Source organism: Coregonus lavaretus (assembly GCF_964263955.1).
Source record: "Coregonus lavaretus genome assembly, chromosome: 4".
NCBI classification, from domain to species: domain Eukaryota; kingdom Metazoa; phylum Chordata; class Actinopteri; order Salmoniformes; family Salmonidae; genus Coregonus; species Coregonus lavaretus.
Window position 1 is genome coordinate 12,798,951 of NC_139991.1, and position 67,800 is coordinate 12,866,750.

General features: G+C 46.2%; 1 protein-coding gene across 1 annotated transcript; it reads left to right on the forward strand.

The window, feature by feature from the left end:
• The first annotated feature begins 9,676 nt into the window (after window positions 1–9,676).
• On the forward strand, window positions 9,677–56,242 carry LOC311127646 (protein CBFA2T3-like). Its single transcript, XM_084159473.1, has 12 exons — window positions 9,677–10,040; window positions 35,994–36,149; window positions 39,617–39,867; window positions 40,078–40,167; window positions 42,390–42,571; window positions 44,494–44,771; window positions 45,108–45,193; window positions 46,622–46,862; window positions 47,279–47,347; window positions 48,116–48,169; window positions 50,552–50,742; window positions 52,558–56,242. The coding sequence occupies exons 1-12, from the start codon at window positions 9,818–9,820 to the stop codon at window positions 52,906–52,908; spliced, it is 2,172 nt and encodes a 723-aa protein (XP_084015599.1). The 5' UTR covers window positions 9,677–9,817; the 3' UTR covers window positions 52,909–56,242.
• Window positions 56,243–67,800: the final 11,558 nt, after the last annotated feature.

Here is a 67,800-nt window from a genome sequence, read left to right on the forward strand (position 1 = left end):
ATTGACCCCAACCCTTGTACAGTAGGCTACATAGCGCACATCCTCAGTCCAGATGTTTTTCTCTTCACACCCATCCGTCACCTCAGCAGGTGGCACCAGACAGACGGTGTGGACTTCCTCCAGGCTAGGAGACATCATTATCTGCTGAAGTGGCATTGTTGCCATGCAGAGTATGCTGCACACGTGCAGTATCACCTGCCAAGACAGACCCATCTGATAGGCTTAGCCGGGGAACAGTGCCAGACTGTTCCCCTGGAGAGGAGAAGAGAAACACATAGGCATGTGTGAGATAAACCTCAGGAAGATTATATAGGTACTGTATATGAACCCTACTGTATGCTGTTTATCTTCCCCTCCATAGTGTGCCTGCCTGTCTGTCTCTGTCTGTCTGTCTCTGGCGTGTCCCTGGCACAGCTGGTCCTGGCCAGGGGGAGAGGGAGAGAGGAGAGCCCCTTGAACAGGTGGCCATTTCTACAAGGGAGGACCTGAGAGAGGAGAGCAGCCCCAGCTCTACTTCCTGCTTGGCGGTTTGGCTGGCCATGGGGCTGCAGCAGACGGCCCTGTCTGAGGGCAAGAACCTCCACAGACCTCACTCACTCTCTCTCTCCTTGACAGCACACACATCATGCAGGCACAGACAGGCACAGAGTAAATCAAATCAAATCAAATTGTATTTGCCACAAGCGCCTAATACAACAGTGAAATGCTTACTTACAAGCCCTTAACCAACAATGCAGTTTTTAAGAAAAGAAAAAAAAGTGCAAAATAGCAGTAGAGTGGAAGAGAAAAGATAAAGAGAGAGAAGGAGAGGATGGATGTGAAGGGGAAGGCTGAGGGAGATTATGGTTAGATGCAATCTTCTGTCATATAGCCACTACTAGGGCAAGGGGAGTCTCTTGACCCCATAGAAGATACAGCGAGAGGTAGTTCACCTCATACCTCTGTGCAACTCCTTTAATAAGAAACAAAACCATTTACTATAATGAATGTGCTTCATCTCTGTTAAACCTTTCAACTAAAGCACTTTACCCCTCCTTTATCATAGTGTTATTAATGAGATCAAGGTCTCATCTCTCCCGTCCTCATAGTGTTGTTGTTTACAGATAGGATGAACTTCCTTCTAATTGCCCTTGTCGGCTTCACTTCAAGGCTCTCACTGAAGGAGATACAGTGCACATTATGGACCTCTGGCTCATATTCCTACGCTGCAATATTTAGACCTCCTCTCCAAAAATCAATATAATGAGATGGTCTTTGGCTTCATTTCTTATTTCGGTATTGATTAGTGTTACAGTTATGTGCACAATGTCAGGCCAATTAAGGAGAGTTAATTGATTTTTTTCACACACAGGATGGATTGAATTGGATTATGCAAAGCAGATCAAATAAAAGGACTCCCTAGACTCACCTCTATGTCTAAAATACTGTTTTTAATGAGAAGGAGCGTACATTAAAGGAAATATATGCACCACAACTCCTGCTACTATAGTCCACTGTAGTATTATTGCCTGTGGACACAGGCTACAGTGTGCGTGCCTCTGTTTGAAATGTAATGCTTATGAATATTATCCACAGAGGTCCTAATACAAATCTAAAACACTGGCTTTCATGTGCAGTAATTATGTTGAATAGAAAACACATAGTAACATAGCATATTTCAATAGACATACTGTATGTAAGACTAGAAATAGTAGCCTTAAGAGAACTGGATAAAAGTAATTTGTAAAATAAAAATACTTTAATCAAAGGTAGGGTTGCAAAGCTACCGATAATTTACCAAAGTTACAGGAATATTCAGTAATTTTAGTAATTCAATCTATGGCAATCTATTGTAACTTTGGTAATTTATACTTGAATAACTTTGTAAAAAATATATTCATACATAGTATAAATGTTTTATATTTGTGTCCATATCGTCCATGAGTTTCTAATAGATAGACCATATGGTTCGAGAGAAAATTGCCTAATAAATGAAAAAAGTATCTAAGCATTATTTTCTAATAACTGCAACTCTTCCAACTATTGACTTTTCTTCATAACTGCCACCACTTTGACACCAAAACATTGACAACAAATACATAGACGTAGTAAAATAATTAAAACTGTGTAAAATAAATATAAAGGATATTATCAAAGACAGTACAGTGTGAAGGCTAAAACTGCTGCTCCAAACGTTGGCTAGCTAACTATCGTCTTGCGCCAAACTGCACATGTGCAGGCCGTCAAATCAAAGGCACTCCTTCGATATAAAGGTATTTTTTGACGAAAATGAAAACGTGTCAGTTTGTCACTTTAACGAGGTTGGAGTAATAACATGTTCAGCTACTTAAGACATTGACTCGAATCTAGTTTGTGCTTTTAGATTTCGTAAAAATTAACAGCTAAGGAATAATTTTTCACTTCTCTCATTGACTTCTCAAACCCTGGCCTAGTCTGTTTCGCAAGCGTTCCCGGAAGTCTCGCGATTTCGCGCCTCTGGGTTTAGAAACTGTGATACATGCTGAAACCCTCATATTAAACACCAATGTTATTCACTAAGTTGATTATTTATATTTATTATAATGTTTTACAGCTTTGTCATTCTATTTTTAATTTTAAAATAATCGTATTTAATTATTTCATATATTTTACATTTAAAATACGCAAAATACGGGACAAAGGGATGATTTTGCCGCAGATTCGCAGGACAGTGTAGCCTACATGAATAAAAAGCCCCTCCCGCTGCACCGAACAAACTAATTGAAGCGTGCCTATAGGCTACTCAATTTCCAATTCAGGAATTGTGTTCAGATCCTTGCATTATCATGCTGAAACATGGTGATGTTGGGCGGATGAATGGTACGACAATGGGCCTCACGATCTCGTCACGGTATCCCTGTGCATTCAAATTGTCATCGATAAAATGCAATTGTGTTTGTTGTCCATAGCTTACGCCTGCCCATACCATAACCCCGCCGCCTCCATGGGGCACTCTGTTCACAACGTTGACATCAGCAAACCGCTCGCCTACACAACACCATACAAGCTGTCTGCCATCTGCCCGGTACAGTTGAAACCGGGATTCATCCTTGAAGAGCACACTTCTCCAGCGTGCCAGTGGCCATCGAAGGTGAGCATTTGCCCACTGAACTGAAGTCGGTTACGACACCGAACTGCAGTCACGTCAAGACTGGTGAGGATGACGAGCACACAGCTTCCCTGAGACGGTTTCTGACAGTTTGTGCAGAAATTCTTCAGTTGTGCAAACCCACAATTTCATCAGCTGTCTGGGTGGCTGGTCTCAGACGATCCCGCAGGTGAAGAAGCTGGATTTGGAGGTCCTGGGCTGGCGTGGTTAAACATGGTCTGTGGTTGTGAGGCCGGTTGAACTTACCGCCAAATTCTCTAAAACAACGTTGGAGGCGGTTTATGGCAGAGAAATTAACGTTACATTATCTGGCAACAGCTCTGGTGGACATTCCTTCAGTCAGCCAGCCAAATGCACGCTCCCTCAAAACTTGCGACATCTGTGGCATTGTGTTGTGTGACAAAACTGCACATTATAGAGTGGCCTTTTATTGTCCCCAGCACAAGGTGCACCTATGTAATGATCATGCTGTTTAATCGGCTTCTTGATATGCCACACCTGTCAGGTGGATGAATTATCTTGGCAAAGGAGAAATGCTCACTAACAGGGATGTAAACAAATTTGTGCACAAAATTTGAGATAAATTCTTTTTTGTGTGCGTATGGAAAATGTTGTGGATATTTTATTTCAGCTCATTAAAAATGGGACCAACACTTTACATGTTGCGATTATATTTTTGTTCAGTATACTTACTTTTGTAGCTCTTGGTCAGAAACATGTTTTTTTAACTCTCCTCTCCAAGTTCAGCTGGAATTTAGACCGAAAGGATTTAACAAATGTGATTGGTTGACGATATGACATTGGCCTACTTCTCGCCTTGCGCTGCGCAGAATATCAGATCTCAACAACGATTGGAGAAGTGTTTAACATCACCAGTACCACATCCTTATGATATACATCTTGTCAAAAGTGCACCGTGACTGCAAACAGAGATCTGTATATAATGACTAGATGCTCAAGTCTTCACCCTAACAATTGCAGTCAGACGAAAAGCTTAGGTCCAAAATAAGCCCATAGAAACGCATTGGGCTTATTTTGGACAGATTTGGGCGAGTGAAACCTCTCATTTCGCCTCTTTCTCTCTGCTGCAAAATAGACAGGTTGGAATGCCTGACTGAAATACGGAACAAATCTACCTTTTTAGTAAATTACTTGTGTTAGAATGTATTTTTGAAAATGAGGGACATGATTGTTTGGTTGCGGGATGCAGGACTGTCCCGCACAATCCGGACATGTGGTCACCCTAGTGATAAGGCCACACAGAGGGCCAGAGATAATTACAAACACCTGTGATAATCTGAAGTACCAAAAAGGGCCACTAGATGTCTTGTGGTAGATTACATAAAATCCTTGAAAGATACCAACATTCTGGTAGTTTACTGGTAAAGAATGTTTCCAGTAATATACCCTCCTTTTGCAACCCTTAATGGGCTATATTAGACTTTGAGGGAAGACTTTCATACCAGTAACCTGAGTGTGAAAGTGTTAATACCTGGGCAATGAGAAAGAGGGAGAGGGGATAATTCATTCAGCCCTGTCTTTAAAATAAAAACAGGTGTCTCTCTGTTTGGAAATTCTACAATGACCTTTATGGAGAGTCTCCTCTGATGAAATATTCATGGAGCTGGTACACAATATGTCATAGAGGCTAGCAGCCTAATTGGCTGCAGTTACACTCTGACTAGGGGTGTCTCTTTTCTCTCTGTGTCATTGTCTGCCGTATGCTCCGAGCTGGGTCCTGCTCTCCTGTCTGAGTGGTCTGGTCTCTGTAAAAAGCACATCTGAGGACTAACGTAGGCTTATATCCTGCAGACAGACAGATTCTCTGTTAATGACAGCAATGTAAGAAAAAATGATAAAAAGTAAGTCTTTCAAGCGTCGGGTCATGTCATGACAACCAAGCCCAGATACCAAACAAGTCTCCAAAATATATCAGGAAATGAATGTGACAATTTGTGTGTAAATATATGTATCCATGTTTCATTTTCATGTTGCGCTTACACAAAGTGTTTCATTTGTTTCACAGGTAGGGTGCTATACATGGTGTTGGGGGAAATTTGTTGTGGTGCCGAAGTCAAAATGTTCTCTCTCCCGACCCAAGCCTCTGTATCCCTGTAGGGTGTCGTTAGGGGATCATGTGAGGGGTTAACCTACCTCCTCCCTCCCTGCCAGTCGTTCCTTGCATTGTGAGTGAGCGTGATGGCACTCAGGATGTGTGTCTCCGTGTGTCTCTGTGCCCCTTGGTGGGCTGTCATCACTCCCTGGCATTGGGAACACAGCACAGCTGCAGGGGAACCGCTCAGCGGGGAACCTTCGTTTCCATCTGTCTCCTATTCAGGGTGGCACCTATTTAGAGCAGCTCAGCGGCTGTGCATGCCATGAGCCATGTGAGGGAGGGAGAGGGGGAGGGAGGGGGAGAGGGAGAGAGATGGGGAGAGAGACAGGGAGAGAGGGAGAAAGGAGGAGTAAGGAGGAGAAAGGAGGGAGGAGTGGGGAGAACTATAGGAGACTACACCTGTGGTAGTTTTGGTTTTACTCCCACTGCTTGTTAGATGTCAGGTTGTCTATAAAAGCAACACTATGAAGTTGTTTGCCAACTGGGGCACTTGGTTTATGGTAAACAGACCTAATGAGCAAAATAAAACACTGAACATTGAAATAGAAATGCTTCTTCTGCACATTACACTCTTAGAAAAAAAGGTGCTATCTAGAACCTAAAACCCTTTTTGGTTCCAGGTCAAACCCTTTTTGGTTCCAAGTAGAACTGTTTTGGGTTCCATGTAGAACCCTTTCCACAGAGGGTCCTACATGTAACACAAAATGGTTCTACCTGGAACCAAAAAGGGTTTTACCTGGAACCAAAAAGGGTTCTCCTTTGGGGACAGCAGAAGAACCCTTTTGGAACCTTTTTTTCTAAGAGTGTACAGTATGCTAGAACAAGTAAATGCCAATATCACAGTCTAACTGCTATTTGTCTTGAAATGCTGCTTTTTGATGAAAATTGTCACTCAGAAAATAGTATATGGGATAAACATCTGTTATCTATAACATGTTAACATTTACGGTATGTTTGCATATAATAACATGGTCACTATAACATTCTCTGCAAATATACATCAGTGGCTGCATGTGCTTGTGTGGTGAGTGGGTATGTGTGTATGAGAACGCGCTTAATTTAGCAGGTGCGCTTTGACAGTTCTTGAATGTGCGCCAAGTCTACTGTAAAAAAAAAAACTCAGCATGCATCTGTGTGGGGCTGCGCTGTGACAGATGGGGACGGTTTAACTTATAGAGTTCGGTTAAGATCCGGAGGTTTCTGGGGCTGTCTGTGCCAAGCAGGTGCACATAAACACACCACAGAGAGGATGGAGGAGCCTCAGCTGCCATATTTCGGGGGGCTATTTAGGAGATGTCCATAGACTACTGTATATACAATGCCAAGGCTATAAGCCCAGGGAAATCCTCTTCTATAGCTATCTGTGTCCTCAACAAACACACTCACAATGTCCTCCCATACTGTACAAGACAGAAAGATAGGCCATCATAGTGGAATCATACCTCCAAGCTGACAATTAACTGACAAGAACTAACATGTGCCATCTGTCAAACCTACAGAGAACGTAAAGTAGAGAAAAATATGTGTTTTGTTGTATGTTTACATTCTACGGACCTGAAAAAAAGCTAGGGAATCCCTAACCTTTCACCAACAGATATGAACACCTAAAAACAAACAAAGTGACGTAGTACAGAAACAGAGTCAGTGTTCCCAGAGTCCCCAGCCAGCCAGTGTTCCATACAGTGTGTACCTGTGGCAGGAAAAGCCCAAGGAAGGACTTGGTAAAGGTGAGCAGTTCATCCACTCTGAAGTGGTCAGGTGTCTGGCAGGAGGACTTTCCACCATATGGCTGCTTCCCTCTCTCTCTCTTGCTCTGTCCCAGCAGTCATGAGGCTTGTTAGACTTTCTCACGATGCAAAAGGTGAAAAGTTCCTCTAGTCTCCTCTCTGCCTGTTTTTAAAGCGACGGGCCACATTTTTGAGGATGAGCATGCATTACCAGAGATGAGACCATAACTCCAGTTTCAGAAAATGAAAAGGGAAATGTAACAAAAATAGAAAGAGAGAATCTTTCCTCTGAAATAAGGCTGGTATAGTTGATGACTTTCCACCAGATAGATTTTTTATCAAAAGTTATACTTTTCCCCTTCTGATGATTCATGGGTAAAGTGATAATTAGGGCCTTGTCCGTCCTCCTGCTGTGTTTTAATTTGGGGAGAGGGGCCTGCATGTCGCTGATAGAAGGATCTCTCTGACACGGCTAGTCTGGCCTGTGAGCTGCGAGCAGCAGCCGCTGGGAAGATAAGGCCAGACTAGCCGCTCGCCCAACACTCCATGCAGCGTTCCACCCTATCCTCACTCCGGTCCCCCTCCCCAGTCCCATGACCTTATCTGTGGAGAGAAAGCACCGCTGGGTCACGATAGCACCTGCCAGGGCCAGAGCTGGGCTAAAGTGATTATGTGGGAATCATTATCTCACTCCCCCCCCCCAAAAAACTCATTTTATACCTGCCAACATCTGAGAGTAGGGGAGGCAGGCAGGGGCCTCCGCAGCCTAACACACAGGAGCACACACACACACACACACACACACACACACAGGAGTACAAGCATCCACATGCACATACACACTAATCGAATGGGGCCATCTTCTCCTTCTCAGCAGGCAATCCCAGGGTTTGATTTGAGAACATGCTATTACTCAGTGATCTTCTTTGATCATCACATGTAGCCGTGGAGATGGTCAGCATGATGAGAGGTTGAGGAGGGAGAAATTCTGGACACGCATACATACAGTACATATAAACATGAAAATTCCAACTTCGGTACATGTATTAATTCCACTGAATATTACATGGAAGCAGATTCCATCAGATTGGATGATGTCATTGGGAGAAGCTTGAATATACTAAGAAATTATTTTTGATGCTGTATTTTTACCAAAAATAATCTTCAATCTTAGTGCACAGTTGAGGCAGGAAAGGCTCATCTAACATAGAAAGCACCTAGAATACAGAAAGGAAATGAAACCAACTGACTGTCAATCTATTATTTCATTGTTTCCAAAGTCCCAAATGTGTCACATGAGTGAACACCGCCCTCCACCCCACACACCCGTTACTCTCACATCCACTCTGCTGTCCACCATCTGTGTGCTGGTTTCACTCTGACAGATGGACGGCACATCTGTGTGCTCACATCCCCTCTCACTTCTGTCCCAGCTACACCACACCACTCCACACCCCGTGCTCTGCTCTGTGCTGGGGGTCAGAGGGCTCCCAGCTGTACCCTCACTGCCGTTTCACAGAGGAACCCCTGTTACTGATTTGACCTCACCCGGCCCTGCTGGAGCACGCGTGCACATACACACACATACATACATACACACACACAAACACACGCCACTGGGACACCAGAGCAGAGAGGCCAGGGCAGGGGGACACATGGCGTCTGGACTGACTGAACCACAGTGAGTGAGGACCCTCAGTATCTAACCAGGGGGTGAACAAACCCCCCTAAGGCCAGTGTCAGGGGGGTAGAGCTATCCATAGAGTGCAGAGTTGGGGCGGGTGGTGTTGTGGGTAGGGCTGGCTGGGCGGAGGGAAGGAGAGGTGGAGTGAAGGGTGAAGGGTGTAGGGAGGAAGTGTTAGGAACAGGAGGAGCCCTGTCTGTGTCCGGAGGGAAAGGGAAGACAGCGCTGCCCAGCCCAGCCCGGCCACAGACACAGCTGGTTCCTGCCAAAGGAAGCCCCAACGGAGGCCGAGGCCTGGTGTCTACCGCTATCACAACCCAGCAGCACTGTTTACCTTCCCCTGGGGAACCACCCCTTTCACACGGCCGGGACAGGACACACACACACACAGACACACGCTGTTATAGTTGCACACAGTCCCGGCTCACACGGGCGCCACTGCTCTGCTTTCACTGTGTGGACTAGAGGAGGGTTCAGGCCAGTGCACTGCCCCTTAGCCGGAACTAGGAGGAAACGAGGAGCGTCGAGGCTAGCTGACCTCCCCCTGCCACTCACACACACACTGTTACCTCACACACTCCTGTTGAGTGAGTCGAAGAAAGAGAAGGAGAGAGAGAGACTACTGGGTGGAGAGAAAGAGAATCGGACACAGATAATTACACAAGTCTATGTAACAACTGGTGGAGCTGCTTGTTGTGACGTGTCGTGGACGAGAAGAAAGTATGAGGTAAAGGAAGAGTCATTTGAAGACTGTGTTAGCTGCATAACGTAAAAAGGAAGGGGAGCTTTGAAGAAAGTCTTGTTAGAGCGGGAGGTAGAATAATACTTTTTTTTCTCTGTCTGGCAGCCATGTGCTCTGGCTGTGCTGGGCTCATGTTCTAATCATGAGAGCCAGAGGAATCCCTCTGTGATCTCCCCAGGCCTGGATGAGTCAGTCAGTCAGTCGGTCAGTCAGTCAGTCAGTCAGTCAGTCAGTCAGTCAGTCGGTCAGCCCCCTGAGCACACAGGAGAAAGGACAACAACCCTCCGGTCTACACACTGACCACAGAAAGAAAGAAAGATAGACCTAACAACTTGTGTGGTTTAGTGTGTCTCCTGACCAGTCGGCAGTTTTAAAAACACACAGAGGAGAGGATAACGTTGTGGATTACTGTTGTGGGGGGATGCAGACCATGGCTGCTGAGGACCACCTGGAGCGGCAGAGGACGTCTGACCCACGGAGAGCCTCAACCTCAGCATCCACCTCGGTCAATCTGACCGCTACTCCTAGGGTTCCCACGGTGATGCTGACCAGTCACAGGGGGACGCTCTACAGACGGAACCCTCACAGGCTGGAATCTGGCAACCCCAACCTGGCAACCAGGAGCCACCGCACAGCCAACCAAGGTAGGTGGTGATCCTTTTCTGTGTTATGAGAGGTACTACAGGCTGTGCCTCTGTTGGCAGCGCGCTACGGTGACGAGTGATTGTGGAGAAACTCCTGCTGTCATTTCTTCTCATTAAGTTGGAGTGATTGATGTGTAATCAGATTGTGTTGAGTTAGCACCACATGCTCCAGACAAGACATGGAAATTAGCTTCCTACTGTAGCTCCTGTAACTATGGTGAAACATATTACAAATTGTCACTAGATTTTCAAGGTCAAAACAGACACCAACTTGTTCTCATTTACTGAAAGCATAATTTGCTGTTAAAACCTACACTGTAAAGACATTAGAAGGCACATGTGTCCAAGTGGACTGGGAGGGATAGGGGTTCAGGCTGGTGAGGACCTGAGGATGGGGACTCTCTCTGGGCTTCCCCTGGCAGCTGGAGGGGCACACTTCCCTTTATTGTGTTTCTGAGGGGCTATGGGGGGGGGGGGGGGGGGGGGGGTGCTTAGTGAGGCTCATTCATTGTCAAGCCCAGGTCAGGACCCTGAGAGACACTACTGACCCCATCAGGCCTGTTAGTAAGGTTAGTGGGGTCCCTACCCTCACTTCCCCATCCCTCTCCTGTCTGCTAGCTTCTAGCTGTCAGACTAGCACACCCAACAGCATCACTGGCTAAGGGAAAAATGTGGTGTAACATTCAGGAAATGGGAGAGTCCTTGTTATCTTAATCTCATACTTTCTTCCTTTCTCAAATCCATTTTTTCAACACTGAGAGGACAGGATTGCTTGACTGTTTTCAAGCACACGCTGTCAACAATGTAAATGAAAATCTGGTAATTGATTCTTAAAGTAGTGTAAAAACTGGAGTAGTGCCTTTAGGTAAAAACGTCACAAATCAGTGAGGCCAGTAGCTGAGAAATGCATTAAAAGCATCAGACATTAAAGCTGTACTTTATAGACTCTAAATATTTAAAAGGGGTGCCGTCTTAGAGGAGGACTAATACCCAACATAGTGAATTACCTGCGGCAGCTTCCATTTCTTGGCAGTAATGAGCTTTGTGAACATTTCAGTGATAAGCACTTTATAATTAGGCTTAGTCATAAGCATCCCCTGTAATTCTCTGATAAAAACCCAGCAGAACTGAGGTAAACGCTGGCCCCATCCGTCAGGCTTGCCTCATGTTCAAGGGAGGAACCCATGTCATTATAAACAACACTCTTTGTCTGATCAGGTAGTTTACCTGTTTGGGGGGGGGGGGGGGATCATAAGCATCATAATGGTAATGGTCTTGTGATATTTTCTATGTGTGTGTGTGTGTGTGTGTGTGTGTGTGTGTGTGTGTGTGTGTGTGTGTGTGTGTGTGTGTGTGTGTGTGAGGCGTTATGAGACGTGGTGCAGGCTTCCTGTGAGGGAGCAGATGTCGCAGGGCTCAGGCACAGCTGCGCCGGCTGATAACCGCAGTGGCAGGGATATGTCGGCGCGCTGGCTCCTCTCCCTGTGTCTTATCACCGCGCATTCAGCACACAGCACACCACAATGAGGAACTGCCACCCGCCAACACCAGCACACCCTCACAGCAGGCCCAGAGAGAGGGGGAGGACAGGGGAAGAGAGGGGGGAGGGGGTAGAGGGAGGGAGAGAGGGAGGATGGAGGGGTAGACTGAATCTAGACAGAGACTTTGAGGGAAAAGGTGGAATGAAATCACAACGAAGCTTTGGATTATTCCTATCATAGGTTTCATAAAAGCTCAGCTCTTCCTAATCCTCCATGGCTAGAGAAAGTCATATGCTTTTATGTGCATGAGAGACATTCATGTATTTACAGTGCACACGCTTCAATGGTTACTCATGTGTTGAGGACATCTGGCTCCAAGGTTGACATATATTCTCCTCTACCTCTCTGTCTCTATCAACAACCTTATCATCCTCCATTACACAACTGGATTGTATTACATTAACAGAGATAGGAATAAAACAAGGATGATGGGGGATGAGTCTGTGACGGATATCATCATGAGAAAGTGAGAAATAGAAGGAGCGAGAGAATGTGAGAGAGAGAGAGAGAGAGAGAGAGGAGGGGGAGAGAAGGGGGGAGGGTAGAGAGAGACAGGAGATAGAGAGAGCAGTTCTCCTCTCTATTTCCTCTGCACCAGCTTTGTGGTTTCTGTGAGGAACAGATGTTCACAACTTGATACAGTGCATCATGCCCCTCTCCTTGCTATCTTCAGTCCCAGCACTACCAACTGTCTGCACACACACATTCTCCCTCTCTCTCTCTTGCATGCCAATGTGGACACAATTGCTTGCCTGAATACATGCGGATGTATTCAGGTGCAAACAGAAAACAGGGTAAATTGAGAACTTTCCACTGTTGCCCACTCCTGTTCCTGCATCCTGCTCTTTAGTAAACACTTCAATTTAACGAGGTGCTATTTCCTGATCCTTTAGCAGGGCTGGTCACCAGCCACCACTGACCTCAGGGTCACCTCTTTCACACACACTGAGCTAAGCAGAGTACAGTGTGTATGTGTGTGTGTGTCCTCTGGCCATGCTATGAATTAAACATCATGTAGGAGAATACTGAAGAGAGCGTCATTTTGAGTTCAAATTCCCATCATGCTTCGATGGATTGAACGGCCACTTTACTGCACGATTGCAAATAGAATGTCAGAGGGTCTATGGATGCAATTTGTAAAACCAGCATCAAATGTGTGCTTGAGTAGATGGAGCAATGATCCGTTGCGCCATGCTACATTACAGCAGAGGAGCTCTCTGTCTGTCTCTCACATCGTGTGTTTTATATTCTCAGGCATCATCTGATGACTTTAAAGATGACTTTAAGATGTTCATGACGCTGATATAAAAGCTGTCAGATAACACACAGCTTCCACGGTCATATCATCTCAAAATATCAAACTTCAATGTGAGTGTCAAAAACAACAATGTGAATATTTCTATTGCGAAAAGCTTTCGCTACACCCGCAAATATGTGTATATGACCTATACAATTTGATTTGATTTGATTTCACTTTCACATTGCCACACCGGTGCAATGGGTTATATCAGAAAGCCTAGTAACAAACACACAGTATAATCCTGAGCATGTTACGTTTTTCATTGAGAGAGAAAGAGACTATTTTCTTTTAACCGCTTCTCCCCAAAATAACTTACTTTTACATTGCTGCCTTTAATGGCAACTCAATAACAGCGTCCACTGAATGTGAATCCAAGCAGCAGAGCACAATGGAGCTGTGTTCCTTTCAGGCGGGAGGCACAGTGGCCTTATCTCTTTTCAACACGCCAGCCAGGCTGTGACTGGAGCTATACCAAAGGATTTACAATGCGTGAGTGGAGGAAATGCTCCAGTCCAGACCTCTGTGAATTCTCTCCCTGCAGAGCCTCCGCTGCCCCATGTCCCCAGTCTGTCACAGAGACCATCATTACCATACCTACACAATGATCAGCCCCTCAATCTACCCTGCGCATCTCAGACCAGTCCTCCACCACCATCAGATACAGGCAATGCAACGAGGTGGAGAGAACAAAAGAAAGAGAGGGAGAAAGAGGAGAGAGAAAGAGAAGAGACAAAGCCGGGCCATTTGTGTTCATTAATGCCATCAAAGGGAAGTTCGGTTCTGAGGACAAGTGTCAGGAAAGGCGGGAGTTCAGTTCATTGAGGAAGATAAATATAGTTCCCACCTTGTGATTCTGTTGTGGGGATGAGTTATCAGACGCGCCACATGGAGGGTCATCCCATCCAACACATCACCCAACAAAAGACAAAATTAAGAAAAGAATGAGGGGCTGTCATTTGGGGAGCTGACAAGCTGTCTGCCCGTATTCCCAGAGGAGAATAGCACGCCGTCAATCATAATGCTATCATGGCGACAGGAATCCTTTTTGGCTTCACCCCATGCCCCACACACTGTCACTCATGGTCCCCCCTACCCACCCATCACCTCTCCAACATCCTATTTTATTGCCTCTAATGAAACAAAAGGACCCAGGTAAACATAAAACCTAAGGATATTCAATTCAATCTAAAACGTACCTTTACGTTCAGTTGTACACACGCACACACACACACACACACACACACACATACACACACAGTGTGTGTGGCCCTCAGATGGACCTGCAGAGCCAGGACAGGTAAGGCTGTAACTCCACAGCAGGAGAGGGAGAGGGGCTATAAACACTCCATCAAGTACTGGGACGATCCACAATCCATCTCTCTGACAACCCAAATCCCAGGATGCCACATGGAACCCCTGATAGGACTCTGATGGGTTACTTGCATTGGGCAGTGTGTGAGGGTGTGTACGCGTGTCTGGGTGTGTGTGTTTAATTCTCCCACCATTCTAAGCCCAATGCAGCACAGTAGCCAGTTATAGTGTTGGTGACTGAATTATTAAAACAGCCAAGGTAAATATTGAAAAAGTGTTTCTCTTCAGAAATGCATGGATTGGTGTATATTCAACACACAACTAGCTCTCTCTCTTCCTCAAGAAATCCTATATACACTGCTCAAAGAAATAAAGGGAACACTAAAATAACACATCCTAGATCTGAATGAATGAAATAATCTTATTAAATACTTTTTTCTTTACATAGTTGAATGTGCTGACAACAAAATCACACAAAAATTATCAATGGAAATCAAATGTATCAACCCATGGAGGTCTGGATTTGGAGTCACCCTCAAAATTAAAGTGGAAAACCACACTACAGTCTGATCCAACTTTGATGTAATGTCCTTAAAACAAGTCAAAATGAGGCTCAGTAGTGTGTGTGGCCTCCACGTGCCTGTATGACCTCCCTACAATGCCTGGGCATGCTCCTGATGAGGTGGCGGAAGGTCTCCTGAGGGATCTCCTCCCAGACCTGGACTAAAGCATCCGCCAACTCCTGGACAGTCTGTGGTGCAACATGGCGTTGGTGGATGGAGCGATGTCCCAGATGTGCTCAATTGGATTCAGGTCTGGGGAACGGGCGGGCTAGTCCATAGCATCAATGCCTTCCTCTTGCAGGAACTGCTGACACACTCCAGCCACATGAAGTCTAGCATTGTCTTGCATTAGGAGGAACCCAGGGCCAACCGCACCAGCATATGGTCTCACAAGGGGTCTGAGGATCTCATCTCGGTACCTAATGGCAGTCAGGCTACCTCTGGCGAGCACATGGAGGGCTGTGCGGCCCCCCAAAGAAATGCCACCCCACACCATGACTGACCCACCGCCAAACCGGTCATGCTGGAGGATGTTGCAGGCAGCAGAATGTTCTCCACAGCGTCTCCAGACTCTGTCACGTCTGTCACTTGCTCAGTGTGAACCTGCTTTAATCTGTGAAGAGCACAGGGCGCCAGTGGCGAATTTGCCAATCTTGGTGTTCTCTGGCAAATGCCAAATGTCCTGCACGGTGTTGGGCTGTAAGCACAACCCCCACCTGTGGACGTCGGGCCCTCATACCACCCTCATGGAGTCTGTTTCTGACCGTTTGAGCAGACACACGCACATTTGTGGCCTGCTGGAGGTCATTTTGCAGGGCTCTGGCAGTGCTCCCCCTGCTCCTTCTTGCACAAAGGCGGAGGTAGCAGTCCTGCTGCTGGGTTGTTGCCCTCCTACGGCCTCCTCCACGTCTCCTGATGTACTGGCCTGTTTCCTGGTAGCGCGTCCATGCTCTGGACACTACGCTGACAGACACAGCAAACCTTCTTGCCACAGCTCGCATTGATGTGCCATCCTGGATGAGCTGCACTACCTGAGCCACTTGTGTGGGTTGTAGACTCCGTCTCATGCTACCACTAGAGTGAAAGCACCGCCAGCATTCAAAAGTGACCAAAACATCAGCCAGGAATCATAGGAACTGAGAAGTGGTCTGTAGTCATCACCTGCAAAACCAGTCCTTTATTGGGGGTGTCTTGCTAATTGCCTATAATTTCCACCTGTTGTCTATTCATTTTTTTACAACAGCATGTGAAATGTATTGTCAATCAGTGTTGCTTCCTAAGTGGACAGTTTGATTTCACAGAAGTGTGATTGACTTGGAGTTACATTGTGTTGTTTAAGTGTTCCCTTTATTTTTTTGAGCAGTGTATTTTAGTAGAAACCTGGCCTGAATATGTTTCCAACTCTGAGTGAGACAGACAGAGCTGTAGGATCTCTGATTCATCTTAAGGCTGCTCTCTGGATGGATCAGGCTTTGATATGGTAGAGAATCAGAGAAGCTGTCATAAAGATAATCTTTTTTGCAATGGCAAGTACTGTACAATATACCTTATCAGTTCTCCCCCCAACTGAAAGCAATCATTTTAGGCCACAACACACTCACTCCAGTCCCTTATGCTCGGTTATAATGGCGGATCGAGATCCCTGTTCCTACTGGTCCTACTGTAGCTCAGTTGGTAGCGCATGGTGCTTGCAATGCCAGGGTTGTGGGTTCGTTTCCCACAGGGGCCAGTATGAAAAAGATATGCACTCACTAACTGTAAGTCGCTCTGGATAAGAGTGTCTGCTAAATGACTAAAATGTAATGGGTCTGTGGCCAATCATATCAATTATCATTGTGATGGATTACCTCCAACTGTATAACCTGTTTGACATCTGAAATGGTCAGTTATACACAGAAACAACTCATCCCCTTTAGACAGTTCCCCTTACCTGTATCTGAGAGGACACCTGACAGGCTGGTGAGACAGGACACACTGGAGAGCAGCTGTCTCTGTGTACTCTTGATTGACTTTGTTTGTTCTATAGACATAGTAGAGTTGAGGAGGAGAGTGTTTGTTTTGTCTTCAGTAGGCTACCCCTCTTCCTCCATGTCTGCAACAAAGTGTAAAGGGCACACAGGTGTAGAGTTCTCAGCTAGTGAAACCAGATGAACATGGCAGATATGATGTCATCGTTTTAGCACAAAGTTTTTCAACTATGGCGCGCGACGATTCAATGCATCACTAAATGAGCACCATTTACTTTTAGAGTTTTTCAAATTCCCGCCGTCTGGGAGCTAGAATTAGGATAGGCTACTGTACTAATGAAAATAGGCCTACACGGCAAACTTAGAAAACTAGGCATTGGAATTTGTGGTAAACGCAAAGCCATCATATTTATGCAGGTACCTACCCGTTACAAAAAATACAGCATTCACTCAAGCACACACACACAAGTTCAAAACACACACACTACGAGGATGTAGGATGGAATGACGGTAGAATAGTCGCAGTATGGTGTTGGGCTGCAGATTCTGGAGGTGCAAATCCAACCTGACTAGATTATGTTTACAGACACCTTTCAGACAAAATCACCTTTAGTGATAGCTACTGCACACCATTTTGTAGGCCTCCATAGGCTAAAGCAGAAATATTGTATTTATTTTCTACCATTGCCTATTGAGAAGTAAGAGGAAAATGTCCACTGATTGTCAAGGGTCTGAACGATCAGTTAATTGGGTGGCCTTTGGTAGAAATTATAAGATGATGTTGAGGGCATTGCATGGGGAGATTGCCTAGGCGACGAGTGAGGTGGTTTTAGAGCTTCTGTCTGCTGATGTGAGGAAACAGCGGCCCCCATGGGTAAACATGGGGAAAATGATTCTCTATGGTGAAAATGTCAGACAATATAGAATGCATACCGGGTATTATAGCCTACTGTAGGCGCCCGTATTTACACTTTATCAAACCCCTCTGACCATTTGATGTAGGCTATATATGCTAAACAGAAGTATGGAATTAGGCTAACTTAACACTAGGCTACAAATATTGGTTGTTTCTTTGCACATAAAATAGGCCTATGACAGTGAATAGAGTTAATAAATCCAATAGGGCTGAAGTAAAAACCTCACGTGGGGAATACATTGTATTTCTAGAATTTACAAAAGAACATGATGTAAACTTCTGTACTTGTTTGAAGTATAAATTAATAGCCTATATTTGTGCACAGTGTGTGTGTGTGTGTGTGTGTGTGTGTGCGTGCGATCGTGCGTGCGTGAGGTCATAGTTTCATGAGTTTTATTATGCAAGAAAAAAATGGACAATATGGAGATTAGACGCGTGCTGTCAATTGTGAATGCTATTGCAGAATCGAGCAGCAAGGAGGCTGTCAACTCGTAGGTCTGAGGAGAGAGAACGAGAGGGAGAGAGTGAGAGAGGAGAGAGAGAGAGAGAGAGAGAGAGAGAGAGAGAGGTTAGGAGCTCTGTATGCATCCTGCTCCAGATGGTGTTTTAAACGCAGACAGAAGGCTACAGAGGGATAGAGAGAATCACAAGACTACACACTAGACCCGCGAGCTCAAAATAATCGAAAACTACAAAATTAACCAAAACACGAAATGAGCGAAAACAAAGATAACCATTTAGGCGCTCGAAATATGATGAATGCTTTTTACTGACTGGAGTTGACAACAGCATCTCAAGCCAATTGTTTCAGTGGAATGAGCGGTCCTCGATGCCTGAACAGTTGGATCGGTTGGCAATGACCGTCTGAGAAGCGTGGTGTCTACTGAGCAAAATCGAGTGATTCATTCAGCTTTGACATTATCAAACAAAGGGAGACTAATTTTACGGATGTATAAAGACTTGAAATTGTAAACTAATGTGGACGATTGTGTGCCAAACAACGGTTTCAAAATCGTCTACGGAGGAGTAGCATTTGGAACAAGAGGATCCATGCCCAAATGAATTTCATATTTTTACATTGGATGTAGCCTACCGCGCGCATCGGACAAGGATTTGTGAAGTAGCCTATTTTCTCTGACAATTTTAAGATTATACAAAATATTGTTTGCCTACGATGAGCACAACTGTTAATACATAGCTAAATCAACTATCTTTGTGGTTTCTTTACTGTATTAGCCTATCCTTGCTAACAGAAAATGAGATCTAAAGAAACAGCTCACATTTAGATAACGGAGAGAAGTTGTGATTTTTTTTCTCAAAATCCAGATAAACTGTTGGTTTTTACCATCGAAAACGGACAGTAAACCAAAGACTTCTATGTACTAAAGGATCGCTCTATCTAGCTTTGCGAAATAGTTTTCAATTTATATCTAAGAAGTGAATTACCTCATAATTTATTGAACCGAAAAGTCAACAACACGGCTTTGAATCCAAAGGAAACCAATATATTTTTTGTTTGACTGTAAAAGTGTCGACTTGATAATTTTTTTCTCTCAATATCTTTCATTATCAAAGAGAAGGAATAACACCTTTATGAATGGTGTTCAATATCTCCGAAGGCTTTATCCTTTCTTCCAAATAATGAGGATCGGGGCGTTATAATCGTCATTCTTTGGTGTGGATTATCTTCGCTGCAATTACCTCAGCCTGAACCCGACCTTCACAAAGTAAGTCATATTATTATGCTACATGTTTATTGCAAATGATTAATTATAGCCTACTGATTGTGTGCTTGTTTGATGCGAGAGAGACGTTTGGACACGGTTGCTTCTGGCATAAAGCACAAATTGCATTTTATTTTGTAGCCTATTTTGTACGCTTGGAAACTGAATTTGTACACCTATTTTATGAACTATAGGCGAGGCTAGATGATGAGTTTGGGTGATAATCACTAATTAGCTTGGTAGCATAGCATAGTAAAGGCGTGATTTTACATTTCCCTGATGTTAATATAACTGCATATATTATTATGCAGATCTTTAATTATAACCAATACTGTTCCTATATTATGTTAAATAACATGTCAAAAGTTGGATTTTCAAGGGCAATAATACAATTCCCTTATCGATTAGAAATTATGTGTTATTATACCGTTTTTCTTGACTTATTTTTGCATAAAGCTGTTGACCCCTACTTTCGCTGTTTCAAGTTTTCAGCATTGTCAGCTATTTTTACAGGAACTTTCATTCATGTTATTAAACAGTAAACATTAGTGTTCAGTATAGTTTCAGTGCTTCCCCATTGATGGCATTGAATGAAAATGTTTCCATATTAATGGTTTAATTTTGACACAGAAACAGCAGTCGTTGTGCCCTATTGGATGATGGTTCTCTTATTTGGAAAAACAAAAAATTATAGTCTAAAAAAATTGTGCTGATGTAGAATTTGTGATGAGAGGCAACAATGTATCAGCCAAATTAAAAGCATTTTAACTTCAATAAGGCATATCAAACCCTTGATAAGAAAACGTTTTATAGGCCTATAATATAGGTTGATATAAATATATATATATATATATATATATATATATATATATATATATATATATATGTGTGTTTTAGCACATTTTCTAGCAATATGTTTGTTTATAGCAATTGTGGGGCCATAACGCGTCTGCCTTCCTCTAGATACAGGTGGTCTTTAGATACATTCGTCCTCCTAGAGATAGTAGGCCTACATTAATTAAACTAACCGAACATTATGTGGCATCTCTGCTGGTGGAGATGAGAGCACGCGAAGCTCCTTGTGTGATGGAACATGGAGGCGCAAAGAGATAGTTGTTGGGTCGGGTTGTGGTTTTTAGGGCTTTGTACTCTCACCTGTCGTGTCTTCTTCCTGTGGTGGTACCAGTACCTCACCACAACTCCCACATCAAAGTACCGACTGAAAGTAGTAAATGCGTTTGGATCGAAGGCCTACATCTAGAGGCTTTGGTTTTGTTTTGATATCTTGTGGCCGCCTTCCTTGAGTGATACGTGATTGAAGGAAGGAAGGATGCATGTTCAAAGTATTTGGACCAGGCCCTGCCCTGTTGTCACAAATCAGTGGAAGGGGCAGTAAATAACCTACATCTCATGGGCTGTGATATATTATTTTATGATATATATTTATACTACATTATCATGTGTTACAGATGCACAGTAGATTATACATTGCACACAAACTGAATGGGCCAAACCGTTTATAGAAGCCTAGGCTAACATGTGCTCATAACTTGGAATAACCCGATAATCTCCCATGGTGTGAACTTCTGGAATAGGTGGCCTGGAATTGAAAGGCCTCTCTCACCTCTCTTCTCCCTTTTAGCGGTGCACAGGTGAAAGATAGCTGCCCGCGCGTGAACCCCCCTCAGCCCATGCACTTACTCCTATCTCTCATCTCATAGGTGTGATGATCAGACTCCACAGTGGGTAAATTGCCAGATATTCAATTCACAAAACGGCGCCTCTCAGTTTCAAGGCCAGAAAATGCAATATGGAGCTGGTGTCTGTGCCAGCCAGGATAATGAATGAGCAGAACTGTATTGGGCGTCAGAGAGTAGAAGAAGAGTACATCGATGAGACAGCCTATTGGCATTGCTGCCAGACAGACAAAGTAACAACATTGCTCTAGCCTAGTGAAAGACAAAAGGAATTGGGCTGGAAGCAATATTATTTAACTCAAACGAAATAGAAATACAATCAATTCTAAACTAGATATACACTGAGTATTCCAAACATTAGGAACACCTTCCTAATATTGAGTTGCACCCCCTCCTTTTGCCTTCAGTTCTTCGGGGCATGGACTCTACAAGGTGTCGAAAGCGTTCCACAGGGATGCTGGCCCATGTTGACTGCAATGCTTCCCACAGTTGTGTCAAGTTGTCTGGATGGCCTTTGGGTGGTGGGCCATTCTTGATACACACGGGAAACTGTTGAGCGTGAAAAACCCAGCAGCGTTGCAGTTCTTGACACAAACCGGTGCGCCTGGCCTGGCACCTAATACCATACCCCGTTCAAAGGCACTTAAATCCTTTGTCTTGCCCATTCACCCTCTGAATGGCACACACACAATCCATGTCTCAATTGTCTCAAGGCATAACAATCCTTCTTTAACCTGTCTCATCCCCTTCATCTACACTGATTAAAGTGAATTTAACAAGTGACATCAATAAGGGATCATAGCTTTCACCTGGATTCACCTGGTCAGTCTATGTCATGGAAAGAGCACGTGTTCTGAATGTTTTGTATAAAAGACTAATAAATATAACTTAAAGAAAGATGACTATGTGGATGACTCATCTTGGCCAAAAAATCACTCTTCTCTAAGTGCATCGGTAAAAAACAGAGGATATTTTCTCTGCAGGACATCACATGAATGTACTATTTAATTGGCCCTGGTGGTAAAGATCAGCTGAATAATTGAAGAGCTGGTAATAGTCAGACAATAGATGAGGAGATCCAAAGGTGAAACCACACTACAGCCGTTCAGCATTACCGCACATTACCACCAAACATCCCCACCGCCCGCCACTCTTCTCCAAAGGCAGATGTCCCCACTTCATCATGAAGTACCTCTCTTAAAGAAAACCATTCATTACCCCACTGGAGTTTATTCAATCTCTGCTACTACCACACTCGTATGGATGTCTCCCTCCCGTTTAATGTGCAGACGGAAAAATACCACAGGAAAATACAGTTATTTTAAAGAGATAGGTGCTCTTGTGCCAAAGCCACATGCCAATAGAGAGATGTTATAGTGCAGTGATGGAGTCTCAGCGGCCTCCTCTGTGGAAAGAAGCGGTGACGTAGATCATGCAGTGTACCTCGCTGGCTGCTGCCTGACAAACACCAGGCGTCATAGACCCTAAGAGCCCCACTTTGAGGCATCATAACTCAGCCCACAGTGGTAGCAGAAACATACTGAAGCTATGACCAGGGGGTTATATACTAGTCTAGGATCGTAGTCGAGCATGTGAACTGGAATATAATGTTCTATACTGTATAAAAAATATAAATAAACATTATTTGTGACATTCACTTAGTTACACAGGAGAGCGTCCTTATTGGTCACTCATGGCAGGGTAGGCCATGTTGTTTGTTGAAGGTGATAGTGTCTGTTGCCTGGTCCCTGTGCCGGTTGGTTCGCCAGGTGACAATGTCACAGCACAGTGACCTGCAGCCGGAGTGTGGTGGGCAGCGGGGTGGGGGGCGGGGTGGCGGGCGTGTGCATGTGAGAGGTAATTATTGTAATTTGAGTGCGGGCGGTGCAGGTGAAGTTGGCCGTCTTCTAATTAATGAGAGGAGCAGATGGCAGTGGGCGGGAGCACGCAGCCGGCCGGCAGAGTGTGTGTATGTGTGTGTGTTTGTGGAGGGGAGAGGAGAGGAGAGAGGGTCAGCTGGTCAGCAGAACACACAGACACCTGGACACACAAGCCAAACGACAATTGCCAGAGCCATCATCCCTGAATACGGCATGTACTGTACTGTGCACAAACGCACCATAGCAACACTCACTACCATGACAACAGGATGACTAGGTTCTCATCTGTGTAAAAATAATGCATTTCATATGCGTGTATGTAAGTGTAGTATAATGTAGTTCTGAATAGCCTATTATAGAGAGAAGAGACAATAGTGTATGCTAAAAGCAAGTAGGAGATTGGTCGGCATATGGAAGGCAGAGTATAGCAGTGAACTAAAAGCACAGCAAGCCACTCTGCATGGGCTGATTTGCCCAGTGCGCAGAGGCTGCGGTTTGTAAGCCATCTGTGTGTTGTGTGCAACAGTGGACTTACAGTGAATGTTCCACTGTCCTGGAATCCCAACCTGTAAGCAGCCAGCAGATTACCCTGTGAACCTAATTCCTATAATGCATTAATACTATTGTACAATTACATGAGCAGGGCACCACCCGGAGAAGCTATGCACCAAGAGACTACGCACAGGCCAGAGCTGTCAGGGTGTGAGCACCCAACTGGGTTGATTTAGTTGTCTGGTATCTCACACACAGCTACAGTGGTCTGTCCTCTCCCATGATTTGAACATTTGCAGCCAAAGAGAGCATTCAAGTGCCAGTTACATTCCCAGGGAGAGGAAATTCATCTCAAATAGAGAAATGCTTTCTTTGGAAGAGCTAAATAAGCTATAATAATACTTTTCTTTTGTTTATCTGGCAGTGTCTGGCCATGATGAAAACTGCAGCAGCTGAGCAATCCATAATCTTAGGTAACGTGTGTGTGTGTGTGTGTGTTCGCGTGCGTGTGTGTGAAGAGAGGGGCAGACCGAGACATTGAGGATGAGATAGTGTTTTGGACAGGATCGTGTATCAGATCACTGGGTTCTTAGATTGACAGTGAAGTCTTGTTCTCTGGTAACAGTGACAATGGATAAGCCCATTGCTTACATATATGTTGATCACCTCACATTAGTATTATATGACAGTGTACATATAGTTCTGCAATGTGGATGGAATATATTTCAAAACCCCATGGAGGCATGCTGGGACATGTTTGTGGGCCTCTGTGGGTATCTCTTATTGCCCATTGAAGGGGGCAGGCTCCAGCCTTAGGAACCCAAGCTGCCTGTTGGGGTGCCAGCGAGCCCATAGTGATGGGTTCATGCGCAGGCAGACCAGCGGTCGATCGCTATGGTTCCCTCCCTGTTTATCCGTCCAAACAGTGGGAAAGGCTTTGGCGTTGGGAGCCCCAGTCTCCTCCACATGTGTTTGACATTACTGTGACATGGTCGCCTCTCAGGGGAGAATGAGAATGTCAGAGAGCAGAGGAGCCGTCCAGCTCCCAAACATCTGGAGTAATGAGAAACACATTGGCACCGCAGTGTGGGAGCTAAGTCCCAGCTAAACCACATGCACGCACACTATACACACACTATGGACACACACACACACACATATGTACACACACACACAGCGCCCACGCGGATACACACACTCTCACTTCTTACAGAACAAACATATACTGTATAATACTGTACTTTCACTGGAAACAAGATCTTCTGTGCATTTCCTTTGTGTTATTATTACACAGAAAAGTGGCCTCTTATTTCCCATGCTACAGAGTGTAGCATTACAAGATCCATAACACATTTTCAAATAATTGTTTTACTTTGAGAAAATATATAAATCTAATCTTACACATATTATTTTAACCTGTCATGTCTCTGCAGGATAAATGCTTACAGTAAATTGCACTCTTAATTGTTTTGCTAATCTCAGGTGTGAGACCTGAGCTTTTCTGTTTTATGAAATTAGCACTCAACAACACTAGTAAAATAGAGAAAACATTAACAACCCATTGATTTAAACTTTGCACCTCAGACACAATATTCTCTTTTGTGGCATTGAATAACCAAGAGGTGTAGTCTGTGAATGCAGATGCATTGTATCACTAACACTGACTTCATTATGAGAATTGAGCCTGTGAACTGACGGCAGCTACAGCCAAAACACTCATGACAGAGAGAGAGAGACACTTCATGTTAACCAGTTGCCCTCCCTCCCTCCCTCCCTCCCTCCCTCCCTCCCTCCCTCCCTCCCTCCCTCCCTCCCTCCCTCCCTCCCTCTCTCTCTCCCTCCCTCCCTCCCTCCCTCCCTCCCTCCCTCCCTCTTCCCAACTTCCCATAGGATATGCAGATTAGAGCCAGACACAGGAAACATGCTGGAATAATCTGCTGTAGCACTGAGCAATTTCTAATCAAACGTACGGCTGGGAAGTTCATATCTCTGCTCCTCACTCTGATATAATGAGTTCCTCCCTTTTCTCTACCTCGCCCTCAGCCAGCCCCTTATCACAGAGAGAGAGAGAGAGGAACGCTGACTGGAGATGGAGTTAAAGTTATTAAGTGTTCACACACACTCCTCTCCACAATGACTTTAAAGGCGTCTGGAAGGGGGCTGATGGAGGCTGTGGGCTCAGGCTAGGATTGGGGAAGGAAGGCAAGCCAAACAAACAGGGGGATATGGCCTCTCCACATATTTGTGAAATTAGAAAGCTGTTATCTCGTGGAAGCAGAAGCTTTGCCACAGATGGTTCCGTCATTCTTCAAATGGGTTTGAGCAGAGTGCCTTTGTGTTCCCAGTTACTTATACAGACCTTAATCTCTCGCCCAGCCTCCCTAACTCACACCCTCACATCCTCTACTAAGGATGTAAGGTACTGTATTGTTCCTAAACTGTAGCTTCACTGGGAGGACATTTAAGTTCCCACACAGATCAGGGATTTAATACGAAAAGTGTAAAGAGGGGAGAGATTTTATTGAAAAAACGAAAGTGCTTTGAGGAGGGCCTATCTTCCCAGGGAAACTTTAGGGCTGAATCCCTGCAGGGGGACTTTGATTTAGGGGGGGTTAAAGTTCTCCAGCAGTCTCTGAAATATCCGGAGAGAGGACAGACAACAAGGTGGTAATACCAGTGAACGAAGGAGGCAGATGGGCAGAAGGGGAAAATAGAGAATAACAAAGGGAGAGTGGAAGTGAGGAAGACATGTATAAGATAAGAGAGACGGGGGGATAAACGAAGACATATGAAGGCCAGCGTTCTGAAGGAGTAGAGGAGACAGTGATGAGGGAAACCTGGACAGACGTAGAGGAGTTAACCCTGCAGTTGCCGTAGACTAGAAGAAACACAGGCAGGAGAAGCATGTCTGTATGGGCTCTCTGTCTATACATGATGGTGAGCAAGGGGCTAGGCCTATATAACCACTGTGTTAATGGCAGCAGGTTACTTGAATTAGCCTATTAGCAAACACTATTGCCCTGCCAATTATAGGGCCATCTATATGACTGCTCTCTCTCACAGTTTTTTTGGGGGGAAAGAAAATAAGCCCTGGTTTGAGCGGTGGCTTCCAGCCGTCAGTCTGGTCCCAGAGGAAACACTGGTATTTATTTCAGGAGCTTCCAGTGCTGCTGGCTTTGGGCTAAATGGAGATTTGCGGGGGAGAAGCTGTCAAAGCTTCTGTTTAACTTGTCACGACTCCCCTGATTGGAGTCCCTTCACTGGCGGGTTGCTACCTATAGGGTGGCGGGGATGGAGAATGGCAGAGACACAGATCACCCACTATGTGCCTGCCTCCCCGCTAATGTCATGAGCTATTGTGGTTGTGGATGTGCCTGGGGCAAATGAAGTGTTATGAGACAGGGAGTCACAGACTAGGGAGCCATTACAGGGATGGAGATGGTGTCAGTGGTGACAGACAGAACAGCCGTTTAACACTGAATGAAATACATGATTCCAGTTAGCCACATTACCAACTGAGAGGAGGTGAGAACAGCAAAGCATGATGTTGTTGATTTGATATCTTAGGTGCGGGTGTCAATTCGCTGTTTGTGCTTGCTGTACACAAACACAGAATGAGAGAGAGGAACAAGATAATAGGCCTTCACACAACCACGCATCCAAAAACGCTAAAAACATAAACACACACTGTGTTAGACGGAGATGGACAGGCCATGTGTGGTCAGTCAGGAGGTGAGTGTGTCAGGCGGGTTAGGTTTAAGTCCGTTTGTGCGCCATAAATCAGCGAGGAGCAGCAGTAATGACGTAAGAGGCAGCGCAAACACAGCAGCTCTGGGCTCCAGCTGGCCGTGGGGCTGAGCTGGCCGTGAGAGAGAGGAGAGAGAGAAACACACAGAGAGCAGAGCAGAGACGGCAGCTGTCAGACCCCCGTCCCCGTTCCCATCGCACACCTGTCACACAGGAAGTCCGGGCCTGCCACTGTTTCCTGGATACGCCTCCTCAGCCAAACACACTCTCCTGCTGCCTGCTGCAACCTCTAGAGCCTCTAACACAGAGATTGAGAAAGGGGGTTGGGGGGGGGGGGCATGTGGGAGCTGAGAGAGAGTGATGTGAGTGATCTGAATGCATCATTCAGATCAGCCAAACAAAGTAAATAAGGCCAGGGATAATAAATATATATTTGTATCTGATGCAAACGTTTCCCATGTACTCTCACTGACATCGCTCTGAGTGTGAAGATCTGTGCACAGATAAGAGGATGTTTGTGCTAGTGCTCTATGACAGAGAGAGCAGATCACCGTACAGTATGGACCTCTTCTCTAACTCTGGCCCACATGCCCACACTTATGTGAGGAATATTCCCACGCTCGCTCCCCCTTCCTCTTCCCATGACCAATCTGAACTAGTCCAGATGTACAGCTCGCAGATGGACTCATACTCTCACTACATGCCTCTCTCTCTCTCTGTCTCTCTCTCTGTCTCTCTCTCTCTCTGTCTCTCTCTCTGTCTCTCTCTCTGTCTCTCTCTCTCTCGCTCTCAGAATGGCTTAGTCAGAAAGGCAGGAAATGCTAGAGTCCTGTACAGGAAGTGAGGTCACACAGCCCTGTGGCAGACGGTTGATGGGCGATGATGATGAGGCAGCCAGGCTGTTAACAGCAGCCTAAGCGTCAATGTTGTCATTGGCAAAGAACTTCTTTGTTTTTGTCAGGATTGTCAAGGCGGGTCCTCGGGAGAGCTCCTCGCCCTATTCCCAAACCGCCCTTCATGCTGCCTGTATGCAATTAACAGAGTAATTAAAAGCCTGATGAGCTAATTGGTGTTCGGTGAAGCTGCAGGTGTTTTGATAGGGGAGCTTGTTTGTGTAAGTGCATAAGTATAAACAGATTCCGATCGAGGGTAATTTTTGGCACGGTTTTCCCCCATAATTGGAATAATATGGGTGTTTAGGGGAAAGCAGGGCCATTACCGTTACTGTTAAATAGGCCAAAGTTGCCAACGTTAATCAAATTGTCATAAATCTTAATCATAATATATATAAACACTTTTATTCAAAGTTGTTCTGCAAAGGTATTAAGTATAAACTCAATTTGGGGAGAAATGACATCATGTCAGGTCAGGTCTGATGTAGTCCTGTCGAACTGTGACCTCATTGTTGTCCAGAGAGGGTGGAAGAGAGAAATTACTTTAACTTAAACGTTTTTCAAGCTCAAATTAAATGTTGTTGCACCCTGAGGCAGAGCTTTCAGCTGGCAGGAGAGAGAGAGAGAGAGGCTGAGGCTGCCTCTGTGAGAAGGAGCAAAAGAAGAGAACTGCTCTGAGGAACTGGGCCAAATAAGTCCCCCTCTCCTCCCTGCATCTCTCTCTCTCTCTTGTTCCATGTCTTCTTTTTTGCTTTCCCTCCCTCTACCCAACCCTTTCCTCTCCACGTCTCTTCATCTCTCTCTCTTTCTATGTCTTTATAGTGTACTTCATATATCCCTGTATCTTCCCCCCCCACTCTCTCTTCTCTCTCTATCCGCCATGTTTTGGTGTTTTTCTCTGTTCTGCTCTGTGTCCTCCCTCCCTCTCAGCGGTGGCAGATGTGCTGGTGACGGCTGTGTGCCCATGGCGCTGGCGGTCCCCAGGTGGCGGAGATGACAGTTATTGATGTTCAGGTGTGAGCTTTTTACAGTGGGCCTGGAGCCTCTAGCCAGCCAGCCAGCTCCACGCACTCTGAGCGCGCTCCCCTGCTGAATGGGTCTGATTGAACAGCAGCAGCAAGAATACAAACAATACAGCAACAAGTCCACCTGAGAATGAAGGCTTAGCTGCTTGTGGGCACACAGCTGTAGACTTGTCTGATACGATTGGAAGTCCAGCATTTCTTTCTTTTGCTTGTGTTGCCAGTATGTGTAGAAGCTTGGTGCAAACTGCAGAGGCCGTATTTTCTGCTCAAATTAGGATGTTGACGGATCCAAACAACAGGCCAGTTAGTTCTTGTTGGTGTGTGTGTGTGTGTGTGTGTGTGTGTGTGTGTGTGTGTGTGTGTGTGTGTTTGTGTGATCCCCCAGAGTGGCCGCACACTCGTCTCTGTGTCTCGGCCGGTGCCAGTGCCCAGTGCCGTCCTAACACACTCCAGATGGGCCAGGCCGGGGAGTTGTTCTTGGCACGGGCCGCCGCGGCAGAATGTCACAAATACTTTCCTTTATTTAGGAATGGCTCTGGGTTAGCGGCTGGGGAGAAAGGGAGGGAGGGAGGAGAAGGAGAGAGGGAGGGAGGGAGGAAAAGGAGAGAGGAAGGGAGGAGAAGGAGAGAGGAAGGGAGGAGAAGGAGAGAGGGAGGGAGGAGAAGGAGAGAGGGAGGGAGGGAGGGAGGAAGAAACAGAGCTCCATGGAACATCTGGATTTTATTAGCAGCCATTGGGAAAATGTGAAAAGGAAGTTTTTTCTGTGAGTTGCGATATGCTCCATGTAACCACTTCACTGCCGAGCGACGCCCTCCCTGAAGAGAACAGATGGCTGCTAGACTTCAATACAATTATATCAATAACAGTCATCACAGCCGTCAGCGCCACATGACAAGCACACTAAAGTACAGAGAAGCAGAGAACCAAAACTTGTCTCACAAGTGCTGTTGTGTTGGGTGGGAAGGAAGCCCAGGTCCCTCAACAGGGTATTTTCATCACCATCACCCTGCATGCTGAAGTCACCCTCTCCCTCACACTCCAAATCAAGAGCTGGCTTTTCCACCAGACCGCCAATAACATTACATTACCCAGAACCAGCAAACGGAGGGAGAATGGAGAGAGGTAGAGGAATAAACAGTTATGTAGTCAGTATATGAATAAACACAAAGACGTACGGGAATACTCACTGGTGCGCTGAACAATTCAGAGACTGTGAGTCCTATTTCAACATAAATAGAGAAGTAGAGAGTAGAGAGTAGTAGTATTGGTTCCTTGTTTTCCATGTTTTTCTGCCTTTCTCCCTGACCATGCCTCCTGTCTCAAACATCTGACTGCTGTAGCCAGTGTCTCTGACTAGGTGCAGACGAGGAGAGAGCTGATCTCTCCTGCGTATAAGACAGTTTTACACTGACCCTGTCCTGGTCTGGCCTGGTCAGCTCGCGTCCTCTGCCCAGTATCTCATTGGTAACTAGGTCAGCCCAGGAACCAGTGTGTATAGCCTCATCCCTCTCTCCTCTCCTCCTCCTCTTCCACACAGCTGGGGTCGCAGCTGTTACACACCCCATGGGTCACCACGGCACTGACGCCACACCCTAAATGGTTTTAACATATATTCTGTGAATTATTAGTGTATGCTGTATGCGCTGTGAGGCTCCTGCTGCGCTCATCTTTCCGTCTATTATACACACTCACGCACACACACATGCATTTTCTCCCTGGGCCTTTCAGTTCGCCATTATTAAACAGACATTTATTCCACACTGAATGTTTGTTTTCACTAAACATATTTGTTCAGCCCAGTCTGTGTAGTATTGCAGCGATTCTCAAGCAACAGGGTAACGTGTTTATTTGCGTCTGCTTGTTCCGTGCTTGTATATCCCGGTGGAGGGGGCTGGGGGTGTTCTCTCTCCAAGGCTCTCTCCCACCCTGTCATTAGTGAACCTAAAGCCTCTGAACTCTAAATCAGCTCAAGATGATCCCGAGTCTGGTTTCTAACACACAGAGAGAGAGTGGGAGAGTGAGAGCCCAGCTATCTATATGTCTGCCATTCAGACAGGTTGACTGAGTTCTCCCAGCCAGGACCTTTACATCATCATCCTCACAGCCAGGATCCTCCATCCAGCACGTCTGATCACTATCTAACCCACTATCCCTCTGCTCCCACCTCCCCCTCCCGTCAGACCTAGTCTATTCTTTATGGTGCCTCCACCCACTCCCATGCTAAGGGGGCTGTGCAGGCCCTGGGTCTCTGTCAATCCCTGGGTCAGGAGAGGGGCGATGGGGATGGGGAGTCATGGAGTCTGGAGGGGGGCTAGGGAGAGGGGTGCAGGGGTCCCTGGGTGCGGGGTCCTGGGGCCGAGGCGCAGGGCTCTAATCCCCGTGTTTTGATGTGAGGCCTGTGTTTGTGTGGACTACTCGGCGGCCTGATGGGGAGCAGATGTGGGAAGGCAGGCGGGCGGGCACTGAGCCAGAGCAGCTGGGAGAAATTAAAAACAACAGCATTCCTGGAGACTGGGGGAATTACAGAGAGAGGGAGAGAGAAAGGGGGAGAGAGGGGACGCGCTAGAGACAGAGGGAGAGATTTAGGAGAGAGGGAGAGCGATAGTGGAGCAAGAGAAGATCTCTAGAGACCATCTCAGAGCCTGTCCGTATCTAAAGTACAGTACAGTAGCTCTGTTCTAATGGTCACTGTGAAGGATAGGCCGTGTGAGTACAGAGACAGACTACCAGTATCCAACCGGGCTCTTAATGGCTTGTCATTACGTGATGGTTTCTTGTGTGTTTGGTGGTTTTAGTGAAAGCATATGTCCTGAAATCTATAAAGAGAACCAGAAATAGCTCCAAAATGACAAACTGGAGTGTGATCTTGCAGCGAATAGTTTTTCATCTTGTTTGAGAGGACTGAACTGAAACCATTTTTAGAACACAGATTGCTGACTGACCGTTCCTTCCCTGAAAGCCATTTTTAGGCGTGATTACGAGAAATATACAGCTGTGTACAGGAGAGACTGACAGCAGTGTAATTATCAAAAGCTTTTGACTGCATACTGTGGGCTGCAGCTAAAGCCAGAGCCAGCGCCTGGCTCCCCAAATCCTCAGGGAGTCTATGAAGCAGCGTTGTATCCTGGGTAAAATCTATTTTCTGTATTGATTCATGTGTAGATCCACTTTGAGTGTGCGATAAAAGGTTGTGTGGAAGGAAGAAGAGGAGTGATCAGCACGTCCTGTACCTCTCCCTGAACAGGATCCACTGTTGTGTTCTGATGCCATGGTTCCTTAATTAGACAGAGGAAACACAGTGAAAGCAACAGGACACACACTGTGGTCAGATGGACATGCTGGGTGATTGACAGTTCTACCCAGGAAGTCTGTTGAGGTGTGGACCCTCAACTCTGTTTCTCTCTCTCTTACTAGTCTCTCCATCTCACTCTGTCTTTCCCTCTCTGTTTCTCCCTTGGCGCGAGTCTTCCTGTCCTTCAGCACAATGGGAGCACAGATGGCCACAGATGGGGGGGGGGTTCGGACAGAGCAGACTTTCTAATGTATTAAACGTGAAATCCAGAGTTGTGTGCGTGTGTGTGTGTGTGTGTGTGTGTGTGTGTGTGTGTGTGTGTGCTTGTGTGTATGTGTTTCCTTTAGCTGGTCAGATTAAACAGCTGTCCGTAATCCCACGGTAGTTGCAGACAGGCCAGGAGGGCAGGACTCCTCCCTCTCTCTCCCCCTCGCCCCAGGAGTCTCGGCCCTCCCTGCCAGGCCGTGGTCACTCCCAGAACCCCTCGGGAGCCCTAGCAGCAGTTGCCATGTGGAGGAACTCTCCCCAAGGAGTAAATTAAGAGCCCTGATTAAGGCATGCTTTCTGTCAAAAAGATCCACTGTGTCAATCAAATCACAGACAGAGGGTGGGTCAAGATTTTTAAATCGTCAAATAGAGTGCGTGTACATTATGGGATTCAAGTGAAATGACCCATCAGTGATCGTCATGCAGTATAAACAGACAAGCATTTTGTAAAGGAAAAAAGTGACAAGAACCCAGGCCTCTAAGTGTTTGTGTGCGGTCCTCTTTAGTTGTTTTGTTTTTGTTGAAGTCAGTCAGTATAGCTACAATAGCTCCTGAACAGGAAGACTGTTTGTTGAGTGTGGTGACAGATGGACGAGCCCTGCCCTGCCTGCCTCCTCTTCTCTCTGACAGACAGACACCCAGGCAGGCAGGCAGGCAGGAGGGGAGGGCAGCCCAACTGTGCAGCACAGGGCCAGGCAGGGTACCTGTCTACATTTGACCATGGCTTGGAGCGGGGACATGGCAGCCCCACAGGCAGAAGCCACCAGCTCCAGAGCGTTGGCCGGTGGGGGGCTATTTTTATCAGCACCTTGTTGTGTTTAGGGGATCGGAGCGGTGGCCTGGCGAGCGCCCCTTGTGCTAGAGAAGATCACAGTCACAGTGTCAACGGCCATTGTAGCTCCTCGAATCTAGAATGACACTAGAATGAGCCCATCTTTTTAGTAGTTTTACATGCAACTATGGAAATAGACCAGAGAAGAGAAGAGTTTAGGAGAATGCCAACTGTGGCAGTGCTACTGTGGAAGGGGTCCATTCATAAAGCATTGCTCAGGAACACACAGTGTGCCCTGCGTGGTTATTTAATATTAGCATACTACTAGGGCCAAAAGTAGAGCACTTTGTTTATGCCAAATAGTACAAATTAAACACAATATTATGCAATATTTATTTATGTCACTCAGAATCATTCACTTAGGTTACATATAAGCACATTGATTAACTACAGTATTTTGGGATTACGTATGCAACGGTTACTGCTAAATATTTTTCAAAACGCAAACAGGAGTAACCTAATTAAACTGAATGTCTGTGACTTGGCATTTCAGTTTGAGACCAAAGGTGAATCAGAGTGTCTGCTGTGTTGTTTGATGGCCCGGGGTCTGGTTGCGTCGTTTGAAACTCAAGCCCTGGTGGAGTTGTGAGTCTGTGGTGTGAAACATAAAGCTCAGCCAGTCTGGTGGTGGGTTGAGAGAGGGAGGGCCTGTAGCCAGCAGCAGAATAACTGAGTTTAGTAGTCTGAGAGAGAGGAGCAGTAAGGAGCTGCACCAGTCCGTCCTGACTGCGGAGGTGACTTCTCCATGCCTCCCCAGAAACACTTTAACCCTGAGGACCGCGGAACCCTCCTGCACCCCCCTCTACCCCCCCAACACCCTCCACCGTCCTGCAGCTGCTCTTCCTGGAGGTCAAGACCTAATTATCCTCCTGTTGCTCATTTGGCAGTGACCCGATGTGTTTGGTTATTTCTGCACTTGACAGTGGAGGGTGCAGCGGCTGCTGCTTAGCGGCTCCAGCAGGGTGGGGGTCTGTTCCAAACATGGCCAGGAGTACTAGTACTACATGCTAGTGGGGTGCCTGTCGGTCTATGGGGCGAGCTGCTCCCTGCGTGGCTGACATGATCCTGCTGTCCGAGTGGAGTTAACAGTGGAGTGAACTCAGAGACAGCTGATAAAGACTGAGTGACAGGACCATGGCCAGAGACTGGCTTAAACCTTCCTCCTCAGCACATGCCTCTGTACTGGTCTAATGCAGATACTGGGTACTGGGCTCTAAGGGTATATACATATATTAGCACGGTGCGTACACACGCTCGAATAAATGCACACACGGTCTCACACACTGTAAAGCTATCTTCTCCGTGGCTGTGAAAGCCATCACACTCGGCAGCTCATGTTTTTGTAGCAGAAGGATCTCATTCCACCCACATCCCTCAGACGGCTGCTGCTTCCCCTGTTACACTCAGTGTTTACCATGGAGCATTTAATACTAAATACTCCAACACTGGGCCACTATAGGACCAGGGCTGATCACTCTCACTGGAGAATGTGTATGCATGGCCCCTGCAAAATATATTACAAAGGTTATTACATTTTATCCATATTATTTCAAAAATATATATTATTTTGGATGGAAAAGTATGTGATTACGTGTAAACATGATGTATTTGAGATTGCAATCAATATACCTTTTAATACATCAAAAAGAAAACAGACAGACATTTACAGCCTTCTCTCTGAAACTACAAGAGTGTTGTTGTGGTCGTAATAGGAGACAGAAAGAGCGCCAGTGTGGGGACTGGGCAGTGACAAGCCAGTGTGTCCCTATGTATATGTATGTGGGAGGCGGCAGGGGATGGCAGGGGAATAGCAGCCCTTGTCCTATCTCCTGGAAAAGGCGATGCCACCTGACCGCTCCAGGCCGTCCCGTCCCTCCTGTCCCCTACCGGAGCAGCCCTACCTTGCCTTGTTTGGTCCCGGCTGGGGGCCTCGTTGCAGCCTCGTGGAAGTGTCTCCGTGATGGACAGCGGCAGATCCAGCTGCACTTGTCACTGACTGTCAAGCGCCTGTCCATAAGGGGGACGAGAGGGGACAGGCGGGAAGTGTCAGTGGGACTGGGGCTGAGGGGAGGGGAGGGGGGCTGGGGGACACTGATAGGGATGTCAGGAGCGGACCAGCAGCTGTTACTTTATGTCTCCAAGAGCTGTAATATTTTGCTCGTCGTTCCAAGCCCCCATCTATCTATCTCTCTGTCTCTCTGCTGTAGGACAACATCGTTCACAGAGTCTCTACAGCAGAAACAGGACCTCACAGCCAGACCATCAATATATCCTCTCTCATATCAAATCAGTGGGTCATGAGTGGGTCTCAGATAATGGTAGCAACACTGATCAAAACATACATACTAGCTATTAAGATTTTTTGCTTGTTTAGGTCTGATTTTGATCCTTCTGTACCTGGAAGTTTGCGTCTGGGGGCAGATATACTGTTGGTGTTGGGTGTGTCTTCATGTTTGTCTCTTTGTAACTGTCTCTCTCTCTCTCTCTCTCTCTCTCTTTCCTGCAGGTAGCACAGAACAGAAGGTTGGAACGATGCCCGATTCACCTGCTGATGTCAAAACCCAGCCCAGGTCGACTCCGCCCACAATGCCACCTCCACCCCCGGCCGTCAGCCAGGCACCCAATCGCAACGCTTCATTCACACCCACCACCAGTAGGTCAAGTAAGGCATTTTTTGTATTCTTTATTTCTCTGTTTGCACTTTGCACCCAAATAGGCTATCTAAAATATGTAGGCATGCTATCTTTCAATTTCAATACAATACTATTTTTCACGAGTCTTATATCATATCTTATCTAGCATAAAATACTATTCTGTATTGCTACCATGTCTGTAATGTCCCTTGAATACCTGAATCCTCTTTCTAGCTTTATAAAGAACCTTGTAAATTCCCTAAGGTAGCACTATGTATCTATCTTGAAGGTGTTTTGTGCAGCATTGGGCCGGGCAGGATGTGAACAGAATAGTGAGTTGGTAGGAGTGCTGCATCAGCTCTTCTCTGTCATTGGCACGGCTCTACCTCTGCGTCTGTTAGGCTGTTAGGCTGTTAGGAAGGGAACCTGCCTGGGCTGCAGGGGAAACAGGCTGCTACAGGCTGCTGTTGGCCTCCATAGGCCTGGCTGTGTGTTTCTGATGATCGCTTCAACATGACGAAGACAAGACTTCAGTCACTTGTGTGTGTAGAATTCCCTGGTGGAACGAGTGTCTTGGAGCATGTGTGAGTATGGCTGTGATATTGTCTCAGTGTGTGTGTGTGTGTGTGTGTGTGGGACTTGTTTACCGGCTGTAGTGATACAGGGGGCATTGCTGGGCTCGCCGGGCTACAGACCACTTTCTTCCCTATATAGCAATGACATGCCGTGTTGTTTCACCTGTTGTGGCGGTCACCAGTGTAGCTCGCTCTCCCCTCTAAAACCAGAACACAAGTGGCGGGTCACATGGTTAGCCCACATGTGTGCGGGCTGACCAGGCTCCAATGGAGAGATTAGAGTCAAGGGTAGAAATGTGAGGAACTGTGTACTGGAACATATATTCAAACACTACCATGTAACACACACTGTTGGCATACTGCCATATGCACTCCAACAAACTGGGGGAGAAATTAAAGACCCTGCAGATTGAAATGTTTTCAAACATATTAGGGTTGGGTGGTATCCAGATCTTCATACCATCCTTCTCTCATATCCGCCCTTCTCTCATACCGGGATATACGGTCATACCGTTCTTCTCTCATACCGGGATATACGGTCATGGTCATACCGTTCTTCTCTCATACCGGGATATACGGTCATAGTCATACCGTTCTTCTCTCATACCGGGATATACGGTCATAGTCATACCGTTCTTCTCTCATACCGGGATATACGGTCATAGTCATACCATTCTTCTCTCATACCGGGATATACGGTCATAGTCATACCGTTCTTCTCTCATACCGGGATATACGGTATTACCGGCTTTGTACACAAGGTGGCACCAAAAAACGCAAGAAAAGCCCATTGGGCATCTATTACCAGAATGCTAACCAAATTAGCACAAGCAATAGAGAATTTCAATGGAGGCTGCTAGCTACATATATGCTAACGAGCGCAAAACGAAAATAAACTAATTGCAGAGACAGGCAATCCTGCTAATAAATGTATACATATATAGGTAGGCGCTACCGAATGTCATTTTTGGTGAGTTTGGACATTTACAAGCGAATGTGAACGAGTTTTGATGCATGCTTGTCTTAAGCAAGAACAGTACTGGCTCTGGAGCAGTATGTGTAGGCTACACTGTGTGGAGTCTGGAGTTGCTAGGGCAACAGGCATGCCTGCTCTGCTCAGAGAAGAGGGGAGAGGAGAAGAAGCGCAAGGAAATCAAGATTGTGGCAGCTGTACAGATAACTCATCCAAAGGGCTTTGACTTCTCAAACAGGGCAGAAAGCTAACACAATATGATGCCCCGTCACCTTATTAGTTCAGCCACTTACTTACATTAACTTAGGGGTCGTGTTAATGCAGAATTCTGCGTTTTTCACGCAGGAAAGAAAGATAAAACGCTTAAGAAATATCTTGTTGCGTTTTGTAAACGCAGATGTAAAATGCTTCTTGTTGTAATTTCTGCTCGGCATCAGACTACTTTCGTACTTCAGTTGCACTTCTCCCCTCAGATGAGAATTCACCAATGGGCATTCTATCAGCAGACAGACTCTGACTGATGTGTCGCTGCTTTTCTCCGGAACTTTCTCAGTGTAGCCAGCCTACCTTTCTCTGGTAAAATGCCAGATTAACTTTAAGCACATTAGGAAATGTAGCTGGCTACATTCTTTCTATGATAAACATTAGAAATATGATGACCATGCACAGTTTTTGCAAAAAATACCTTATTTTTTCATTGGAAGCTAATTTACTTGTGGAGCTAGCTGCCAACCAAATAGCGTTGCACTTCTGTTATCATCTGATGAAAATGAAGCTATTTTCTGCCGAATGTGTTGCACTAATGTATTTTCTGTGAAGGAAACTATAGTTGCACATCCCTGATCACTCTATTGAAGCAAAATAACACTGTTGGCTTTCAATATAAAACGCAACCCCTGTCAATACACAGCTGGACTCACCTGCTCCCGCGTTCTCCCTTTGTGCTGTTTACAAACGAACATGTGACTGGCTCAACTGTTCTGGGGAACTACGGTTAGCTTCAAAATGTAAAATAATATGACAGGTGAAATGAAGAACGCAATCTGCTTTATCTCCTAACATATTGCACAAGTTGACTAAAGGTGTTTACTTAAAAAGTAGCTACACATATTAAAATGTATTGAAAAACCTCTAATAAATAGTTTCAATATTTCCAAATACCCTGGTATACAGTATATATGGTATACCGCCCACTAAGCTTAAAACATATCAGGGGATGGAGTGTAAGAATATGACACCAATATTGGGTAATGTACCATTCAGTAGATGAAGCAGGGCAAAGGTGGAGAGTGGAACGGAGGGAGTGGTGTAGGGGTTTGGAGCAGGAGTGTGGCAGCCAAGTGGGGGGGGGGGGGAGGGGGGAGGGGGGGGGGGGGTGCCCTGAACCTGAAAGCTGCAAATCTACTTTCAGCTGGTGGACATGTGCAAGGCCTGATTTAGCAACACACCTGCTATTGGAATAAAGTAACACAGGCCACAGGCCTATTTTTGGCACCTCTTTAACACGTTCCTCTTATAGTTGTGTCCTACTGAGTGAGTGGGTGAGCGAAAGGGAGAAACAGACTGGCGAACGGGAGGAGAGGTAGTGGGAGGGGGGAGGGTCAAACGGTCCCACTTGTGAGAGGCAGCTGAAGTTACTGCACACAGAGCCTTCACTCAAACGGGTATGAGCCGTGGTGGAGTAGGAGCAGCAGAGTACGGGGTAGCAGCCAACAGTGTCTTTACCCAGCCTTAGTGTGTGCCCTGGCCCCAGCCTTAGTGTGTGCTCTGGAGTTATCCGCCTCAACCTTAAGGATGCATGTGCCTTCACCACCCTCCTCGACCCTGTCCTCCGGCGCCCTCACAGCGCATGGCGCCCGGGGGGAGGAGGTAGAGGGACAGGAGGAGGATGGAGGAGGACAACAGACTGGTACTGACGGAGGGCCTCTCTCCCTCTCTCTCCCTGCAGTGCTGAACGGGAGCAGTCACTCGAGTCACTCGCCCACGTCGCTCAACGGGGCGCCCTCTACACCCAACGGCTTCAGCAACGGCCCCGCCATGTCGTCCACCGCCTCCCTGTCCAATCAGCAGCTGCCGCCGGCCTGCGGCGCCCGCCAGCTCTGCAAGCTCAAGCGCTTCCTCACCACGCTGCAGCAGTTCGGCAACGACATCTCGCCCGAGATCGGAGAGCGAGTCCGCAGTCTGGTGCTGGGCCTGGTGGTAAGTCTTGCTCTCCTCTTCTCCCTCCCTCTCCTTTTTTCTGTCTCTCTCTCCCACTCATTCTCCTACTTTTCTGGAGCTACAGTACTTACTTAGTTGTGTCCAAATCTCTTTCTGTCTCTCCATGTCCAGCTCTGTCTGTCTCCTAGTTTTACTGTGAAGGTTCTTCTCCAAGTGTTCCAATCTCTCCCTTCCTTTGGTTTTTGACAGAATTCCACCCTGACCATAGAAGAGTTCCACTCCAAACTCCAGGAGGCTACCAACTTCCCGCTGCGTCCCTTTGTCATTCCATTCCTCAAGGTAAGAACATCAAAACACAACGTAGACACACCCTCCCTGTTCCCAATAGGCTCCCTAGGAATCCCCAGGTTATTTCCCAGTATATCCCTTTGAGCAGCTTCCACTTCTGATATTAGCTAGCGTATGGCGATGGAAGTAAGGGCTTTCGAGAACAAAACCCACCCAAACAAACAAATCATATTCTCCGGATGGCTGGCCAGTGTAGAAAGCGACCTGGTTTCTGTGCCTGAGCCGTGTGTGATTCCTCCATTAGTGTGGGAGTGTGGAGCTGATTGAAGCTCAGTAGATAAAGGGAGCAGGACCCTGCCTGATTTCCAGCCCAGTCTGCTGCAGCCTGCCTGGCGCTGGGCTGATCTACTGGTCCATATGGCCATCGTTTGCGATTCATTAAAACTGGCACACGAGTGTTTACCCTGAGTGGCGCGACGTGGAGCGGAGGGAGGGGGGAGGAGGGAGGGAAGGAGGGGGGGGGGGTAAATAAGACTCCCTGACAGATGTTGCCGGCCCAGGGCGGCTAACACGCAGAGCTTTTCACTCTGGCTGAAGTCTTTGGCCTGATCCTGTTCACTGCATTGTCAAACCCACAGTCACAGAGACGAGAGCAAAGCGAGAGAGAGACAAAGTCCATCCTTCCGAACAACTGTCATTATGCATAACACATTACTCTGCTGTGGTCCAGAAGTCACAATGCCAGCTGTCCAATATGTAACACATGTGACAGTAGGGAACGTTTGGTACTGAGGCCTTAAGGGACACTGCTGACGGTTCTGACGGTGGGAGGGGCAGTCCTGCTGACACTGTGTGTGCGTGTCTGTGTGTCGGTGTCGGTGCTGAGTGCTGGCCGTGCAGCTTGGTGGTGACCAGGGCACACATTCCTGTCTGTCCCACACACTTTGTCTCTCTGTCCCTTCTGTTTATTCCCAGAGCAGAGGGACATATGGGGGACAACAGGGGGGCGGCCAAGCTGGAGCCATGCCTGGTTATTAACTATAATTGCAGACATGGTGGTGGCGAGTACGGTTGTGGATGGAATGTATTCCACACACCACATACCAACACAAATACATTCACATACATACAATACATTCACTACGGAGATCTTGGTTAGCTCAGTGTGGGAAAGACATACAGTATCTACTTTATAGGAAGGTGTTAACTATCAACCAGGCAGCATCACCACAGTGTGCTAGAAACAGTAGATATATAGATAGATAGATAGATAGATAGATAGATAGATAGATAGATAGATAGATAGATAGATAGATAGATAGATAGATAGATAGATAGATAGATAGATAGATAGATAGATAGATAGATAGATAGATAGATAGATAGATAGATAGATAGATAGATAGATAGATAGATAGATAGATAGATAGATAGATAGATAGATAGATAGATAGATAGATAGATAGATAGATAGATAGATAGTGTCTGGTGGGCGCTAGCTGTCTCATTAGTGGACATTATTATTATTGTGAGAGTGGCGTAGCGTGCCTTTAGCAGTATCCAGAGGATGGCTCAGGGCCTCGTGTCATTAGGACAGTTTTCCAGCCCGCCTGGTGTGCCATGAGGTTACACATCTGTGACATGGCAGCCGGCGCTGTGCTTTGTCAAAGTGACGGCCTGACTGAGCTCTCTGACAGCACCCACTTACCCCTCCTCTCTCCCCCTTCCTCCCCCTGAGAGAGACAGACGCTTGGGAGGAATGTGTGGTGGTGGGTCTGTGTTATCTCACCCTCCCTGTCTCATACTCTCGCTTTTTCTCTCTCTCTCTCTCTCTCTCTCTCAATCTTTCTCTCTTTCACTTTCTCTCTTTCTCTCTCAATCTCTCTCTCTCTTTCTCTCTCAAACTCTCTCTCTCTCACTCAATCTTTCTCTCTCTCTCACTTTCTCTCTCTTTCTCTCTCAATATCTCTCTCTCTCTCTCTCTCTCTCTCTCTCTCTCTCTCTCTCTCTCTCTCTCTCTCTCTCTCTCTCTCGCTCTCAATCTCGCCCTCTGCCTCTTTGTCTCTCCCTCCCACATGCTCTAACTCTTCACTCTAAAACTATTTTATTTATATGCCCTGTCTCTCCTCCCTCTCTCTCTCTCTCTCTCTCTCTCCCTCATCTTCCACCTCCCACCTTGACCCTCCTCCTCCTCCTCTCACCCATTTCCACTTACCATATATTCTCTGTTCATTCCTCCTGTCCCTCCTCCCTCCTTCCCTCTCCTCTCCCAGGCGAACCTGCCCTTGCTCCAGAGGGAGCTCCTCCACTGTGCGCGGATGGCCAAGCAGACTCCCGCCCAGTACCTGGCCCAGCATGAGCAGCTGCTGCTGGACGCCAACGCCAGCTCGCCCCTGGACTCCTCCGAGATCATGATGGAGATCAACGAGCATGGCAAGAGGAGGACCCCCGACAGGTACTGAGTGACCACCGACACACACACACACACACACACTCAAAATACACACACGCACTCAAAATACACACACACTCAAAATGCACACACTATGCAGACATGTCACATACCACAGCTGTAAGACAACTTATCACTCCTCTCCCTCCATCTTATAGCATAGACACAACTGAAAAAACACACACAGGCTTACACACACACACATAATTGAATTATTTCTGGGTATTTGGACATGCCAAGCCACAAGGGGGAGGTTATAAATCCTCTGTGCGGGAGGCGGAAGTTTGGGCAGCCCTGATGCCAGGCAGGGAGGGCGATGCAGGCTGTGCCAGCTGTCTGCGAGGGGAGAAGGAGGAGGAGAGGAGGATAAGTCCAGATGCTGTGGACGTCACGCTATAACCACAGCAGCAGCAGTGGCTCTGTCAGCAGCCCCAGTACAGTATGAGGAGATGTCCTCAGTCCAACCCACAGACAATGCCCTCACTGTCCTATACACTTCCCTGCCCTCTCCACAGCAGCCTGCTGCCATATCTGCCCCACACACTGGGTCGTATGGAGGGGGAGACAGATCTGGACTTTAAGACAGACAAAACCACAGCACTACTCTCCTCCTCCCCCATCGATCTCTCTCCCCCTACCTTTATCTCTGGCTGCCTCTCCTCTCCTCTCCTCTCCTCTCCTCTCCTCTCCTCTCCTCTCCTCTCCTCTCCTCTCCTCTCCTCTCCTCTCCTCTCCTCTCCTCTCCTCTCCTCTCCTCTCCTCTCCTCTCCTCTCCTCTCCTCTCCTCTCCTCTCCTCTCCTCTCCTCTCCTCTCCTCTCCTCTCCTCTCCTTCAGTCAGTCAGTCAGTGTGTCTTTCTGAAGCTGCCCATATGTCAGAAATGTGTCCAGATCCTGCTGAACCCTTGCTTGAGCTGATCCTGACGGGGATGGAGGGAGGGAGGGGGAAAGGGAGGGGGAGAGAGAGAGGGTGGAGGAACAGCCAATCCTATCTGTAATCTACTCACCTCCGGCTCCCAACCCCTGGCTTACAGGGTCACAGCGGGCTGGGCCAGCTGTTGCTATGATTTGTGAGATATTGGTGGTGGGTTAGAGCACTGACAGAGACAGACACATCCCCCGTCACAGTCTCACCCCACGACCCACAGCCTGCCAGAAGTGGAGAGGGGATTGGGGGTGGATGGTGGGGGGGCTACATCACGTAAACAAAGAGGGGACAAATACACACACACACACACATACACACATACTGTGTAATACACACCATCGCATGCGGTCATAAACAAAAACACACTCGCATCCACATGGCGTTGAAATTCCTTTCATTTGCCTTTGATGATAGAGAGCAATTTACCTCTGAATGCCTGGCTGTTTCACCAAGCTAAACAGATTAATATCAACACCGGCGTTTAAACTGTCCAGATGGCTCCCAAAACAGGACCGTCACTGAACATCTGCCAGACACAGACACAGTACAGCACCATAGGTCTGTGGGAGAGGCTACTCTTGCTATTTAAGAGAGTGAGTTGAGGGATATTAGGATTAAGAATTTGGATCCCACCTCGAGACACTGAGTATACAGAGTATTTTTTACAAATGGCGTACAGCTGTGCACACACTTTGGAGTAGATTCTGTCTGGAGTGAACAGTGTGCATCTCAGTAGGGGGGATTGCTGAAACGCCATCAGATTTACTGCTCATGTCTTCTAGTAACAACAACAGGTTAGCAGCCCAGTAAATCTAGAATGTCTTAAGTATACGGCTACATCCTGAATATAACAAATCTCATTCCTGTTCCCTAGCAACTGCCTCAGTATGGCATATTCTATGAGATGTTAACAATTCTAAAGTGAATGAAAGTGTCTGATACGGCGGTAACACGTATAAAGGTAATGTAACAGTGTTGACTTGTGTTCTCTTCCTTCAGGACCAAAGACTCAGAGAGAGACGGCCACCACCCGGAGCACCTGGCCAAGCGGCCCTGCACCATCAGCCCCAGCCAGCGCTTCAGCCCCAGCACTGGCCTGCCAGCCCACCCGCCCCCCAACGGCCTGCCCACGCACCCCCCCAACGGCCTGTCTCACCCCAACCCCCCTGCCCCCCAACACTACCGCCTAGAGGACATGGCGCTGGCCCACCACTACCGTGACGCCTACCGTCACACAGCGGAGCACCGCGAAGCGCGGGACAGGCACCGGCAGACAGGTGAGAGAGGGAGGGAATGAGAGAGGGGCGAGGGAGGGATGAGGGAGAGAGAGAGGGCCTCATGGCGTCTCTAAAGAACAATGACAGGTTGTCACAGTTTGGTGTTAAATTCCCATGGTAGTGCATCTATAAAAAGCCTATAGTGACACATGCTTGGGTATGTCCCCCTAGGAATCCATATACGTCTTCCCTCTGTTAGAGCCGTAATGGCTCACACTGTATAAGGAAGTGTTAGAGCCCTAATGTCCTGTATGTGGAGGAGACTGGAGCCAGAATGGCTCATATATGGTGATGGTGCCTAAGTGCTGAACGCAGGACTGTGTGTTTGTGTTGCAGCCGTGCACGGAGCACGCCAGGAGGAAGTGATCGATCACCGCCTGACAGATCGGGAGTGGGCTGAGGAGTGGAAGCACCTCGATAATGTACGTGTTGCTGGGGTAGGGCTCCCCGGTTTTATCCTTATATCTCCTATCCTACAGAGAAGTGTGTAGTAGAAATCTTTCAACCTCTCAGTGCTGTAGATGATATGACAGAGGAGGATGGAGGACAGGGAGGTGGGATGCGAGGAAACAGGGTGCTGCTGACAGATTTAAGAACTGAAACCTCAGCTGAGTTTGCATTTGATGGACAGCTGACCTTAGGAGGTCTGTAGAGGATTGTGTCCATGTCAGCAATGGACAGCTGAGGCCTCTCTGGCCAGCATACAAAGACTGGAGCGAGCGCTCTGCGCTGCCCTCACCTTTACCAAGGCTGGAACACTCACTCATACACACACATGCGTGCACGCCACGCACGCACGCGAGCGCACACACTCACACACACACTTGGGCACTAAAAAGGGCCACAGATGGAGCGAGGGACCCAGTGGAGGACAGCTCCAGCTGGGGAGAGCAGCTGAGACAAGGGCTGCAGTCATGGAGGGAACCGGCCTGTGCTGGGCCCCTGCCAAATTAGAAACACTCTACTGAAATAAATATAGCTAACAGAGAGAGAGAGAGAGAGAGAGAGAGAGAGAGAGAGAGCGAGAGAGAGAGAGAGAGAGAGAGAAGTTGGCAGAGAAAGAGAGAGAGAGATAATTAGGCAGAGAAAGAGAGAGAGAGATATATAGAAAGAGAGAATATGGAAGGAAGGGGGTGAATGTAAAAACCATTTTGCAGACCGGGAGTTGAAGGAGGCATAGGGCAAAGGCAGAAAGAGAGTTAGTGAAGAAACATATAAAGAGGAAGACAAGGGGAGGGGGTGTGGCTGAAAGGCTTTAGCAGACAGGGGCTTGGAGGGAGCACAGGGGTGGAATGAATTGGTTAGGCCTTTTCCATCGGTAGCACAGCTGTTACAGCCATTTTTACTTCACTGCTCTGTATAACCACTCAACCTCATTCACACACATACACACATACTCAGCACCGCTGGCTCTCGCTGCTAAAACGGGGACAGGGTCACACACTCCTGAGTGCTCCTTAGAACGTTTTATTGCACCTAAACAGCAAGAACTGATTCTAGAGACACTGGATTGCTCCCAAGAAATCACTCAAATTACCATAAATGAAACTGTTCTCATACAATTTGACATCTTGATGAAGGTTAGGCCTGATTGTGTTTTTCATAGACTAAATTCAGAATGCATTTACTGTTCTGTTATATGGCACACTATACAGTACTTCCGAATAAAACTATGTGACCCTGATTTAACGGTACACTTTTAGGTGCAGAGGCTCTACCACTCTTTAGCACCACAGAGAGCAGCTGGCGGTGCCTGTTGTCAGAGTCTGAACTGTAGGAGAGTAAATCAGAGAATAGAGCGGCGCTCTGATCATGTCTCCCCCTCCCTCCCTCCCTCCTCCCCCCTGCAGCTGCTCAACTGCATCATGGACATGGTGGAGAAGACCCGGCGGTCTCTCACGGTGCTGCGGCGTTGCCAGGAGGCCGACCGCGAGGAGATGAACCACTGGATCCGACGCTACAGCGACGTGGAGGATATGAAAAAAGGTGGGAGCAACGGCCAGCCACGCCCTCCTCCTCCTCCTCTACCTCTACCTCCTCACAACTCCTCCTCCAACACTCCTAACAACGTCGAGACACAGCAGCCCATAGGTACATCCACTGCTGCAGACACCAGCACCACCAGGCCTCCAGCATGCAGGCTGTCACTCCTCACTCCACACTGTCCCTCAGTCAGTTCCTCAGTGTGTTCTGTCTGCTCTGAGGAAAGAGGAGAGCATGCTGGCGTCGCATGGCCACAGAGAAATTGGTCTGGGGGATGGAATTAAATGTTACAAAGCCAAATGAAGCTTACGTTTGAGTGTGTTCATGTGGTTGGGACGCAGAGGGCTGAATCCTAACTAGAAATCTATGCGTGTAGCTTGGGCTTTTGGTAAACCATGCACTGACATTAGTGGGAAATCTGTGCAAAATATAGAGTTGTTTCCAGTTAGGATTTGGCCCATAAAGTGTGAATGTGTGGAGAGCGTGGTGGACTGACTGATGGTCTGGTCTGGATTGTGTTTCAGAGATTCATAGGGACTTCTTGCACAGACCTGCGTCTGGCTACCTACCTGAGGAGATCTGGAGGAAAGCTGGTGAGTAACCACACGTCCTTACTGTACTGTCACTGTCCCAGTCCCGTCACTGTCACCCTCACTGCAACCTCCACTGCAGATAGCCCTGAAGAGGGCCCTGTCTGTCCGGTTGCCATAGTTACATAAAGACAGGGATGGGATTGGAGGCCCTGTGACTGTCATGTGTGTCATTAGTGCTAAGTGCTTCCCACCTTTAACCGCTATGAACGGCAACTGCAGTTCAGCTGCAGTGAAAATGCACCAACCAACCTGGTGCAGTCCAGAGCAGCGCATGCAGCAGAGGTGGGGCCTGCAGCTTAACTGAGTCCTGTTGGGGAGAGGGAGGAGGAAGAGGAGGAGGAGGAGGAGGAGGGATATCCTCTGCTTAGGAGTAGTAAAGCTTAGTTCATATAATACTGCTTTTCAATGTGACAGCTTTTAACTAATTGTTTTAAGTATACTTGAACCAGTCAGATCAATTGCATCCTAATAACTGTTGGCAATCTGGAACCAAGCCCCTTACTTAGACTAATGACTGTCACTATCGTACGCAGAGCAGTCTGATTCAGGTATATGTAGCAGGGGTGGGTTAGTGTGTTGCAGTGCCTGGGCCTTATATAGCAAGCAGAGTCAGTTATGACGCAGCCTTGGTTCTACTGAGAACAAACACATCATTATCCTGCAGTCATATTTCAATACTGTGGGGGAAAGATGCTGCTGTCTGCGAGATAATGTGCTGCATTTTCACCAGCAGAAAAACTATTTTAATTGCAGTTATTTTTCATACAGGTGCTACAAGTATCCCACTCTCCCCAGCACTAAAGCAACTCCAAAATAAGCAGGGTAAGTATAACAGCTCCCATCTCCCCCTAGTGTATTGTGTGTGTGTGTGTGTGTGTGTGTGTGTGTGTTTGTGTGTGTGTGAGACCCCTCCTATGTTATTCACTACTGCACCACCTCTGTCCTATTACCACTGCTTCTTCAGCAAACATCATAACTGCAGTCCATCTCTTTAATTAAAAAAAGACACGTATTCTCTGGTCTAGTTAGGGTTGAGAGACTATGCCGCCTTTGAAAAACAAGGTCTGAAGTGTGAAAAAGAAAAACCTGCCAGATCCCTCTGGAATTAAAACGTTAATATTGCTGCCCCCGTGTTTTGCATTAAGTGCTAATTGCCCTAGCATCTGCTCTGCAGTCTCCTTGATAAGAATTAATTAAATTTGCAAACTAATCTTAGTGGTGCATGCATTAAGCCTGATAATTGAGCAGCAGAGGATTGTACCAATAGTTAGAAAAAAGCATGCACCAATAAGAAGGGAAAAATGAGAGAAATGAAATGATGGATGAAGGTAGAGATGGGCAGGATGAAGAAGCAAGGGTAGACGTGTGTGGGAGGTGTTGAGGGGATGAATGGAATACAAACTACTTCTCTAGTTTCTGAGCAGAGGAGACAGACTCTCTCTCACACACACACACACATCCTCATATTCGGCACATACACACGGGACTAGCCGCCGCAGTTTTGGGTCTGGGGCTGCTGAGGATGCACTGACCGTCATCAACCAGCAGGAGGACTCCAGCGAAGTGAGCATCACAGCCTTATCACCCACACCATGCCCCCACACTATCCTACACTCTTAAGGTTTCCACACACTTAACATGCGTAGAGCTAAATGCTTGCGTGCGCTGGGCCACAGCAGCCCCAGCCCCTGCCCCAGCCCCAGCCCCAGTTCAGCACAGCAGCCCCAGCCCCAGCCCCAGCCCCAGTTCAGCACAGCAGCCCCAGCCCCAGTTCAGCACAGCAGCCCCAGCCCCAGCCCCAGCCCCAGCCCCAGCCCCAGCTCAGCACAGCAGCCCCAGCCCCAGTTCAGCACAGCAGCCGCAGCCCCAGCCCCAGCCCCAGCCCCAGCCCCAGCTCAGCACAGCAGCCCCAGCCCCAGCCCCAGCCCCAGCCCCAGCTCAGCACAGCAGCCCCAGCCCCAGCCCCAGCTCAGCACAGCAGCCCCAGCCCCAGCCCCAGCTCAGCACAGCAGCCCCAGACAGCTGGACCAGAGAGAGAGCAGAGGGAGAAATATGACAGTTATTTATGACTCCCCTCCTTTACACCAACTGACTGGAAGAATCAGGGAGTGAGAATAGACCACGGTGTGGCTCTCACCTCCAGTCTGCCCAGAGGAGGCTCACTCACCTGGGGGACCACCTGACTATGTCTGTGTGTAGGAGGGAGGGGAATCATCTATTAATACAACTTCCCCTCCTTTTGGTTGTACAATACATTTACTTGGCCCATATACGGTGCCAGTTGGCAGTTTGATATCATATTTTTCATGGCCATAAAATGTCCATTTGGTAATGAACATGAAGATTTAATTAGTTGTATTATTTGGGGCAGCTGTTTTCTCTAGACAGAATTCTGCAATAGCTAAAACAAAATTAATCTCTGATGTTATATTCTGTTCTATTTGTAACATTAATACGATAATGAGAGGGATCGTGATTCCTTCCTAGCAGGTTAACCACTCACACACTGTCTTCTAATGAGAACCAGCCTTAGCTTCTATTTTGGACCAGCCTTAGCTTCTATTTTGGACCAGCCTTAGCTTCTATTTTGGACCAGCCTTAGCTTCTATTTTGGACCAGCCTTAGCTTCTATTTTGGACCAGCCTTAGCTTCTATTTTGGACCAGCCTTAGCTTCTATTTTGGACTAGCTTCTAAAGGAGTCCACACACCTGACTTTTCTAAAAACACTGCCTATTCACTCACACGAGTTGGCAGAGGATAGGACCTCTATCACAGTTACCCCCTGTTAGCGAAGTTATGCATCAATGATATGGAAGCCATTTTCACTCCTCAGTTCTTATGTCTGTTTCTTCTCTGTTCATTCACTCAGAAAACAAATGATCAAAAGCAGAGAGTCACAGAATACTGGGTTAATAGGCAAGTTTGTGAACAAAGTTTGGAGACATCTGCTGTTGTCAGCGCTGGAAATGATTGTTACCAGACGTGTTTTAATTAATTATTAACAGGCTTCTTTTTCTGATAGAATGTTTTAAATCTTGGATGATGTACATCTGTTTGCCGAGATAAAACAAATGGAGAGCTTAGAGTGCCTCAATAAAACATGACAGAGTAGAGCATGAGGGTGCAGGAGCGGTCATGGGGACTGATGCCTCTCTCTCTTTCTCTCTCTCTCTCTTTCGCTCTCTCCTTCTCTCTCTCCACAGAGGAGGCAGTGAACGAGGTAAAGAGGCAGGCCATGTCGGAGCTACAGAAGGCTGTGTCGGACGCTGAGAGGAAGGCCCATGAGATGATCTCCGCTGAGAGGTCCAAGATGGAGCGGGCGCTGGCCGAGGCCAGGAAACAGGCCTCTGAGGATGCACTGACCGTCATCAACCAGCAGGAGGACTCCAGCGAAGTGAGCATCACAGCCTTATCACACCATGCCCCCACACTATCCTACACTCTTAAGGTTTCCACACACTTAACATGCGTAGAGCTAAATGCTTGCGTGCGCTGGGCCATATTTGGAAGTGAGTGGAAACGCCAAGCGGATGCTTCAAATGTATACATCCGGTGAAATATCTTTCTCATTGTTCAATCTGTGCTTTTAGCTTCCCACAACGCCATGTGAAATAATCAGATTTATAATTAAATAATATGCCCTGGCAAATTCTTATACTTGCCTGTGTAACCTACAAAATTATCCCAATTTGATATACCGCTTCAATGTATTCACTCCTATATCAGCTAAAAATAGAATGTCATCATGTTTTGGTCACATTGAAAAAGCACATATCTCACAGCTGTTTTTAACAATAGCCTGGAATCAATAGTTATTACTTCTAAACACAATACATTTTGGGGGGGGATTCTAATAAGGCTATAATGTTGTTTGGTTTATTGTTTGAACAGTCGCTGAGATTATATTCATTTATCAATGCAAAATAGGTTACTTTGATGCACAGCCTATATATCAGATCAAGGAACCAAGCAAGCTTCATTGCCTACTGCCCCCATGACTACGCAAGGAATGATACAGCGCGTTACAATTTTCTAGTGGTACGGGAGTACGTAGAATGTCCGAGCACACTACAAGGAGCCACCCCTTTTGTGATGAAAAACTACATTGCTACATTACGCTACGCCCCGTAGGGTCCGTCTCCGTAGGGTATAAATAGCCCTTAAGAAAAAAATATGCAATCTAGAACCTTAAAAGGGTTCTTCGGCTGTCCCCATTTTAGGAACCCTTTTTGGTTCCAGGTAGAACACAAAAACCTGGAACCAAAAACAGATCTCCTATGGGGACAGCCGAAGAACCCCTTTGTACCCCATGCCCCACACCCTGTGCCCTCTCACATACCACAGCACAGCAGCAGCCATGAAGAGAGAAACACTCATCACCCTACTGTCTGTAAACACAGGCACTCACTGCTGCACTGCATCACAAAGCACATTGTCACATTCCAAACCTCAAACTCACAATCGATCGTGTCACCTCATCCCACCAACCACTTGTTTTACATAACAAACTGTCACACAGCTAACCCACTTCTTTTAGACCGCACTTCCTCAAAATAGTCCTGTCACACACACCCTCTCTTCACATGACTTACTGTCACACACACTTCATAACATGCCCCCTCCCCATAAACATTTGCTTCTCAGTAACAGCTCATTCATCAGTTCTATACAAGCCAGAGTCCTCAATGCAATGTGTGTCTATTCAAGCTACACAGACAGATTCTGCACAGATCAACAGACAGAGCAGTGTTTAACCTATCAATTCTCTATCAAAATCCCATATTCTGCACAGAATGTGTATATCTTAAACAGGCCACTGTCTGGTTGTGGTGTTAATGTGAGCCACAGCTGGCTGCACCTGGTCTGAGTCAACACCATGTTTTCATTTCATTATTAAAGAGTGAATCCAGCCGCCTGTCTGAATAACAGCAGCCACAAGCGGATGGTCGGAGCAACAGTGTCAGGGCCAGGACAGGACAGGACAGGACAGGACAGGACAGGACAGTCCACCTAGTGGTTTGGGGCATTTCTAGCCCCAGAAAATAAATGTGGGAATTTGTTGCCCAGAACATGAAACACTTCAGCTGTGGATAGCATGACAGTATTTGAAAAGTGGTAACAATGATATTTGTATAATAATATAACGAATAATATGACGACCAGAGATTTATTTTATCAACTCTATGCCTTCTTCCCACTGTCTCTCCAGAGCTGCTGGAACTGTGGACGCAAGGCCAGTGAGACGTGCAGCGGCTGCAACACAGCGCGCTACTGCGGCTCCTTCTGCCAGCACAAAGACTGGGAGAAGCACCACCACGTTTGTGGCCAGGGTCTGCAGGGCCTCCCCGGGGGCAGCAGTGTTCCTCTGGGCACCCCCTCCTCCAGCGCACCCCCCACACACTCAGAGAGCACCCCCCCTGGTCCACTCTCCCTGCCCGGCCAGACCAGCGGTGGTGGGGGAGGCAGTCTTTCCGGCAGTCCTAAGGAGGCTGGCTCCAGCAGTGCCTCACGCTCCACCACCCCAGCTACCCCTGCACTGCTGGACGCCACCTCTCGCTGACCCCACCCTGCCACGCCCTTTCACGCCCAGTCACTCCCACTGACGCTACAGTACAGCTGCCATCCATCCTAAACAAACTGAGGAATCTCCATCGATCGCACTGCACCCTTTCCTTCTTCTGAACTGCATCTGTAGTGCGACCACCGTGAATACTGCACCGTCGACTACTTCTTAGCTACCTGAAGGCCTCGTTTTGTCAACTCCTCAACTTCCCCCCCCCAAAATTGTCTGACTATCTCTCAGCCTATACAGACTTTCTCTCTGTCAAACTCGAAACTAGTCAAGGGGTCCACTGTAGTGTTTAGCATGGCTAGGGCTTACTTTACTGAATGCTCAAAATAAACCAATGCAGAAGCAGAACTTCCTCTCTTAAAGTCCTATTACAAAAAAACACACCAGACTTGGTTGTTGAACTCTGATAATGTTGTGTGAAGATCACCTTTGTTATATGCCAGACCAACACGTGGCCTCGGTAACATAAGCCCTGTCAATGCTGTGTATGTAGGGGGCTTGCATTGCATCAGACTCGTTGTGGTACCACACTTATTGTGGTGAAACAATAGTAAATAAGAGATAACTAAATGTAGCACTTGGAGAGGATTTCCCTTTAACGCAGCAGCAGTGGGTTGACGCTTAACCCCCAGCATGTGCACTAACAGCCCAGACCTCTGAGAGATGGATAGATAGATGTGTCTATAGAACAGGCTCCTCTGTGTACTGGGCCATGGACATGTCCTGACTGAGGTCCCCTATCTAAGAAGCCAGACACCAGTCAGGATACCCCTCTTCTGATGGAGGAGAGGGGATAAGATATACTCATGGTGTGATTTATTCCTCAGAAACTCTTCCATAATACGGCTAATTATTTATCTGATGATTCATTTTGGGGGCTTTAAAGAAGACAATGAAAAGTCCAAATATTCGAAACAAATAATAATAATGATGAAAGAAAAAAAACTGTTAACTACCTTGCTAGCGAGCCAAGAAAATGACACCGGACTCACCTCTCTGTACCGATGTGAACCCAAATGAATTCAAAGTAGAAGGGAAAAAAACATGATCCAAACCTTTTTATTACACTGCCAAAGTTACTAAGAGACAAGGAGAAGCACTCATCTTGTAACCAAACGCAAGCAACTTCACCTCCTCAGCAGAAAAGCCCTGGGAGATAAAGGTTGTAGAGCAACAACAGGACTCACACAAAAACTCTATATTGAGTGAACTGTAGCTGGCCTCTGTCAGCCTGAAAATACCCACAGTGATCCAGAGAGAGAAATCCAGAGCAAACATTTGAAACGCTTGCCACAAAAGACAATTGAAAAGGAAGGACGAACCACTGAATGAGACAGTGATTTATGTGAATGGCAATGGACTGGACAAAGAAACAGCTACTTGGCCTCAAAAAGAAGATGAAAGGCATTGGAACTGCCAAAAAGAACCTCAAAAAACGGATCATCTGTCCAAGCAAGCATTGTACAGTATGGATAGTACTTTTGTTCCTAATGATGTTTTTTTTAACTCTATGAAGAGGAGACATTTCAATGAGTCGTACCTTTTCACCCTCCCTCCTCCTTTTCCAAAGCATGACAAACAGACTAACGAGCCTCATAAGCAGTGTAGACTCAGTTCTCTTCTCTCTCTATTTCTACCTCCCCCCCACTTTCCTGTATGTTCCTCCCTAAAACTCCCTCAGTCAACCCTACCCCCTTTGGACACAACCTCTGAGCAGATATCTGGGAAGGGATCAAACCTGCTTGTAGATATTCCTTTTTTTGTTTCTCGATAAAAAATGGTCTCTGTCTCTTGTGTCCACCTGTGCTGCCCTTGTGCGTTTTCAGAAAGAGGGACTTCTCTTCTTTTTAAGTTTGGGCTGAACATTGAAGCAGGAGCAAAGACACTAGGAGAGAAAGCCCCATGTTGTACTTATTGTTCAATTTGTTGTATCTTTATCAATGAAAAGAAAATCCTCTTGTAGAATATTTTATATTGCTCGCATTGTAAGACAGTGAGAGGACGGAGGTGCAATATGAAGAGAATTCAGCTACTGAATGGAACCTCAGCAACTGCCCATAGGGTGTCATATAATATAGATACATATAAATATATTTAAAATAACATCAGTAACTTAATGTGAATGTACATAGTATTTAAAGAGGTCCAAAAATGTGTTTGCCAAATAACAGAAACCTTTAAAGTAATGTACAATGTCCAGAATATGATTTCTTTCCAGTTCATTTTTTTATCAAAGGAATTTTCATTTCTCATAAATCCTTATTTTCTACCAGATTAGCAAAGTCTGTTCAGTGTGTAATCTCAAAAATATGTTATGAGGAGGGATGTTGGCAGCGATAGTGGTTTTCTTCTGGAGTCGCAGTTCTTATAGCTCCCCCTATGATTGATGTGAGCATACACCACTGATTCCCTTCAAGAGGAGCCAGCTATAGCTCTCATGACAGGCCCAAGATGATGGTTTTAAAGAGGAGAAAGAGAGGCTTATCACACATTAATTCTAAAAGTGTCCTAGCATGAGGCTAAATTACTCCACTACTCTGGATATTGGATTTAAAACGCAAGAACTTGTGCCCAAAAAGTTATCTGTATCTGTGTGAAACATTGCCATCCATTGGGCTGAAGTGCCACTGCAGTGGGCCACCTTTCACAGTAAAAACCCTGTGGGCTGCCCCAAAACAAAGCCTACACACTGGTCTGAAAGTCTGAAGCTTAACCTAACCATGATACTTCCCAATCCTTTCACTGGTTATTTCTTCTTACCCTGTCCATAGATTAGTTTGTGAAGATGCAGTCTCAGTCATTTTTCCTCATTTAGGGTTAGGATCCTAGCAAGGCAAAAACTACTCAGAACCTGGGAGAGTTAGAACAGATGTCTTCACAATCACAGACTAACAAGGTGGAATGCCATCTCATACAGTAATGTAATCATAAGCTATATTCAAGTTAAAACATCATTAAGTTATACATACAAGCTCAAATGGCTTTCATACATTGCATTAAATAGGGTTTGTACCTGCCATGTTCAAATGAATGAAATAATAATCCCCAACCAATTGGCCACATAACTCTAAAATGGACCAAACTTGAAGGAGCTTTTGTGTTGTTTTATCTTGTACTGTTACAAGTATGGTCTGCCGGGCTCTTTCACATTTAAAACCTAGAGTGACATATTGACGCAGAAACGATTAGATGTCTATTAGCATTGACAGTGTGTTTAATTTATCACATATGTACATGATCTATTTTCCTATATGTCAGTATCAAAAAGTAATATATAAATCGTTCAAATGTGATAAGCTGCGAGGTACCCTGCATCTGCGTGTATATGTGTGTCATGTTATTACCTATGTATTGAATTGACTTCAGCCTGTTTGTGTTTCTAACCCTCATCAGCCCTCTACTCTTCTTCCCCCAACATCCCTCCTGTCTCCTGACCTACCACCACGAGCTACCTCCTGTGGCGCCACAGCACGTGACTGGGAGAGGTCACTGAGCTTTGGAAGCAGGGCTGCTAGCAGACATGCAAACCCACACAAACATCAGAGCAAATAGGAAACAAACGAAATATCTAACACTGATAACTTTATAATGTGCATATGTTCACACCTCAACTCTGTCAGTCAGAAATAGGGATCAAATGAGGCACACTCAGATGATTTTGATTTTAGACTCTCTACATACACTACACTGTCCAGGGTTCAATATACAGTAATTCCTTCCATGCCCAAGCTGAACGTAAAACCATTACATGCCATTTGTAGTCCAAAACAAATAAAAGCACAGACCAAAGTATTTCTGCACGGCAGTAGATTTTGAAATTGTGTAGAGTAAGACCAGAGAAAAGGAGGCCTGAGGCCAACTATACCTGTTAACCAAAGTGTCTGAAATAAACACATGCTCAAAGCACAAGACAAAAACAAACAACCAACGCATCTGTGAAGGTGGAGATTTATAGATTAGTTATTCAAGCAATCAAAGCGCTTGTTTCTACATATCTAATGCCTCAGATAAGACTACAGAAACATCTCCAGAATGCGTAATGATTGCTTTGAGTTTTCTTACTAAGCCTTGCTTACAGACGGAATAAATGCATGGTGTGTGTGTGTGTACTTGTTTTCTCTTTTCACAATTTCTCTGTACAAACTACTTGAACCTTCAGAGCTTTAATGAAACATCTCAGTCAGAATAATGGCAGAGAATTCTAAAGATGTAGCAGTGCACTGAGAGGGAAAGACAGAGTGAACTCACCCACCATATTCTCCACAACATTACTGTAGGTTTCGATGACATTTCAATACACATTAGCCTGTAATGCTCTCTGTGTGCTTTGCTTGTCTGTGAATCAACCCTGAAACACAATAACTCATTGATTTGTCACAACTTGTGGCAAATACTATTTTTATTGACCAAAATCCAACCAAAAACAAAAAAAGAATGTGTTTGTAATATCTATCACACCATCTCTCTCTTTCTCTGCTGTCCCTTCTTTAGCCCAGCATTAGGGCACATGTTGTTTGGGCAGGTCTGTGCAGGGGTTGATGCTGTTGGACATTTGGCCATGTAAGCAGTCACTGAAAGGACAGCTGAAGTAGAGTTAGCATGCTGAGTTCCTGTTCTGTGTGACACACTGGAGAGAAAGTGTAACTAATGATATTTTTAGGAACAAGGTTCCTAAAGTGGTATGGGCTCTGAGGAAAGGATTCAGATTCTGGACATGGAATAATGGAAGAGCAACTGTGTGTGGAGTGTTCTATTTCATTCATGCCCTGTGATGACTCATCATAATGGGGTAATAGGAGGACTGTTCCTGCCTCTGATGTAATATCTACATAGCCTGGAGGTCTCCGCCTCTTATATATAGATAAAGACTGTCATTTATTCACACATACAGACCACTTTCTTATCTCTAGGTTTTTAATATGGGATACATGAAGAGGGCAAATTCCGTTTTTTTGATGGCAAATACTAGCATGTTGGCATCAGCCTCTCCCTAACCATTTACCACCAATGGCGTTTCCTGGCTCATCTGATTTTAGTGATTGAATGCCCTGTGAAGCCCGCACTGATACAAAGCTGAGATGGCAAAAGTGGATACAGCACTTGGTCTCCCCAAGCCATGGTAGGGCTGATTTTTTTAAAAAACATTATTACTTCAAGACAAACAAAGACTTGGTTTTATATGTGTAGGGAAGCATTATATACTGTATTGTGCAATACATTATTACAGAAAAAAAATATGTTTCTGTTGGAAAGGTTGGCGCTTTGAAGAACATTTTATTTTCCTCTTTAAGGGTCCTATGACCATTCTTTAGATGAAGTGAACTGTGCCAGAAGAATTTAATTCTGATTTGTATTTATTTATTGCATGCTTTCCTTCCCTTTTTGCTATTCCCCTTCTTTAACTGTGCGCTATGTTGGATGTGTGAAGCTGTAAACATTCTAATTCAGGTTATTGTCTGTGTTGAGCTATGTAACTGTGTAATTAAAATGAAATGAAATATCAATCATATTTCCTGATTTTCTGAATAAAAAATCCTTATTTCAACGTCATAATGAAATAGTGCTGCACAGGTAAGTTGGAAAATCGTATTTTGATGTAGTGGTATTCAAAGTCGGGGTCAGGGTCGCGACCGGGACTTAATACACTGAGCAAAAATATAAACTCAACATGTAAAGTGTTGGTCCCATGTTTCATGAGCTGAAATAAAAGATCCCAGAAATGTTCCTTACCCACAATAAGCTAATTTCTCTCAACTTTTGTGCAATTTTGTTTACATCCCCGTTAGCGAGTATTTCTCCTTTGCCAAGATAATCCATCCACCTGACAGGTGTGGTATATCAAGAAGCTGATTAAACAGCACAATCATTACACAGGTGCACCTTGTGCTGGGGACAATAAAAGGCCCCTCTAAAATGTGCAGTTTTGTCACACAAATCAATGCCATAGATGTCTCAAGTTTTGACAGAACGTGCAATTGGCATGCTGACTGCAGGAATGTACAGCAGAGCTGTTGACAGAGAATGGAATGTTCATTTCTCTACCATAAGCCGCCTCCAATGTCGTTTTAGAGAATTTGGCAGTACGTCCAACAGGCCTCACAACCGCTGCCCAGGACCTCCACAACCGGCTTCTTCACTTGTGGGATCGTCTGAGACCAGCCACCTGGACAGCTGATGAAACTGTGGGTTTGAACAACTGAAGAATTTCTGCATAAACTGTCAGAAACCGTCTCAGGGAAGCTCAACTGTGTGCTTGTCGTCCTCACCAGGGTCTTGACCTGACTGCAGTTCAGTGTCGTAACCGACTTCAGTGGGCAAATGCTCACCTTCGATGGCCACTGGCACGCTGGAGAAGTGTGCTCTTCACGGATGAATCCCAGTTTCAACTGTACCAGGCAGATGGCTGAAGCTTTGTGTGGGCGAGCGGTTTGCTGATGTCAACGTTGTGAACAGAGTGCCCTATGGCGGCGGTAGGGTTATGGTATGGCAGGCATAAGCTATGGACAACGAACACAACTGCATTTATCGTGATACCGTGACGAGATCCTGAGAACCATTGTCGTGCCATTGATCCTCAGCCATCACCTCATGTTTCAGCATGATAATGCATGGCCACATGTTGCAAGGATCTGTACACAATTCCTGGAAGCTGAAAATGTCCCAGTTCTTCCATGGCCTACATACTCACCAGACATGTCACCCATTGAGGATGTTTGGGATGCTCTGGATCAACGTGTTTGACAGTGTGTTCCAGTTCCCACCAATATCCAGCAACTTCGCACAGCTATTGAAGAGGAGTGGGACAACATTCCACAGCCCACAATCAACAGCCTGATCAACTCTATGCAAAGGAGATGTGTCGTGCTGCATGAGGCAAATGGTGGTCACACCAGATACTGACTGGTTTTCTGATCCATGCCCCTACTTTTTTGTTGTTGTTGGTATCTGTGACCAACAGATGCATATCTGTATTTCCAGTCATGTGAAATCCATAGATTAGGGCCTAATGAATTAATTTCAATTTAATTTCCTTGTATGAACTATAACTCAGTAAAATCTTTGAAATTGTCGTATGTTGTGTTTATATTTTTGTTCAGCGTACTGTGTATATATATATATATATATTTCCAGTATCAGTCAAAAGTTTGGACACACTTACTCATTCAAGGGTTCTTCTTTATTTTTTACTATTTTCTACATCGTAGAATAATAGTGAAGACATTAAAACTATGAAAGAACACATATGGAATCATGTAGTAACCAAAAAAGTGTTAAACAAATCCAAATATATTTTATATTTGAGATTCTTCAAATAGCCACCCTTTGCCTTGATGACAGCTTTGCACACTCTTGGCATTCTCTCAACCAGCTTCATGAGGTAGTCACCTAGAATGCATTTCAATTAACAGGTGTGCCTTCTTAAAAGTTAATTTGTGGAATTTCTTTACTTCTTAATGTGTTTGAGCCAATCAGTTGTGTTGTGACAAGGTAGGGGTGGTATACAGAATATAGCCCTATTTGGTAAAAGACCAAGTCCATATTATGGCAAGAACAGCTCAAATAAGCAAAGAGAAACGACAGTCCATCATTACTTTAAGACATGAAGGTCAGTCAATACGGAAAATGTCAAGAACTTTGAAAGTTTCTTCAAGTGCATTCGCAAAAAACAATCAAGCGCTATGATGAAACTGGCTCTCATGAGGACCGCCACAGGAAAGGAAGACCCAGAGTTAGCTCTGCTGCAGAGGATAAGTTCATTAGAGTTAACTACACCTCAGATTGCAGCCCAAATAAATGCTTCACAGAGTTCAAGTAACAGACACATCTAAACATCAACTGTTCAGAGGAGACTGTGCGAATCAGGCCTTGATGGTCGATTTGCTGCAAAGAAACCACTACTAAAGGACACCAATAATAAGAAGAGACTTGCTTGGGCCAAGAAACACGAGCAATGGACATTAGACCGGTGGAAATCTGTCCTTTGGTCTGATGAGTCCAAATTTGAGATTTTTGGTTCCAAACGCTGTGTCTTTGTGAGATGCAGAGTAGGTGAACGGATGGATGATCTCCGCATATGTGGTTCCCGCCGTGAAGCTTGGAGGAGGAGGTGTGATGGTGTGGGGGTGCTTTGCTGGTGACACTGTCTGGGATTTATTTAGAATTCAAGGTACACTTAACCAGCATGGTTACCACAGCATTATGCAGCGATACATCATCCCATCTAGTTTGCGCTTAGTGGGACTATCATTTGTTTTTCAACAGGACAATGACCCAAAACACACCTGCAGGCTGGGTAAGGGCTATTTGACAAAGGAGAGTGAGTGAGTGCTGCATCAGATGACCTGGCCTCCACAATCACCCGACCTCAACCCAATTGAGATGGTTTGGGAAGAGTTGGACCGCAGAGTGAAGGAAAAGCAGCCAACAAGTGCTCAGCATATGTGGGAACTCTTTCAAGACTGTTGGAAAAGCATTCCTCATGAAGCTGTTTGAGAGGATGCCAAGAGTGTGCAAAGCTGTCATCAAGGTAAAGGGTGGCTACTTTGAAGAATATACAGTACCAGTCAAAAGTTTGGACACACCTACTCATTCCAGGGTTTTTCTTTATTTTTACTACATTTACATTTTTTTTTTACATTTACGTCATTTAGCAGACGCTCTTATCCAGAGCGACTTACAAATTGGTGCATTCACCCTATAGCCAGTGGGTTAACCACTTTACAATTTATTTATTTTTATTTTTATTTATTTTTAAAGGGGGGGGGGGGGGGGCGGGGGGGTAGAAGGATTACTTTATCCATCCCAGGTATTCCTTAAAGAGGTGGGGTTTCAAATGTCTCCGGAAGGTGGTGAGTGACTCCGCTGTCCTGGCGTCGTGAGGGAGCTTGTTCCACCATTGGGGTGCCAGAGCAGCGAACAGTTTTGACTGGGCTGAGCGGGAACTATGCTTCCGCAGAGGAAGGGGAGCCAGCAGGCCAGAGGTGGATGAACGCAATGCCCTCGTTTGGGTGTAGAGACTGATCAGAGCCTGAAGGTACAGAGGTGCCGTTCCCCTCACAGCTCCATAGGCAAGCACCATGGTCTTGTAACAGATGCGAGCTTCAACTGGAAGCCAGTGGAGTGTGCGGAGGAGCGGGGTGACGTGAGAGAACTTGGGAAGGTTGAACACCAGACGGGCTGCGGCATTCTGGATGAGTTGTAGGGGTTTAATGGCACAGGCAGGGAGCCCGGCCAACAGCGAGTTGCAGTAATCCAGACGGGAGATGACAAGTGCCTGGATTAGGACCTGTGCCGCTTCCTGTGTAAGGCAGGGTCGTACTCTCCGAATGTTGTAGAGCATGAACCTGCAGGATCGGGTCACCGCCTTGATGTTAGCGGAGAACGACAGGGTGTTGTCCAGGGTCACACCAAGGCTCTTCGCACTCTGGGAGGAGGACACAACGGAGTTGTCAACCGTGATGGCGAGATCATGGAACGGGCAGTCCTTCCCCGGGAGGAAGAGCAGCTCCGTCTTGCCAAGGTTCAGCTTGAGGTGGTGATCCGTCATCCATACTGATATGTCTGCCAGACATGCAGAGATGCGATTCGCCACCTGGTTATCAGAAGGGGGAAAGGAGAAGATTAGTTGTGTATCGTCAGCGTAGCAATGATAGGAGAGGCCATGTGAGGATATGACAGAGCCAAGTGACTTGGTGTATAGGGAGAATAGGAGAGGGCCTAGAACTGAGCCTGGGGGACACCAGTGGTGAGAGCACGTGGTGCGGAGACAGCTTCTCGCCACGCCACTTGGTAGGAGCGACCGGTCAGGTAGGACGCAATCCAGGAGTGAGCCGCGCCGGAGATGCCCAGCTCGGAGAGGGTGGAGAGGAGGATCTGATGGTTCACAGTATCAAAGGCAGCAGACAGGTCTAGAAGGACAAGAGCAGAGGAGAGAGAGTTAGCTTTAGCAGTGCGGAGAGCCTCCGTGACACAGAGAAGAGCAGTCTCAGTTGAATGACCAGTCCTGAAACCTGACTGGTTTGGATCAAGAAGGTCATTCTGAGAGAGATAGCAAGAGAGTTGGCTAAAGACGGCACGCTCAATAGTTTTGGAAAGAAAAGAAAGAAGGGATACTGGTCTGTAGTTGTTGACATCAGTGGGATCGAGTGTTGGTTTTTTGAGAAGGGGTGCAACTCTCGCTCTCTTGAAGACGGAAGGGACATAGCCAGCGGTCAAGGATGAGTTGATCAGCGAGGTGAGGTAGGGGAGAAGGTCACCGGAGATGGTCTGGAGAAGAGAGGAGGGGATGGGGTCAAGCGGGCAGGTTGTTGGGCGGCCTGCAGTCACAAGTCGCAAGATTTTATCTGGAGAGAGAGGGGAGAAAGAAGTCAAAGCATAGGGTAGGGCAGTGTGAGCAGGACCAGCAGTGTCATTAGACTTAACAAACGAGGATCGGATGTCGTCAACCTTCTTTTCAAAGTGGTTGACGAAGTCATCCACAGAGAGAGAGGAGGGGGGGGGGGGGGGGGGGGGGGATTCAGCAGGGAGGAGAATGTGGCAAAGAGCTTCCTAGGGTTAGAGGCAGATGCTTGGAATTTAGAGTGGTAGAAAGTGGCCTTAGCAGCAGAAACAGATGAAGAAAATTTAGAGAGGAGGGAGTGAAAAGATGCCAGGTCGGCAGGGAGTTTAGTTTTCTTCCATTTCCGCTCCGCTGCCCGGAGCTCTGTTCTGTGAGCTCGCAATGAGTCATCAAGCCACGGAGCTGGAGGGGAGGACCGAGCCGGCCGGGAGGATAGGGGACACAGAGAGTCAAAGGATGCAGAAAGGGAGGAGGAGGGTTGAGGAGGCAGAATCAGGAGATTGGAGGGAGAAGGATTGAGCAGAGGGAAGAGATGATAGGATGGAAGAGGAGAGAGTAGTGGGAGAGAGAGAGCGAAGGTTGCGGCGGCGCATTACCATCTGTGTAGTGGCAGAGTGAGTAGTGTTGGAGGAGAGCGAGAGAGAAAAGGATACAAAGTAGTGGTCGGAGACATGGAGGGGAGTTGCAGTGAGATTAGTAGAAGAGCAGCATCTAGTAAAGATGAGGTCAAGCGTATTGCCTGCCTTGTGAGTAGGGGGGGACGGTGAGAGGGTGAGGTCAAAAGAGGAGAGGAGTGGAAAGAAGAAGGCAGAGAGAAATGAGTCAAATGTAGACGTAGGGAGGTTGAAATCCCCCAAAACTGTGAGGGGTGAGCCATCCTCAGGAAAGGAACTTATCAAGGCGTCAAGCTCATTGATGAACTCTCCAAGGGAACCTGGAGGGCGATAGATGACAAGGATATTAAGCTTAAATGGGCTAGTGACTGTGACAGCATGGAATTCAAATGAGGAGATAGACAGATGGGTTAGGGGAAAAATTGAGAATGTCCACTTGGGAGAGATGAGGATTCCTGTGCCACCACCCCTCTGACCAGATGCTCTCGGGGTATGCGAGAACAAATGGTCAGACGAGGAGAGAGCAGTAGGAGTAGCAGTGTTTTCAGTGGTAATCCATGTTTCCGTCAGCGCCAGGAAGTCGAGGGACTGGAGGGTAGCATAGGCTGGGATGAAGTCAGCCTTGTTGGCAGCAGAACGGCAGTTCCAGAGGCTGCCTGAGACCTGGAACTCCACGTGGGTCGTGCGTGCAGGGACCACCAGGCTAGAGAGGCAGCAGCCACGCGTTGCGAGGCGTTTGTGTAGCCTGGGCGGAGAGGAGAGAACAGGGATAGGCAGAGGCATAGTTGACAGGCTGCAGCAGATGGCTACAATAATGCAGAGGAGATCGGAATGAAATGAACTAAACATCTGGGAAAGGAGAGAGTAGGGCCTCCCTCACCAAAACTCCCAAATATAACTCCCAACTTCCACCTCAGAAACTATAATTGTTTCACTGAACCACCCGAATAAAACTCTCCCAACTTCCACTTTAGAAATTAGAATTGTTGTAAACTACAGCGGTTCAATGTTTCAAGGAATAGACTCAACTTACTTTATTCAGCTAGCTAACTATGACGCCATAGCTAACTAGCATGCTAGCATCCAATAACACACAGTTTAGCACCAATACTTGGTTACAACAAACTACCAATAGTGTGTTAACACACTAAACAGATAATTCGTGTCCGTGTCTAGTTCCTTTCATAACGCAGCAATAATTAAACGTTGGCTAGCACAAATATATTGTATTTAGCTGCTACAGTACAGCTAGCTGGTCGTGTTGGCTAGCTAGCAATGGCTGCTGTGTTGACTTTGTTTTGAAAAACGGCGACGCTGCGAACAAATGTAGCTGGCTAAAGGATATTGTATTTAGTTGCTACCGTTGCTAATAGCTACTCGCCAGCTAGTCCAGGAGGTGAGTTAGCTAGCTAGCTAGCTTTGTGCTACACCTGGCACCGCCGAATACAATGCTAACCTACAATAATTACATACAATAACTACCCACAACAACCCACGATGCCTACTTACAATACCTAACTACAATCTAAATACATAGTTTAAGCCTTACTCGACAAAGCCCAAGCTATGTATAAAGCCAAACTTACCCGACGCCAGCTGTCTGGGTGGCAGACAAGAAGACATTGGTCTTCTGCAATCAGTAGCTGTAATTAAGTACAGTAGCTACTAACTACCTAACGTTAATGCCTCAGATAATGAGGTTAGAAAAACAGCTGAATGGTAGGTAGCTAGCTGGCTTAATTACAGGTACTCTTAAGCGTGAAATAACATTGGAAACAACTATCCACAGTTGTTAAAAGTTACCAGTAGCTACCCGCTAGCTAGCTAGCTTTATTGGTCCAGGTAGTGGGTTAGCTAGCCTCGTGCTAGCCTCGTGCTTCACCGGGCACCGCCGAATACAATACTTACCTACAATAATTACCTACAATAACCTACAATAACTACCTAAATAAACTACCTACAATACCTAACTACAATACCTACCTACAATCTAAATACATGGTTTAAGCTTTACTCAACACCATATAAGAAGCCAAGCTTACCTCCTGCTAGAGAAAACACAACCTCGCAGTGGATTGACACTAATAGTGAATAATAGTGAAGACATCAAAACTATGAAATAACACATATGGAATCATGTAGTAACCAAAGACGTGTTAAACAAATCCACCCTTTGCCTTGATGACAGCTTTGCACATTCTTGGCATTCTCTCAACCAGCTTCACCTGGAATGCTTTTCCAACAGTCCTGAAGGAGTTCCCACATATGCTGAGCACTTGGTGGCTGATTTTCCTTCACTCTGCGGTCCGACTCATCCCAAACCATCTGAATTGGGTTGAGGTCGGGGGATTCTGGAAGCCAGGTCATCTGATGCAGCCTCCATCACTCTCCTTCTTGGTAAAATAGCCCTTACACAGCCTGGAGGTGTGTTGGGTCATTGTCCTGTTGAAAAACAAATGATATTCCCACTAAGCCCAAACCAGATGTGATGGCATATCGCTGCAGAATGCTGTGGTAGCCATGCTCGTTAAGTGTGCCTTGAATTCTAAATAAATCACAGACAGTGTCACCAGCAAAGCACCCCCACACCATAATACCTCCTCCTCCATGCTTTACGGTGGGAAATACACATGCAGAGATCACAGCGGTTGGAACCAAAAATCTCACATTTGGACTCCAGACCAAAGGACAAATTTCCACCGGACAAATGTCCATTGCGCGTGTTTCTTGGCCCAAGCAGGTCTCTTCTTCTTATTGGTGTCCTTTAGTAGTGGTTTCTTTGCAGTAATTCGACCATGAAGGCCTGATTCACACAGTCCCCTCTGAACAGTTGATGTTGAGATGTGTCTGTTACTTGAACTCTGTGAAGCATTTATTTGGGCTGCAATTTCTGAGGCTGGTAACTCTAATGAACATATCTTCTGCAGCAGAGGTAACTCTGGGTCTTCCATTCCTGTGGCGGCCCTCATGAGAGCCAGTTTCATCATAGCGCTTGATGGTTTTATGACTGCACTTGAAGAAACTTTAAAAGTTATTGAAATGTTCCGTATTGACTGACCTTCATGTCTTAAAGTAATGATGGACTGTTGTTTCTCTTTGCTTATTTGAGCTGTTCTTGCCATAATAAGGACTTGGTCTTTAACCAAATAGGGCTATCTTCTGTATACCCCACTACCTTGTCACAACACAACTGATTAGCTCAAACGCATTAAGAAGGAAATAAATTCCACAAATAAACTTTTAAGAATGCACACCTGTTAATTTAAATGCATTCCAGGTGACTACCTCATGAAGCTGGTTGAGAGAATGCCACGAGTGTTCAAAGCTGTCATCAAGGCAAAGGGTGGCTTTTTGAAGAATCTCAAATATAAAATATATTTGGATTTGTTTAACACTTTTTTGGTTACTACATGATTCCATATGTGTTCTTTCATAGTGTTGATGTCTTCACTATTATTCTACAATGTAAAAAATAAAGAAAAATAAAGAAAAGCCCTTGAATGAGTAGGTGTGTCCAAACTTTTGACTGGTAGTGTATATAAAAATGTAAGAGTACAGATTATTATATGGGACAATAGGCCTGTACAAACGTTTTTGAGAAAGATAATTTGATAAATAACATGTTATTGAGCAAATGTATTTATTGGTTTCTCTTCGTTTTGCTAAAAGATGAAAATGCAATGAATTGAAGGTTATTTGTTGATGTAAAAATCGAAATTTACCCAATTTTAGGTTGTGTCATTATTAGATTCTTGGGGGAAAAATGGGGTCTCAGCTGAGTTTGAATGCCACTATAATCTGATAGACCTTAAAAGGGGATTTGTAAAGGTAACGGTATATGTACCAGCAGAAACATTAAAGTACACAGGTGACTAAGTCCAATAGGCTTTGGCTACATCTGACATTCAGGCACCCTCTGTGGGTCGG

Excerpts from the sequence above, each read along its gene's own strand:
- LOC311127646 (XM_084159473.1), top strand. The coding sequence starts at position 9,818 with ATGCAGACCATGGCTGCTGAGGACCACCTGGAGCGGCAGAGGACGTCT. Across the intron at positions 46,863-47,278 it reads CGAGACACAGCAGCCCATAG|AGATTCATAGGGACTTCTTG; the intron begins GTACATCCACTG and ends ATTGTGTTTCAG. Across the intron at positions 50,743-52,557 it reads AGCAGGAGGACTCCAGCGAA|AGCTGCTGGAACTGTGGACG; the intron begins GTGAGCATCACA and ends CTGTCTCTCCAG.